This window comes from Callospermophilus lateralis, chromosome 6, assembly GCF_048772815.1.
Source record: "Callospermophilus lateralis isolate mCalLat2 chromosome 6, mCalLat2.hap1, whole genome shotgun sequence".
Classification (NCBI taxonomy): domain Eukaryota; kingdom Metazoa; phylum Chordata; class Mammalia; order Rodentia; family Sciuridae; genus Callospermophilus; species Callospermophilus lateralis.
In genome coordinates, this window is record NC_135310.1 from 14,097,663 (window position 1) to 14,169,751 (window position 72,089).

At 36.0% G+C, this 72,089-nt stretch overlaps 1 pseudogene; it reads right to left on the minus strand.

Annotated features, from left to right (window-relative positions):
• Positions 1-22,178: 22,178 nt before the first annotated feature.
• On the minus strand, positions 22,179-50,181 carry LOC143401741 (cofilin-1 pseudogene; annotated as a pseudogene).
• Between the last annotated feature and the right edge of the window lie 21,908 nt (positions 50,182-72,089).

Consider the following 72,089-nt stretch of genomic DNA (forward strand, 5'->3'; position numbering starts at 1 on the left):
TATACAAAAATCAACACAAGATGGATCGTAGACATGAAAATAAAAACTTAGACTGTAAATATACTAGAAAAAAATAGGAGATAAAACATTTCAATTTGGTATGGGTAATGATACTGTGAGTATATGACCCTAAGGCCACAGGCAACAACAGAACTAGACAATTGGGATTTATCAAACTAGTTACAAAGATCATACTACCTAAAAAACCTCTGTACAGCAAAGGAAACTGGCAGCAAAGTAAGGAAGAGGCAACCTACAGAATGGGAGAGGATATTTGCGAACCATGTATCTACTAATGTATTCATACCCAAAATATATAAGGAATTCAACTCAATAGAAAGAAAATAACCTGATTAAAACCAGGCAAAGAACCTAAACAGACATTTCTCAAGTGAAAAAAAAAAAAAAAAAGGCTCAACATCACTAGTCATTAGGCAAATGGAAATTAAAACTATAATGAAATGTCACTACTCACAGTTTAGAATAGCAATTATTAAAATAGAGGGAAAAAGAGTTGGCTAGAATGTGGAGAAAAAGGATCTCTTGTTTACTCCCTGTAGACGTAAATCAGTATAGCCATGATGAGAAGTTTGGAAATTCCACAAAAAAAAAAAAAAAAAAAAAGACAAGACAAGACCCCCGTATGATCCAGCTATCACTATACTGGACATGCATCCTAAGGAAATGAAATCATCAGGCTGACGACTGCACCCCATGTACATTGCAGCATTTTTCACCATGGTCAAGATACAGTAAGTGACGTGACATGGACTCAAGACAAACACTGCCTTCATCCTTCATTCATGGACTATAAAAAGACTAAAGCTCACACGAACAGTAAACAGAATTATGGTTACCAACAACCAGGGTGGTGGCAGTGGTAGAATCAGGATATATTAGTCAAAAGATTCAAAGTTTTAGTCAAACAAGATGAATAAATTCTAGTGATCTATTTTATAGCATTGTTACCACAGTTAATGATATATTGTGTACTTGGAAATTGCTAAGACAGTAGGTTCCAAATGCTCCTATCACAAAAAAAAAATGCTAAATACATAAGGTTATGGCCAATGTCAATTATCTTGACTTAATAATTTCATGGTATAAGTGTGTACACATATAAATAGGTACAATTTTTGTCAATTTTACCTTAATAAAGCTGGTAGGGGGAGAAAGAAAGGAAGAGACAATGTCTTATTAAATTTCTTAAATTTAATGAAAGATAAAAAATTTTAAATTTAAGAGGCTCCATGACACCCAAGGAAGAGGAAATTTTAAAAATTCATGCTCAGGTACATACATCATAATTAAACTTACAAAAACCAGCTGTAGAAATATGATACATTTCAGATAAGAAAACTGCTTTTCAGATACTGTTAGAATCACAAATGGTGGGGGCATTGGGATTAGAACAGTAGTTTTAAAGTGATAATAGAAAATAAACTATCAGCCCAACATGCTAAATCCTATAAAAAATATCCTTTCAGGAATGAAGGCCAATAAAACCATTCATAGTTGCAAGACCTAAGAAAGTATGCCACCCACAGACATTTTCTAAAAGAAAATTTTACCACATGTATTTTCAACTTCTGTTTTCAAGGATATTTGTGCAGAGGATATATATATATGCAGAGGATATTTGTGTTCTTTTGGCAAACTTTCTATTTTCATTTGATAATACCTTCTTTTACTTCTGGCAATGTGTATCTTTTAATGTCTCTTTACCTTTAACCTACCCAAGTAATTATATTTTAAGTTATTGTATTGGAGGCAACATATAATTGATTTTGATAGAAATGAAGAAGTGATATTCAAAATCACAATTGTAATTTTCCCTCTCTATAATTGATATAACAAAAAGATAAAAAAATAGAAGTTAATTGCAAACATCATAAAACATGTTGACCCAACTGAATGTCATGAATAATTTTGTGTCTATTTGGCTGGGTTATGGTGTCCAGATGTTGATGAAGCACCAGACCAGATGTTTTTACATTGAGACTAATATTTAAATCAGTAGACATGGGGCACAGTAGATTACTTCCATATTGTGGGTGGACCTCATCTAAATGCATCAGCCCCCTGGAAGAGGCAGGAATTATGGCTTCAGGATGCTAAAGGATTTCAGCCAGAAAATCAGCTCTTGCTGGAATTTCTAGTCTTCACCATAATTGGGGGGTTTATTAGCCCCACTAGGACGTTAGTCTATTTTAGACCTATTGGTTCATTCTCTCTGGAGAACTATGGCTGATGCACTGAGACCTAGCAAACATTCAGCTCAGAGTAGCAGAATGTGTCTTCTTTTCACCGTCCAGGGAACATTCATCAGGATAGAGCATGTTCCACAATTTGGGGGAAAAGAAAAACAAAAAACCTTAACAATTTAAAATAAGTGATACCATGGAAGATGTTCAGATACCAGGGGAGGTAACCATGGAGGCGTCAGCTTCTGAGGTAGAGTTATGGAGCAATTTACACTCTCTCCTGAAAGAAGTAAAAAGAAAAATGCTTGAAAACAGTTGAAACTTCTGGTTCTGAGACCCTGAACATTAAATAATGAAGGAATGTGATCTCTTCAACACAGAGAACAAGTGAGGTGATCTCTGAGGGCCCTGGTTTACTGCATTGGGAATTTCCAGACCGTAGTGCAGGGAAGGGTACCCAGCAGAGCCTGATGGACTCTCTGAGAGGCTGTGGAGAGGCCAAGGAGAGCACATCAGTAAGTGTCACAGGGAGGTAGAAAGTTGTTTTCCCACGCCCCTTCCCAGAACTACCGAAGGTCTCTTGAGCATACACCACCACGTTGTTGAGCACATGGTACAAGGATGCTACCTGGGTCAGGGCAAGGAAAGAACCAAAAGGATTGGAGGCAACAATATACCAAATAGGTCCTGTCCCCAAGGGGCAGAGGGAAAAACCTCACAATTGACAAGATACTTAGTAGACTAAAAAGGTCCTTCTCTTTGTAGCACCAGTGGAGCAAGCTTAAAAAAAAAAAAAAAAAAAAAAATGAATGAATGAAAAAAGAAAAAAAAAAGGATTGTCTCTCACATGCATTGTCATTGGAAAAAGAATGGGTTTCCTTTACCAAATAGCAAGGTGTTCTCCTCTTCTGCCTCCTCCTCCTCCTCCTCTTCTTTTTCTTTCTTTCTTTTCTTTCTTTTTTTTAAATTTTTTACCTTTTCATGGGGCTGGGAATGGAACCCCAGGAGGGCCTCGGGCATTTCAGGCAAGCACTCTACACAGAGCCACATCCCCAGCCTGAAAAGTGTGTCTTAAATATCTGACTCGAGGAAGTCATTTTACATCCTCTCAATTGTCATAATTAGAAGCTGTATGCCATGCCCAAGGTAGAATTAGTTCAGTATTCCCATCCCCAGAAGGCTTTGAATTCCTGCCTCTTTTTTATACCAGTTGATTTCTGATGGACAGTGTCCTTTCACAGGGTCCAATGTTAGGTTCTGTTTTGCATCATCTAGAAAATTGCTAGAATCCATGCCTTTTTGAACTAATACTTGGATGTAGCTTCTCTGGTTGGAACAGATACCAAAACATTTATTTTCATCCAAAATATGTTCCAATTTTCTTAATTGATCCACATTAGAACTCATTCTCATAAATATCCTGAAATATAGTCCAACATTAATTAGCACATCACAGCCATTCTCTAGTGTATCCAGTTTTTTCTTTTCTATTCTAATGATGTATTTCATTCCCATTGAAAGCTGAGATCTGGCTAGTGACTTCAATAGGATGGAATTATTACTCTACAAAAGAGCACTTTCCAGGTGATCAATTAAGGGTTTAACAGACCTGGAAGGAAGAAGATAAAAAGGAATCCCAGTCCAGGTTACAGGATGCTCATAGGGAATTACATAAGTCTTTGGGAGCTTAGGGTTCTGCAAGTTATTTCAGTCTCTCTGACAGTAGCATTCCAATCACTGGGGAACCTCTCTTTCCTGTCTCATGCCACCAGTTCACTTAAATCTCAAAGTCATATTACATTTATAAAATAGACTTCAACTTTTAGACATGTAAACATATACAAATTAAATGATTTCAGGAACAAATTCAAAATAATGGAGAAGAGTAATGCATGGGTGAAGGTATAGTTATCAATTACCCAGGAGATGCTAATTATCAAGGTATACATTAACACATATACCATACATTTCTTTATATTTTCATATTTTCATGTATAATTATTTTACCTGAAAAATAAGACCGAACTAAAAGTCAGAAAATTAATAGTGCATATAGATTAGAAGCTTATCTGAGGTTGTGAGAAAAAATGGGAAGGGCGTCACAGTGGGAGAACATCAAATACTTATGGAAACCACTTCTCAGAGAGGAAGAGGGTGAAGACCCAGAAACAAGTGAAAATAACCAAATACAGAAGGTTTTTTATAACAGGACATGCCTGCCTATCTAAATCAAAGGGAATCAAAAACCAAAATAATAAGATTGAGTCCATGTGTAGGTGCACATGGAGATATGGAAGGTAAGAAAAGGAAGAAGTTGTCCTTTGCACCTGTTTTGTTCAGTGAAATATAAGGCAAGACCACCATCAGATGTTACAGTACTGGAGAGGAGTTTGAGAAAGTGGAAAAGGCACAGGATAGTCACTGGAGAGAGCCAAGGGAGAAAGGGTACTGGAAGAACACTGCAGGAATTCCAGGCATCTTGTGTCTGCAGAGGAGAGAGCTTCTGCCTGCGTTCACGGCTCAGTGAGCACTGGTGTCGCCTGGCCCCAGTCGTAGTTTCCTGCTACCTGCTTCTCCTAAGGCAGAGCCCTGATTCTGTGACTTTTTCAAGTCTGCCCTACCCAAACAATGGTTCCACTGGGTGCTCCCCTAATTTTGTGAAGGGGAGCCACTCTGTAAGCATTGCTCATGGTTCAACTGTTTTAGTAAGCCATATGCAGTACTTTTTCCAGGAAAATGGTAATTTATTAAAATAATTCCCAGCAATTTTAGGAAACCCTTGCCTCACCATCCTCACACTTTCATCATGCACTTGCTTTTTTCAAATCTGAGGTATAAATATTTGAACATCATTTCATAATAGCTTGATGAATTCCATCAAAAATTTTTGTGTGATATGCCAACAGAATTAAACACTTCAGTTTTCTTTCTCACATGGATAAATAATTGATAAGGCCTTTCAAAAGGGGAAATTAAATAACTAAAGAAAAATAATGAAATATTTTCATGGACACACTGCATTATCTGGGGGACACAAATGGAATGAAAGAAATGTTTTTGGATGGGGAGTATACGATACTAAGTTCTATTTTCTAACTCAGTTACACCCAGTACAGAAGAATAATAAAATCAGTATCTGTAAGAAACTACTTCACCATGAGACGTACCGTATATAAGCTCAATTTAAATATTTCTGCTGAGAAGTCAGTTTACCGTGAGTCTGATTTAATTGCATTGTTTTTCTTCAAACATCGATTGAAAAGTTTGCAAATTCAGAGATTAAACAGATGAACCATGCATGTTTCTACCTCATTTGTATTTTGCCACAGTTTGACTTCTAATTATAATTTTTGTATTTTTATTTAATATGCATAAAACATTTTAGTTAAATTGAAATGCATATTATAAAACTAAAGGCTAAATAATGAAGTTCGTATAGGGAGTTGAACCACAGTAATAATTTGGACTAGATTTAATAGAAATTTATTCATTGTTATGGGCATATGCATCAGTCAAAATTATTGTTTCAGATTACAAATTTATACATCATGTTGAGTTGCATTTTTAATCCCTAGTTATTTTAAACAATGAGGAAATTTCAAAAATATTCTAAATTCTACTAAATCCACAACAAATCTTGCTGAATTTCATGGGCACCCAAGTAACATCTGTCACTAAACTAATTCATTCCTAGCAGAAGATTATCATTTTTATTCCTTTCTCCAAAGAATACATAGTTCAAAACTGTAAAAGCAATCAGTGTATTGCACCATAAGAAAAATCTCAATTAAAAAAAAATATATATATATATATATATACATACACACACACTCATTTTTTTAGTCATCTTTTTCATTGCTGTGACTGAAATGACAAGAACAATTTTAGGGAGAAAAGTTTATTTCAGGGCTCTTGGTTACAGAGGTCTCTGTCCATAGACACCTGGCTCCATATCTTGGACTTGAGGTGAGGCTGAACATTGTGGCAAAAGAGTATGGATGAGGAAAACAGCTCACATGATGATCAGGACACTGAGATCTACTCACCAGATACAAATATACACCAAAGGCATTCCTCCAGGGACCCACCTCTTCCAGCCACACCCTACCCACCTTCAGTTACCAGTTAATCTCATCCGGTAACTAATTCACTGATTGGGTTAAGACTTTCATAACCCAATCATTTCTCCTTTAAACCTTCTTGCATTGTCTCTCACACGAGCTTTTGGGAAACACTTCACATCCAAACCACAACACCTATTAAGAGATTCAGAAAAAGCACTAGACAAAATCTAATAGTCATGGAAAATATAACTTCTAGCAAACTAGAACCTACAGTAATCAAGATACAGGTATTAACATAAAGCTGGAAAACTGATGAATGGAACAGAACTCAAAAACATACATTCACATACCAGTGGAAGATTTCCAACAAATGAACAAAGATAGTTTCATAGATAAAGGCCACCTTTCAACAAATAAAAGTGGGACAAGTAAACACACAGTTGTTAAAAATTCAAATCCAAAAAAATATAAAACAGAACAACTTTAATACATATCTCATGCTATACATGAATATTAGCTCAAAATAAAGTGTAGACTTAAATGAACAACTAAAAATACAAAACTTTGAAAATTGGGAGTCTTTAATCTTTATATTAAGAATGTAACATAAAGATAAAAATATGGCTTGGATCTGATATCAAAATTATGAACCATGAAATTTTTAAAAATTAATAACTGGATTTCATCAAAATTAAAAATACTTTTTCTTTGAAAATACTGTTAAGGGACAGGAATTAGACAAGTATTTGCAAAGCACATATCTGTAAAAACCTTATTACCAGAATATATAAACAATCCTTAAAACTCACTAGCAAGAGCACAAAACAAAGCAAAACATATATACAATTAAAGTGGGGAAAATATTTGAATAGACACTTAACCAAAGAAAATATATGCTTGGAAAAGAAGGATATTTAAAAAAAAAAGACCAGCATCATTAGTCATTAGGGCAATGCATGTTAAAATGACAACAAAATGTCAAAACATATTTATCAAAATACCTAAAATTTAAAAGACTGACCATATTAGGTATGGAGCACCTGGGACTCATACCTAATATGATGGAAATGTGAAACAGTTTTTTTGAAAATAGCTTGATAGCTCCTAATGATAATTAGCACACACCACATGACCCAGTAGTTTTGCTCTTAGAAGCTTAATCAAGTTCAATGAATATTTTTATTCTCACAGAAACCTGCATATGATTATTTAAACCATTTTATTTATGATCCCCTAAAACTGGAAATAACACAAATATTTGTGAGCAAGTGAATCGATAAATTAATTGTAGCACATTCACACAATGAGTTACTCCTCAGAAATAAAAGCAATTGAACTGGTTGTGCACACGTGTATGAGCCTCAAAATAATCACACTGCATGAAAAAAACGGACTCCCCCCCAAGATGCATACTATTTGTTTCCATATAAATGAAAATTTCTAGAAAATTTAAGCTACTATTTAGTGATACAGAGCACATCAGTGGATCTGGGAAAGATCAAGAGGAAGCAATTAGAAAAATGTGAGAGGAAACTTTTTGGGTGCCAATGTCAATTATCTTGATAGTGTGGATGATTTCACAAGCATTCATACAAAATTCCTCAAATTATACAGATTGAACTTACACAGTTTGCTATATGTTACTTACACCTCAATAAATGTGAAGAAAATTTATGTAAAGGGAAAGAGGTAAAGGAAAGTATTATTATACATTCTTTTATTCTTAATAAAGTATATGCAATCTGTATGCATTAACTAAATTTTAAATAAGCTTTCCTTGAAATTTAATCTAGTAAGAAATATGTGTCTGTATGTGTATTTAAACCTGTCATCCTCAGTGAAACTTATTACCATAACATAATAAAGGAAGCCCCTCACTACAAAACACCCCAGTACTAGATTACTTCTGCCTATTAAAACATTAAAGGAATTTTTTTAAAAAAATAGATATGTTAATAATGACCACTTAACCTATTCCACAGAAATATATGCTGTAGTCCACCTATAAGTTTATCGTTGGATTATATGTTCACCTTTTTCTGAAGAAAGCATGTTAACAACTCTAAACAAATGTAATTGCTAAAATTTAGTACTTGATGTCCTCTGTCCATTCTCCTAGACAAAGATGTTGACAGGAAGGGATCTCAGGGAAACTGTCAAGACTTTCAGTTGCTTAAACAAACAAAAAAGTACCTATATCAGCAAAAGTTTTAGCTGAAAATAATCAATAAGTTATTCCACAATCTCCATTGTTCTCTCAAAATAAAAAAGCAATCTGTCTCTGATGTGTCTCTTACCAAAAAGATTTAATTCCTTGCACATTCTTCATATCATTAATTTTTGCTTTCAGTTGTTCTTTCTTATCTCATTTTTAGGCATGTGAATCATTTTTTAACTTTTTGTTTCCTTGGCAGCAGGAAGATCAATTTAGTTGTAATTGTTTTTAGCTTAGTGATTCAAACAAACTTTTTCATTTCATGTTCTATCTCCTTCTTTAATGTGAGTATGCTTTTTGTTTTCTCTGGATTCATTGAAACAAGTAGTTTATTAATTTTTTTTTAAAAGACCGATATGATACTTTTTTTGGCATTGACAATTCCACATTTGTTCTTAGAAACAAAATTTAACACAAGTATTTGTACCTTAGACTTTTATCAAGTGATCTCATCCTTTGACCATTAAATAACCATTAAAGAAAAAAGTCCTAGGAATGCTGAGACAACTGGGACCCTGCCAGAGTCAAGAATCCTTGCACTATCATCATGGGAATCAACTTAGTCTAGCCTTCTGGAGAATGAAAGACCACGTGGAGAGAATTATTGACCCCAACTGTTACAGTTGAGATCAGCTAAGCCAGCCATCTAGAAGCCACCTGATCATCCAACTACAGATGTGTGGTTTAGTCTAGTCAAGACAGAGAATCATGCAGCTGAGCAATAAACCCATAGGCAATAGTTTATGCTTGCTGTTTAGTTTACTGAAATTCAGTTGTCTTGTTGCACAGCATTGCTAATTAATACACCTAAAGGTTGTAGTGATATAGGGGGTTTCCCAAAGTCTTCACAAGCAAAACTATCCCTTTTACCATTAATTTAATTACACACATCATTTATGCACTTTCAGAATTTGACATTCATCTCTGACTCTTCTTAAGCTTATAACTTGTTTTCCATTGTATCACCATGACTATTATTATAAATGCATGTATTAAATGTAATCATTTTTAATACATGCAAAAGTATACCTTAATTATTAATTCTTAAGTAAACAACTGGGCATATGTTATTTTAATTTTAATTTAATTTTACAAAACAATAATATAATCCAAATAAGTAGATTTAGCCAATATCATTGTCTAACTTAGAATTGCCTTCCAGTTCAAAGTGGTTGTAGCACTTTTGGATTATTATATAGCCTACATAATCCCAGAAAGTTTGTTTTCATTAGCTACTAGCTCCATTAGAACAAACAGAATAACTACTTAATTAATTAAATATATTTAAATATTTCATTTAATAATTAAATAGTATTAATTTACTATGTACTCATTTAGTTTCTACAAAAGAGGAAATAACAATGAAATTTTCTCCTTGGCCATTGACTTTTCTCTGCCTATACATTGTGCCTTGACAAATACAGTCACATATTTATCCAGATGTTTGTTTGTTGTGGTTTAGACATGGGGTGTTCCCCCAAAGCTCATGTGTGAGACACTGAAGGAATATTCAGAGTAATTAGAGTGTGAGAGTTAAAACCTAATCAGTGGATTAATTTCACTGATACAGATTAACTAGGTATCAACCATAGGCAGGTGCGGGGGTGGCTAGAGGAGGAAGTTCACCAATGGTGTCACTCAGGGTTTTTACTTTGTCCTTAGTGAACAGAGCTCACTCTGCTTCCTGGTACCATGTCCTGAGTTTCTTTCCACATGTCTTTCCCACAAGATGTGCTGCCTCCCGTCAAGTCCAGAGCTACAGAGTTGGCCAAACGTGGACTGAGATCTCTGAAACGATGAGCCAAAATAAAATTTTCCTCCTTTAAGCTGTTTTTGTCAGAGCTTTTAGTTATAGTGACACAAAAGTTGGCCAAAACACTGTTTTTCACCAAAATAAAGAAATAATGGGTGACATAATCATGTCCATATTTATGGTGGCAGCAATAATGGCTTTAGCTGGGTTAGCTTACTGGCACAGCGAGAAATGAGCCAAAGAAAACCTTCCAAAATACAGGAACAATACCTTCATTTTTTACATTAAGTATCACATATGTCCTGGTTTAAAAAGGACAGCAATCAAAACCGCCAGAAACCTAGGTGCAGAAAGATGGCACTGGGAGTTGTGATAAGGCTGGTATTGACAAGGTCTTCTCCAAAATTTAAGAATAAGGTCACATATAAAGTGAAACTAGAAATTAATTGGAGCTTGTATTTCCATTTCCCAAGGTAAAGGGGATAGTATACCAGGGCAAAATGTCAGTAACTGCTGGTGTATTATTAGTCTTGGACCTACCATTAAGTGTGGAATTAAAGACAACCATGACTTTTCACATGGATGTAAGTGAAGCCCTTTTGTGCATTTTCATAAAGTAGCTCATGACAGGAGCTTCACAAGTTGCCATATCTCTGATGGAGATTCGCTTGGAATGTCATAGCCATTAAAGCTCTTTTTTCATAACCTCCTTAAATCTGTGTCATCACCGAGGCCACTTAAAGCACAGCCCATAAAGTCACTGTCTAATTCTACAAACTGTGAGATATATAAGTGCTGCTGAGGCTCCACAGTCCCATACCTTGCTGTGACCTACACTAGCTTGCCCTTTAATGCCAATAATAGATCATAGAACAGCATATTTAAAGAGGCATGAGAAGCTGACTTTGATGTATGTGCATTTTTCTTGAAGAGCCATAGATTAAAGCCATATGCAACCACAGCAGTTTTTAGTGCTCTGTACCTCTTTAATTTGAACTGGAAATGAAAGTCACATATTCTCCACTTTCTGTCTACCAAAACTGAAAAATCATTGGGAATTTTTTATTTAGTTTATTTTTTGTTGTTGTTGTTTTATTTAGGTCAATTAGAGCATAATTCAGAGCTTGTCAATTTCTTTTCTTTTTTTTTTAAGAGAGAGAGAGAGGTAGAGAGAGAGAGAGAGAGAGAATTTTAATATTTATTTTTTAGTTATCGGTGGGCACAACATCTTTGTTTGTATGTGGTGCTGAGGATCGAACCCGGGCCACACTCAGGCCAGGGGAGCGTGCTACCGCTTGAGCCACATCCCCAGCCCAGAGCTTGTCAATTTCTAAGACAAGAAATAGGAAAGCTGACTGCAGCAACCATCAAGACCTTCTACTTTACCCCAGACCTTATAAGACTCTATCTTCACTTCTAAAGCCTGAAAAAAACAGAAATCCTTGAAAGGACTTTCAAATTAGGGCTCACACTTACTGGCTCATAATCTTAATTACCTCTTTTAAGGTTCAGCTCAGTATATAGTTACACTGGGGTTAGAAATATGTGAATGAGTGAAATGAGTGTGGGTTGCATTTTGTGACTACCCTGTGTTTTCTCTTCTGATCCTTTCATGTCTAAAGAAATAAAACTGTTCAGAACAAATAAACCTATGAGTTCTTAGATACAAAGTTCAATGAATCCCCAAAAGAAAATTTAAAGTCATAGACAGAAAACCATCTAGATACATGGATTCCTTCTTTTTGCCTGGAACAACAGCTGCATTCTCTATAAGAGGCAGCCTTAGACTTTTATTCTTAGGAAAACATTTCTTTTGCTCCTAGAATCATAGCAGCCTCTTCCTCTCTTCTGAGGGATGACGTTTCCCACCAGTTTCTTTTTTTATCCCAAAGAATTTTTTGTTCTTTACTATAGTCTATATTCCTTGGGGTACAAGCTCTTTCTTGTGTTCTCTGCTTTCATAAACTTTACCAGAGGGCACACTTGTTATGTCTGAGTGCAGCAAACAAGATACACAGATGAACCCTGAGGAATCCAACTGATGGCAAAGGTCCTGGAGAGTCCACAGGTGAACACAAGAGCCTTGTCCTTCTTCCAAACATTCTGGAGGGAAAAATTATACTTCACACAATTCTTTCAGGGAGAAGAAAAGAAAAAAAAAACTCTCTTCAATTACAAGACTAGTGTAACATTTATATCACAACCAGAAAATGATGTTAGAAATGGTAATTAATATCCACTGCCATTCCAAAAAGAAATGCAAAATTATTAAACAATGTGCAATATTATAATAAACAAAGTCCAACAGAGATTTCAAGTTAATGAATCACTATCAACTTAGTTTATCCTGGGGATACCAAATTGATTCACCTTCTGTAAAATGTCAATGTAATTCATCACATTAGCATACTATGTATATACAAATAATCTCACTAAACATAAAAAAAAGATTTGATAGAAATCAAAATTTGTTTATAATAACAATTCTTAAACTAAGAATAGAAGAGATTTTACATCACTGTCTAATCAATGGACCTTGTTATCTCTGAAGGGTAATGTCTCTTCTCCTTCCCCTTCTTGGGCAATCCACCACTCTTCTTGGTCCCTGGCCCTTTACATTAAGCTTATAAATTCTAATTAAAATCATGCTAGAATTCTCAAGATAAATGAAGACTCCACTTTTAGTTTTATATGTTAATGTGAAACAAATATATCATGTTTTTGTTAATATGACACTTTTCAATAATTTTAAAAAGGCAAAGTAGTTTAACAGATGCAAATAGGACAAATATAGACAACAGATCATAATATCCAATACATGCCAGGATAGCTGTTCATATAAAAGTTACAAATATAATGCACTAAGTTCTTGGTGTTAAATGTTTAATAATTCAATTGCTAGATTAGGTTACATTTGAACTGTAATTGGAGGTCAAAATGTTTATTGTCATGTTAAATACTCTACAAACCTAGTCATTTATAGCAAGAGAGTCATTTAGAAGTGTATCCAGAATAATATTGATAAACTCAATATGTCTTAGAAGTTTTATTTAACAAATTATAAATTCTTCTGAAACATCATTTTGCAATGGTGATAGGTCAAAAATAATAAACGACCATGTCTTTGTACAATGGAGGCCCAATATATTTGTGCTATTATATTAGTATCTCAGTATTTGAAATTAACTATATTCAAATATACAAGATTACAAATTATAAATGGGTTAGTAATTTTTTTCAATATTTTACATTTTTAAAATACATTATTTAAAAGAAAATAATTGAAAAAATATCATAACCTATTGAGATTTTCCTCAAGGTTCAGAAGTATTTTAGCTATTTTTTTATCACCTAGACACTAAAAGAGACCCAGGTGCAAAACACAAAATATATTTTCAAAGGGAAAATGTCACCCTTTGAAACAAAATCCAAATGTGTTTATATGCACATTCTCCTTGGATTTCACAGTGTCATGTCAACAACATCACAGAGGAATAAGCCTATTCTCCGTGGGAAGAGTCACCAGGAAAATCAACTAAACTCCTTAGCAGAAATAGAATTTATGTAGACAAGCACATTTGGGGAGAAAAGTCTGTTGACTATTTTCATTTCATTTTAAACCATCCCTATGTAGATCAAAGTGAAATCCATATAAAAATTAAATTCATTTGAATGCAACAAAATTTATTTTATTCTACACCATAATAAATAAAGAAGAAAGACTTCAATGCTTATGTAGTCCAATATCATGACATCACTAAAAACTGCATTAATATTTTAAAACTTCTTCTGAAATTCATAGCTAGCTCTTGTCTTTTTCTCTGTGTTTCTTTCTTTGGTATTTAAATATGGAAATCAGAAATAGGATAAATTGAAATTTATAAAAATTTTATATGTTTACATATCATTGTATTTTTCCACCAGGTAAAGAGTTCACTAACATAGATGAATGCTGGAAAATATTCAGCATGATCCAGCGAATCTCACTATCGGATATACTGGAAGAAAATAAAATCAGTATGACACAGACATGGACGCTATCCTGTTCAATGCAGCATCATTCACAATAGACAAGATACAGAATCAACCATCACCAAATGAATGGCAAAAGAAAATGTGGTCTGTCTACACACAATTAAGTACTATTAAGCCAAAAGAAGAACTAAATCCTGCCCCTTGTGACAACATGGGAGAACCTGAAAGCATTTCATTAAGTGAAAAAAGTCAGGCACAGACAGACAAATGCCTCATGTTTTCACTGACATACGGAATCTACCAAAGATTCACGCACAGAAACAGGAGAAAGGAGGTCACTGTGGCTAGGTGATGGCAATAGGTGTGTGGGGTGAGGGGGTGGGGGATTCAAGACATGTTGGTCAAAATACACTAAATTCCAGTTAGGATGAGTGAGAGAGGAACAGAGAGAGAGGAGTGAAGAGAAGGAAGGAAGGAAGAAGTGTTTCCTAGTCTCAGGTGTTGATTGCCTCAGGACACAGGACCAAAAAGTGAAAGAACAACAGAAAGACAGAGAAACTGTATAAACCATTAACAAACTGATTAGCACTAGAACAGCCCGAGTGTTCCTTAAGTCACATCTTCCACACTGAGAACCTGGGTCACAGCCTACTTGATGTTCTCTAAAATGCACTAGAAACCTCTAACTAAATGCCATTCATCAGAAGCTACTGTACCCAGAATGCTGTAATTTAAGATCTAGCCTATTGTTTTAACAAGAGTGTTCTCCTCCTGATGCCGATTCATCCGTTTCTCTCCTTCACTGCTACCACCCACCAACTCTCCTCAGAAGTTCTGCCTCTTATCTGCTTACTTTCCTGACCCTTCTCTCCTATCCCATTTTCCCCACTGAATAATCTTATGCTATTCAGATCAGGTCATGTCATCATCCTGCTCAAAACACTTCAATAGCTTCACAATATATATTATCAAGTGAATCCTCTCTATAATTCTTTTATCAAAAAACACTTGATTTTTCATAGTTCTATTCATGATATACATATATTTATTAAAAAATATCATTTGACTCTCCTGATTGAACAGGAGCTTCATGAAATTCAATCTCTCTCTCTCTCTCTCTCTCTCTCTCTCTCTCTCTCTCTCTCTCTGTGTTTTATTCACCATTTAATACCATACAGTGGACAATAAGTACTTTCTGAGTAAATATTGAAAGAAAGATTGAGTGTTTTAATTACACACACACAGAGTCAAAAATTTCAGTGGAAATTTTGTTATGATTTTATTTTTATTGTCCATGTCATTTTTTTACCTCTTTTCTGGACCTTCTTAAACTCTAGCCACACATCAAGTACCTGTGATCTATACAAATGCAATGTGCTTTCTGTACAAAAAAATATTTGAGTGGCAATAAAAACCACTGCCAATATAAAAGCTCAACCTCTAACTTGGATGTGCAATAAACATATTTAGTAGAAAAACTGAAAAGTCCATAAATTCTGAGGCTTCCTTTGAGGGGAAACTGTGAAGTTTTAGAGTAAGTGGTTTATAAAGTCAAGACCTGAGGAAACTTTCAGGTACATTCATAGAGTGAACCTTTTTTTCTAAATTGAATCTCGTGTTCCACAATCCACAGAGAGCTGAGAGAAAAGGAGTAAGGGAAATAAACTTGAAGAAATAAAACCTAGAAAAGAGATATTTGGCTTGTGTGTGCTAGCAGAAGAGCAATCACTTCCACTACTGATCTTGCTGATTTTTATCACCAAGACTTTTATAGTTTTTACGTAAATATGATTTTAGGAAGTCGTTTCAAGATGTGTAACAAAGTGTGAATTATTATTGCATTCTATTGAGCATGATCTGAATCCCCATGCTTATGTGCATCAACTTAGACAGTCATGCCATTTGTAAAACATGGGTGAAAGCATCAATCTCAATGGGATACTTATGAACTTAAATAAAATAAAATATGCAAAATCCCTTGCATAGTTTCTGGCACAGAAGTCATACTGAAAATTTTGTTTGTGGTGTTGTTTCTGTTTTTGACACAGATGTATGAGGACGATGGACTTCCAAACCATGGAGACTGTTCCCTCTCTTGCACACTCCAACCAAAGACAACAAGAAAAGCTGCAGCATTAACTTAATACACATTTTGTCACTCACCCACATTCTCAGGTAATTTAAGGACACAGAAAGTTAGGTATGTAAAAGAAAAATATCTATAACTAGAAATAATTAAGGTATAGGTGGAGAAATAATAAACAATGAAGAATTAATATTAAAAGTCATGGGCCATAAATTCTAAAATTTTAAGTGCCATTAATAAAACATATGAAAGAAAACAAAGAGAGCAGGAACATCCACTTACACAACTTTATTGAGCACTTTCTGTCCACTGTGGACTGTGCTGGGAACTGCAAATGCATACACTGGTGTAAACCTGCCTTCACAAAGCTTGCAACTGAGATATGGGAAGAAATCATCAAAACATTTGTCATTTGATTCTCCTATCTTACTATGTCTAGTTCTTAATCATTAACATGATTGTCTAAGAAACCTTGTTTTACTTGGCTGTAGCTCAGTGACAGAGCCCTTGCCTGGCATGTGTGAGGCACTGGGTTCAATCCTCCGCACCACATAAAAATAAACAATATAAAAGCATTGTGTCCATCTACAACTACAAAAAAAATTAAAAAGGAAAGCTTAGTGTTTGTCTCTGAATAGCTTCAGTATAAATATCTACGTTATAAGTTAGTCATAGTGGGTTTTAAGTAATTCTTCGGATCCTTTTGAAAAATTACTATGTTGTTATTGGGTAAGAAATACTACATAATGTGAAGTTTGGATTTAATATCTGCAGATATGATTGATGTTTTACATCAAAAATATTTTTATGTTTATAAAGAGTAATTTTTATATTCACATAGAACATATTTTATTTAATAAGTTAGAATTCTTTTGGCACACTATTAAATACAGAAACTCCTTTCAAAACAAAAAAAGAACTGCCTTTTATTAGCCATTTAATATTCTTGGTTTCTGCTGTTCTGTCTCTACTGTATCCTGGGTACGGTACAGTGTCCAGGGGTGCCCTGTAGATCTAAGGTGCATTCCTTCTGAGAGTGGGGACTGATTCCTGACCCCAGATACCAGTTATTAGGCTGATATACTTGCAACTACATTGAAAGTATGAAGAATGAAATCATGTCAAAACCCTATGTCAGTAGAGCTTCAAAGTTAATATTTAGAACTGACCCCCTTCCCAGCCACACAGAAGAGTGTGCAGTGTGTAAATCTGCCTTTACCTTGAATTGATCGCTACAGTATTGCTAATTGATTGCTACAGTATATTTGTATCTGTGGGACCTTCTTTTTTCCCAGGTTTGAACTATACATAAACTTTACAATCTATAAAGTTTTTTTATAAAATGGTCAACTTTGAAAATTGGCTAAATGAAACAATATTTATTTTAAAAATAATAAAATGATTAAAATCAAATGTATGGTATTATAAATCACAATGATCAGTTGAGATGAATGTTGTTGAATAAATTCAAAGAAAACAAATAGAACCATGACCTCATGGAATAAAGAGAACTGAACTGGTGTTGCACAGCATTGAAAACCAGGATCTGTGTGTTTCATTTTTAACAATGGCAAAGAGGTAGAGAACAGGGGGCTAAGAAGCATAAAATACGGTCTTAAACATTCACAAGATCATGACAGACTGACTAGGCTGTAATATTAGGAATATCGGGAAGAGACACATATGCCTTACTTCAACTCTTGTGGAAACATAGAGTGGGTAAATGAGCATGACAGACATTACAAGAAAAGAATTACTAAGAAAAGGGCAGAATGATACAAGGATGGGGGGGAGAGAGAGAGAGAGAGAAAGGAGAGAGGCCACAGGCTAAGGGAGGTTGGCAGGGTATGGTGTCGCAGACTTGGTCTCCATGCTCCAGCCTGCCATGTTTTCCTCTGTCATTACACAATTTTCTCCAGCTGCCATTCCTAGAAACTAGACAATATAATAATACGAGGAGTCTATCCTGAGAAGCTTCTGTCCTACTTATATGCCCAAGGTCATGGTATTTCCTAGAAAGGCTTTCTGGACAAACGACTAGTTCTGGAACAAGGGAAAAGAAAGTTGGAACCACATGAATCAGAAATAAGAACAGCATATGTCATACTGTCTTGGTCAAAATACTGGTTTGGATTTTGGGTTAATAAAGCATATAGCACAGATTTGTTTATCTGTTTATCATTGGCATCCCTCAAAATGACATGTAAAAGTTGTTCTCTTAAATTATGAACTCCACAAAAACAGATTATAAGAGATAAACAAAACTTAGAAACTCCGTGTGAAGTAGATGAATATAAGAGTGGTATACTGATTAGCAGAACAGAAAGGCTGAAATTTACATATAGTGGATGCTATCATGTGCCATTCAAATCATCCTTCTAGACCCAACAGCTGGGAGTATAGAGGACAGGTAGCCCTCAACTACCACACGGATTTCACCCATATCTCAGGTGAGAAAATTGTGAAGTCCAAGAGTATACCACCTTCCCAGAGAGAAACACCCAATGACTGACAGATAAGAGACAGCAATCCACACTCAGTTCTGAAAGGTGCTCTAGCTACACCTGGGTCTTCAGTGGAGCTGTACTGTAACCAAACTTCATTGGTTCTTTACTCCTCCTTCCTTCTCTCCCACAAGAAATATCAGAAGTATTCCCTAATGTACTCCCTGCATAAATTCACTTGTGGAAGTTGAGGAAGTAGATGATGATACATATGGAATTTTCGTTTTGATTATTTGTCTTCCAGAGGCAATAAGCACTCCAACACTAGGAGTAGATAAAACACACATGAACCTTGCCATAAGGTACTAACACATGAGTTAAAACCCTCATGAGTGGTGAGTTTGAGTGGTGTTCCAGTTCAAGGTATTACATCATCAGCTGCAATGTCTGGCAAGTGACAAACAGCGGGTGATTAGAAAGCAGTGAAACTGTATACTTGTTGACAAACACAAGTGATGCTTTGGGGTGAAAAATATTACTGAGACTGAGAGTGATAAGTAGGCAATTAAAAACCAAGGGTGCCAATCAAAGGGCCTTCTTATAGTACTTCTTCACCTGATAAGCAGAGAAAGCTTAGGGGCAGGTGCAGCACTTCACATAAGACAAGAAAAGCTCCAACAAAGGATAGGTTCCCAAACCAAGACAAGTCTGCATGCCAAGACTGGGAAAGAATGGGACCTTGGCACATGAGACAGGAAAATGTGGATTGATGTGCACAAACCTTGAATTCCAAGATTCAATTCAAGATTCTTGATTCCAAGATTCTGTGAGAGCAGCGGAAGTGGGCAGCAACTTTCTTTTAAAGTTTAGTGCTCCACCCTTGCTTGAAGACGATGCAAAGCATCAGCCCCTGGAAGAAAACGTGCAGCTCCACCCCCTGGTTTGCTCCCACCTGTTCTTGTGATCACAGCTTAGTAAACGGCGTAGTGTCACATTATAACCAGTCAAAGGTTTGCTGCACCTGGTAAGGGAAAAATGAAACTTCAGGAATTAGCCAACATCTGTGTTTAGGAGCCAGAGGCTACACACTGGCCTGGATTCTGTGTGTGCTAGACTAAGAAACATAAGTTTAAGTAAAGGAGAGTTTATCTGTAAGGGGTACTTGCTCATAGGGTTTAATACTCTTTTTTAAGGACCGTGGGGAATGGTGAATTAAATGCAGGATGGTTTCAAGAAGCATGCAAGAGAGCCCGGATAGAGTAAGAGGGAAATGCCACAATTGTACTGATAGAGAGGAGCAAAATGTGATCAAATCGTTGTACATCCTGATTGTGGGTGGTGGTCACACAACTCAATCTACATGTGCAAGATTATAGAATTATATATGAAATAATTAATTTTATAGTGTATCATTTAAAACCACCACATCTAATATATAGTCTGTTGACAGATGAGCAAACTCAGAAATCGAAAACATATGGCAAGATGCTCCATGATGGTAGTCATGAGAGAAATGCAGATCCGAAACATGAAAAAGCAAAAATTCATTTCCATCAAATTGACACTAATTAAATCAGTGGCAAAATCAAGTATTGCTTTTTCCTCATCCTTCTAATGATAAAACATTGAAATGTCCCAGAGTTTAGTCATTGGATTTGTTCTAGTCTCTGTCTAAATCATTCTCTAAGTAATCATAACCAGTCCCTTTGTGACATTTCAAGTTTTGACTTTTTTCATTATGGAATTTTTTATATGTAATTAATTTTCATTTTCAAATTAGTGTGTGTGTGTGTGTGTGTGTGTGTGTGTGTCTACTTGATTACTGAGATCTTTGTGTCTCCCCCTCTTAAATTCTACTTGGAGGTGGGTGTCTTGCTCCTCTGATCTTTGTTACAGACATTAAATTCCATATATACTGTAATGACTCACATATTTCTATTCTTATTTCCCTAAACCCCAGGTTCTTGAATTCAACTATAAGATTGACATTCCATTTAACTCTCACATCACCAAATTTAACATTCAAAATTGACTCTTCATCTCCCTCCCACCAACTGGCACCAGTGTCTGCCATTTCCACCCACCAGTGCTCTGGACCTGTTCCAGAAATGGCCGGACTCTACTTAAGACACCTGGGCGTTGTCCATAGTGTGAGGCTGCATGATCACATCTGCATATCCATCCTTCTCCCTCTCTTAACCTGGCCATCATCTGTCAGCAAGAGCAGTTGCTATGGGTCTCTTACCTCCTTCAATACAGGGTCTTCAATTCCAGCAACATCTGCTCACTTTTCTATGCTCAGTGATTACCCGTGACAACTCCTCTATCCTCCTATATTTATTTTTCTCAAAATTTAGAGACTTAGAAAGTACCTCTGTCTCAAAATCCAGTAATTCTGGGCTCATATTATAGTGCATATTGCCATAATAATACTCTCATGGCATATACTTGAACACTAAAGTGCATTTTATTTTCAGCCATTTTGATACAGTTAACTAAAATGGTTAAAATGTATCAATGATCTAACACATATAGCTATATGAAATCTAAAAATTATATAGGACCAGACACATTAAGAAAAATACTACTTTTAAAGGGTTATAATCCTGATTTTGAAGATCAATTATTATAATTACCTTTTTATTTAATTTTTTTGTATCAGGGATTGAACCCAGGGGCAGTTAACCACTAAGTAACATACCCAGCCCCTTTGTTAAAAATAATTTATTTTGAGATAGGGTCTCATTATGTCACTCAGGGCCTTGCTAAGGTGCTAACGCTAGCGTTGAATTTACAGTCCTCCTGCCTCAGCTATCCTAAATCGCTGGGATTACAGGCATATGCCACCAAACGCAGCCTTGATTCTTAATGAAGCAGCAGTGCCTTGATTTTGAAACACCCCCTCCTCATGTTAATCATGAGTGACTTCACACTGTATCCATACATACAGTGGACTTTTTTAAATGGAAAGTCCCTTACTGGTCCTGCCTCCATGAGTGGTCAAGACCAGGAGAAAGGGGAGGAAACCAGCTGACCCAGGGAAGGATCAACTCTACAATATTCCATTTATACACAGAACCAAACAGACCAGCACAGAGTAATAAATAAAATAAATTAAATGCAGCTAGAAGTTGACAGCATGGGATGGGGGTGGAGCATGTGGGGAGCAGGAGTATCCTTTAAAAAAAGACAGCACCCCAGGCTCAAAATGGGTTCCTGGGAAGGATTCGGTCTGCTTCAACCCAAGAGGAATCATGCATCAAAAGCAGTTTGGGAAGGCCAGAACCATGAGGGATGGAAGAAGAGGAAGGTCTGGTGGAGGGGAACTGTTTAGCAACCGGGCTGAAGGAATTACCCCTTCCCATTGAGACTTCCCAAATCCTCTGGTCTGGCAGGAAGGGGAGGTTTGGGACAGCCAGATGCTCCAGGCAGGAGGCTCACAAAGGCTTGTCCTCCATGGAAATGACAGCTCTAGCTACCCCCAGCTTCTCTGCCAGGGTGCAGCATCCTTGACCTCCTCTTGACGTCTGCTTGGAATTCATGCTTCTTCTTGATGGAATCCTTGGAAGTAGCATAGATCATTTTGCTGGTAAAGGGTGAGGACTCAGGAGCCCAGAAGATAAAACACCAGGTGTTCCTTGTGCTCTCCTTGGTCTCCTAGATAGTATCATAGAGACCATCTTTGCCTGGCAGCATCTTGACAACAACGGTGGCATAGGTAGGGGTCATCGAGGCTGGCCCACACCACCTACCAGCATCTCCTGGCCCTCCTCCAGGGTGGCAGTGTTCTTGTCCTCACTCAGGCAGAAGAACACAGTCTTCTTGCTCTTCCTCACTCCCTCGGGTGTCAATGACGTGCACACCTTCATGTCACTGAACACTTTGATGACACCATCAGAGCCACCTCAGAGGTCATGTGTTTGGAAGTGGAAGGGAGAAAGCAAGGGGAGCCACAGAAGATAATAGCCACCACAGCTGTTGCCAGGATCCTACTGGCAAGCGATTTTTTTTTAAGGAAATGAAATTTAGCAACATTATTAGACTCTGATGCCACATCCCTGCATGAGGTTTTTTTTTTTTTTTTTTTTTTGTAATGTTATCATTTTACTTGCAGGGCTGAGGCTAGAGAACACCTAATGAATGACAGATTTACCCAAAATAAATCCACTGTGTGATTGGTTCCTCTGGTGTTGTGTTGTGAGAAAATGAAATAAATTAAAAATTATTTCAACTAATGTTTTGGACCCACAACATTATCTGCAGCTGAGCAGGGATGGTTTTACTTTGGATAACAGGTGGCATTGTGCTTTGACAACCTTGTAGTCATCTGAAGAGAGTTTTTTTTTTTTCTTTCAAAGTGTATTTGCTGTTAGAGTCTCCCGTATAGTATAAACACCTTCATCTTCTCCTTGTTCATTCACTCTTTCACATTCTCAAGTTTATACACCTCAAAACTCTAGAAAAATTTTATTTTTTCACATTCTTTTTCTCTTTATTTTCCACTTATGCTCATTGAGAATTTTTCTTGTCTCATCTGGAAGCTATTACAAAAGCAAGGATGATTGGCTAACAAAATTAAAAAATACATCAATAGTTCCAAGAAAGATATAGCTTTATTTAATGTAAATAAATTATACAGCCACATAGAACAGCAGAAAAATATATCCCTAAAAATTAGATAGGTAAGCTGTCAACAACCTACAAAGCTCTCAGTTGTCAAGTTTGCCATTTGCCAGTATTAAAAATTTCCTCAGGGCCTTCGTGAAACTACTAAATTCTTTTCCATAGGTCAGATTCCACAAAATAGTCAGTAATCTCTTTCAATTTATATTCTTGGCATTTCTGTATCATTCATGAAAATTGGTGCCTGGGGGTAAGAAAAAAACAGCTTAGAATTCTGCAAACATAACACCATCCATCCCAAGCAAATTGCTAATTCAAATCACTTAAACTGTAAACGTGATTGCAGAATACTAGCAGCACCTGAAAGGCTTAAGGGCTTCCTGATATGTTATAACCTGTGCATTATTGGTTGCTAAAGCTTTGGCTATTGATAATGTCAAGACCTATTCATTTAATTCAAAATACTTTACTATGGTCTTCCTACATCTCATGAAATACTTAAACCCATCCGTTTATTTATTTATTTATTTAACTTCAGACTTGACAGCATCAATGGCTTCTTTGACTTGTAATTCCATTTGTATGCTCTAAATCTTTCTTTTTTCTTTTTTTTCAAACTGCTAAGACAATTCATTCAAAAATTCAATTACTTTCATGAATATGCCAGATAACCTTGCCAGGAATTATGAATAGAAAAACAATAAAATCACAAAACATCAATTATTTTTGCAGGGATTATTAGTGAGGAGGAAGATACAGCCATTAAAACCTGAAGAAATATTTGAAACTTCAAAGAAAAAGGACTCACTAAGCACTGAGCAAAGCTAGGGACAAAATATTCATGCTATTAATTACCATTATCTGTTTTGTTCCTAAATTTATGGAACTAAGAAATTTTTCTAAAACCATGATAAGAAATAACTTATACACAAAGAAAAATAAAAACCACATTGACCATCACATGACTCATCCAATAAAATGCTAGAACACATCTCAAGTAGACAAACTGTTAATGCAAAATCTCCCTTTGGCTTGAACTATTATTCATATGCAAGGTCATTCTGTGAAATACTCAAGGATGCAGAAGGTCCTTATTTGTCTAATAAATAAAAAGTAGTCAATCAAATATTGTGGAAAAAGCAAATTAATAAAATATTGATCTAAGCAACAAAAATGTAAGATTTTTAAAAATTAGAAAGCCAGTGAAATTAGAAAAAGTAATTTAAAATCTTATAATTCTATTTAAAATTATTCTAAACAAAATTTAATTATTTTAAAATGTAAATCTTAGAGGAAGCATATGCTATTCAAGAATGAGGGCTGGGGATGTAGTTCAGTGGCAGAGCGCTTACCACATAAAAAATAAAAAAATAAAAAATAAGAGCATACTATCTATCTACAACTACAAAAATTTTGAAATGAAAATAATTATACCTCCTTCATAGGAACAAAAACAAAAAACAAAAAATCAGACTTTTGGGATGGTACTAGAAGATCTCACTCAGAAATGACTATCTCCCAAATTAACAGGTGAAATACAACTCCAAAAGAGAACATGTGGAATGTTGCCTTTGAATCATCTTTTTAAAAGCCCCCTGTTCCTGCTGATGGGCAGAATCATAGCCTTTGGGACAGCAGTCCCTGGTGTTTCTCCTTTGCTAGCAAAACAATAAACCTTCTTTTTCCTCTCCCCCCCCCAAAAAAAAAACATAATAATAATGATATTGAGCTCACAACTAACTCCTAGAACTGTTTATACAAATTAAGCTATTTGATATACGCAAACAGCTTAGGTCTATAAATGACACATAGTAAATGAAGTAAACCATGATGGTTAAATGACATCACTCTTTACTAAGCCTGGTTATATGAATAAATTCAGATAAGAAGTGAAGAGAAGAAAGAGCATTTTAAAATTTTATCATAAGAAGAAACCCAAAATGTCTAATCACAGTTGAGCCTTAATCTAACCCAGACTTGTTCCTATCCTTGGACAATGTCCCATATTAAACCTTAATTTAACAATCACAATGCACTCCACACTACTCTGAAATAACATTGCTTCCTTCTGGACAAAGGAAGTCACGCAGAAATCACCACACTGAAACCTGCCTGATTTACTGCACAAAATACTTCTTTGTATGTCAATCTTTTTTATTTTTTCCTCTTATTCAAAAAAAGAAGTAACTCTGCTGCTGTGTAAATAATTTCAATAATCAGGATATTATTTTACCAACTGTCCTTTTAATATTTTCTATATTTGAATCCTTTAATTGGCTTTTCAAATGTTTAAGTCTTGATGATTTAAAATAATAACAATTAAAAACGAAGTACATGTATGAAGACTTGACTTGGGTGGGTGTCAACATACTTTATATACAAACAGAGATATGAAAATTTTTGGTATATATGTGTATTAAGAATTGTAATGCAAAAAAACAAAGTATATGTATAAAGGCATAAATTGGCGTGAACATACTTTATATAGAGAAATATGAAAAATTGTGCTCTATATGTATAATAAGAATTGTAATGCATTCCACTGCTGTTGTGTATATAAAAAAATAAAATCAATAAAATGTTTAAAAAAAAACAATAATTGAGGGGAAAAAAAGAAACTTAAGCCTCTACCATGATACTTATCTTCTCCAATTCACAGTGTAAGTCCCCAAAAATACTATTTGGGACAATATTAGGAGGGGTCAATAAGAATAATTTCTTATAACACAAAGGTCAGAACAAATTTTAAATACCAAGAATTTGCTAACCAAGAATCAAAATATCCCTGTTATTAACAATAAATACCACATTGGAAGTGTTAACTCAATGTTAAAAACTAAACAAAATTTGAAAAATCTATTTATACCCCCAATCATAGGCAAAACTTCTATAGTCCAGGAACATTGTACAGTTCTAAGAGGGCCTAGTGAAAACTTAAAAAAACCTAAACATGCCTATAACATTCATTAAATATTCACAAAGAGAATACTAGGTCCAGTATATTTTGTCAAAGTGTCAAAGAGATTAGTATTAAATTGGTTCTCAAATTAGACAATCACCTAAAGATTTTTGAATTTTCATTACTGTGCTATTCTATTTTCCTGCTCTTATAAATAAAGGTAAGGTTACATTTTTAATTCATTTAAAAATCAACTTTATGAAAGAATAATTTAGTAAAATGTACCAAGTTTAAAATATATGGGCCAATGATTTTTGAAAAATTACAAACCATGAAAATATCTTTGCAAAATACAGAATGCACCCCCAAATCTCCCTGGAGCCACAGTGTAGTCAATCCCAACCCATCCTCAGCCTAAAGATGCTAAGATTGCCATGAAGCAAATATTATGCCAATGTAAGTTATACAAACAATTGAACATTATAGAGTTGAAAAATCATTGACACAATAATAACAGTAGAGAAGCATCATAATACTAAACCAAAATCCGAAGTATATGAAAATATATTTTATCAAAGCCAAACAGCATTATTTTCATATGTGTAACTATGTTTAACATATGTGTCTTTGTGTATGCATGCCTTTAGGTATGTGTACCTGTTATTATACAATGAAAAGTGGCAACATTTTATAGAATTGCAAAATATTTTAACATATGAGAAGAAAGCCTAAAATTATGAAGGAAAAGAGACAATGAAATACTATTTTGATCTATGAAATTAATAATGTGAAAAAGAATGACATATCCACAGCCAGAATAGATGCATATTAACATACATTCTCAAATACTACTAACAGGAATGTGCAAATTTAAGCAGGCAATTTGACAAAATGTAGCAGATGCCTTAGAACAGATGTATTCTGCACTTCCATTTCTAGAAATACACCCCAGAGAAATCATCTAATGAGAGTGCAAAGGCACAGGTTAGATATATTCATCAAAGAACTATTCACAAGAATAAAAGGAAAAAGAAAATATTTCACTTGCTACCATTTCAAATTTTGCTAATATATATGAAATAATGTCATGAAATCAGTGCAAATTACATTGAGGTTCAGCATTTATTAACATGGAAAATAAGAAGGGTATGTTTCTAAATCGTGGAAGTAGTTTTCTATGGAATCTGCTTATCATGTAATAGCATACTCATAACAAAATACATTAAAATGCCTAAGAAAGCTGAGAGAATAAACTGTAGTCATTTCTGCATTGGCATTAATAATTTTAATTTTTGTTTTATTGTTTCCTGAACATACATTTTATAATCAACACGATTATGAAGCAAAATTAATTAGAATTATAAGAAAATAAGTAGTTTGATTTATGAGGTGTCTTACTGTAATCAGCCCACAATTTTGTATTTTCTTTTGACAATAGCCTGACATGAGTCACCATTTTCCTCTCAGTCTTGCTCCACAATTATAATTCTGAATTTTTATTTACTTGATGTCAAAGGTTGTGTAATTTAAATAGCATTTAAATAACACCCCGTGGAAAATTAACATAATAGTCAACAAGTGTCTTTTATAGGTGTAAACTAGTAAGAAGAAGAATATAAAAACAAACATATATTTTAAATGATTAGAAGAAAACTTTATACAAAATATATTGAACAGAGTTTATTTTAGCAAAAATCAAATCATTGATTAGATAGCACCCAAGCAGAAAAGGTCTAGAGAGCTCTGTTCCTCCATGTGAGCAACTGAATGCATAGGGAAAGAACAACGAAGTTTAAACTAGAGTTGTCTAACTGGATACAGCTAGATGCTTGCCTTGTGTGAACATGATCCAATCAGTTAACTGTTGTAGCTGGCTGCGTTGTGGCTATCTCTTTAGGAAGTACACACTGCTTGTCAGATTTTGGTTTCTTTGCATACTGATTTGGGGTGCAGTTCTTCCCAATTTAATTTAGCTAAGTGAATAGGAGCCTGACCCAGCTGTGAGCACTTCAAATCCTCAAAATAATATTTTAAGATAGGCACTTTTGTTATCCCTGTTGGAAAAAACAACAAAATTAATGCACAAAAGTCATTAAAGTGTTGGAGTTAATCATCTAGTATGAGAAAGATCTCAGAGTTGAACACGGGCAGTCTAGCTTATCTCTTTGCTCCTAACCAGTCTGTATTCCACTGTCTACTGTTGTTAATAAACATTCCCTTTGTGTATATTTATTTTATAAATTCATTATAGTATCTACAGAAATAAGAGACACATTTTCTGCTATTTTGAAAATGTACTCAATTGCTTTCATATTGAGGCTATATAGTCATAATTACCATAAAGAAATTTCTCAAATACATAGAGTGTAATTTTAATCTACTTGGAAATGTTCTTTCCCTCTCCTACAAATGTATGCATATGGCAGCCTTCCTTTTGTTCCCCACAAAGAAGTTAATGAACGTCTCTGGCCTCACGAAAGCATACATTTAAACATCCACAGAAACATGAAAGAAAAAACAGCAACATTAGCATATAGATACCAAGGCTTTGTGATACAATTCCATAAGAACATTTCATATTTAACAACTTGTATAAAATCATAGAAGTAAAAAGTTATTTTTTTTAGTATTAGCTGAGAAAGTTATAAATATAGGAGCATCCAGTTCTTGGCTTGCTTATCAATTTTCATCCTCATGGGTTTCCTGAGGGATTTACATTCAAGTAAGATAAGTAGACAGCAAAACACAAAAATATCATTAATTGGGATCATGTCTGGAAGTACAATTTTGCTCTGCATTTTGAACCAAAATCTGAATTGAGATCTTTCCTTCCCATTCTAACCCCACATCATCATTAACAGGCTCAGATGGCCATGCAAAACAAGGAAGTCAGAGGGCAAGAGTAAGAGAGATGACCCACCAATCAGTCTACCAAGGACCAGGCCACTTTACCCAACCTGTTGGAAAGGTGTGACAAAGTAATAAGGAACAATATTCATTATGCTGCATGATCCACAGGGACACTGGAATATTTGACACAAGCAAAATTCTTAGGTCCTGTGTCATAGACCAGAATCCTTCTGAGTCAGCAGAAGGAAGAACAATAAAGTACTTGGCACTAGTGTTGGGCAGAGATACTTTCTCCTTTAGAAAAATTTCGTAGTGCAAAATTATCAGGAAATAATTTACCAATATTTCCCCTTGCCCTGTTTCTTCTCTTCCCTTATCCCTGAGGCTCAGTCTGCTCTCATAGCAAAGCCTCTTCTAGTTATACTCCCATCCAAGCCTTGTCAACGTAATGAAGACTATATTCATACTGTCATCTTCTAATTTTTTCCAGTGCCTACAATGAATTTCTGACTCACGTTCAGATTTCTTTCACTCCTTGCTTCTTCCTTCCGCTGAAGTTCAGCCAACGTTTCTCTATCTCCTGTCACCTACCAGTGGTGAGTTGGACGTAAGATTCAAAAGAAAATTATAAGAAGGGAAGGGAAATAGTAAAGGTGGTCTTTGAGGTACACTTAGGAATAACAGAATGAGTTATTCCTGCAAGCGTTTCAGTTTCAGGAGTAGCTCCTGATGGGAAGGGCTTATTGCAAAGTGCAGAGAAAATGGAAACAAGAGAAGAATGAAGGAAAGTTTATTGAAAAGCTTCTTTTCTAGTTATTTTTTAAATTTTATGAATGTAGCCAACTGGAACAGCCAGACCACCACTCTTGAAGTTTGCTTCAACAAGGCCTCATAAGAAGTGAGTAGAGATGTATGTCCTACGTAGCAGTTTTATGGTATTTTGGTATAGTGTTTGAGTGCATGAATATGTATGTATTTATTTATTCAATGTGGCACCTCAAACAGTTTTAAAATGTAAAACAAAGAATATAGAAAAAACAAAATTCACTATGTGTTCTGGTTTAGATATTACATGTCCCCCAAAAGCTCATGTGTAAGACAATGCAAGAAGGTTTAGAGGTGAGATGATTGAGTTATGAAAACCTTAACCTAATTAATGCATTAATCCCCTGGTAGGGATTAACTTGATGGTAACTGTTGGCAGGCAGGTATGGTTAGAGGAAGTGGGTCATTTGGGGTATATATTTGTCCTTGTTGAATGGAGTTCTCTCTCTCTCTCTCTCTCTCTCTCTCTCTCTCTCTCTCTCTCTCTCTCCCTCCCTGCTTCTTGTTGACAATGTCCTGACATGCTTTCCTCCCCAAATCCTTATACCATGATGTTCTGCCTCACCTTGAGCCCAGAGCAATGGAGTGGGCCATTTATGGATTGAGGTCTCTAAAACCATGAGCCCCAAATAAACTCTTCCTTCTCTAAAATTGCTCTTTTTAGGTCTTTTGGTCACAGTGATGGAAAAGCTGGCTAAAACACTAAGTGAATTAGTATCTTTAAAAGTATGTCTTGAAACCAAAGAGCCATATAGAGAACATGCTTAACCATGCTTAAATCATGGCCTATTAAGCATAGACCGGGGCAGCTCTGTTTTGCTATTCCTTAGAAAACTTAGGTGATTAAGACATTAACCAGTTTAACAAAATGTGTACCTAAGATAAGCTTATTAGAAAATGATCACTCTTTTAACTGCATACAACTATTGGGATGATATAGTTTACAAGTATAAAGATTTAAGGACTTTTAGCAAGTGTGTGAATTTTTATGCTAATTTTCCTATATTCACAGAATGATAAACTAAATGGTGGTTATATGACACATACCAGTAGTAATTTTAAATTACCCCCTTTAATTTACACCAAACTTTAGAGTTATTCTATATAGATTGTAAAACTGAAATAGAAATATTTGTCTATTAATCTCAATATCTACTGATAATCTTGAAGCAAATAATAATATTTAACCCTTACAGAGGGATTACTATGTTCTAGGCATTGCATTCATAACTTGCATCCAAAAAGATACCCCAGAATCAGATTTTATTACTATCTATGATAGAGGAACTAGGGTTCTGCAAAGTTAAGTGATTTGCTTGAAGGGACCCTGCTGAGATTTCACAAACCCCAGAGACTAGCCTCTTAATCATTGCCTTGTATGAGCAGACTCTAATGATACTGGATGATGGATACAGAAGGTGAATTGCAGGGGACCATTTTCTAGAGATATCAATTTTTCTTCATATTACCTAGTTTGGAACTCGGCCTAAAATATTTAACAGTCACCATTATTTTGTGCATTCTTTATACCCAGATGACTACTTCTGTATTGCCTAACAACCCAGAGCCCTTGCACAGAAATTCCTCTTCCTATCCCTTTCTCTCTCTCTCTCCCTCCCTCTTTCTCTCTCTCCCTCTCTCCCTCCCTCCTACCCTCCCTCTCATTTCTCAATTCCACTAATACTCAAGTGTACCATGAGAAATGTCTTAAGGCACATGTGGCAAATGAGCCAATATTGATAGTTGTTACAAGCCACGGTCCTCAAGAACAGCCAGGGGGAGACATCTCATAGAATCATACAAATTAGTGTTTCTGACCACTGGGAAACTATTTTTTGTTGAGACTCAAATAAAAAAGCCATTCTTCACACCAAAATTAGTCAAAAATGACTCCTACACTATGATAATATCAAGAGCACAGTCCTTAAGAAAGAACATTGGTCAAAGGCACAACAGAAAGAGAAAGGGAATCAAGTGAGCTATGAAGTTAAAAGAAGGGGAAAATAAAAAGAACCCACCTTCTTTTTCTGAGGTAAATGGATGAATGTGGCACAACCAACATGTGACCAAATAAAATACACAAGGAATTCACAGACGAGAACACAGACGAGATGGCTCATAAGAATAAAAATTTTCTCAGTCTCAGTGGTAATCAGGGGAGGGTCTGATGGAAACATGGATTACAGCTAGATCAAGAATACCATTTTGTTTGACCTCCTTTTCTCTCAGACAGTTAGCTCTCTTGCCTTGAGGAATAATTATCCTGCTTATTCATCTTGCTCTTTCTTTTTGTGCTGTTGCATTCCTTCAAAAATCTGGTAGTCTTTGAGCATCAGTCATGTTTACAAAAAAAGTCCTCGATTGCTGAATAATGATAGGTTGGACCAGTTTGTTTCTGGATTAGCCTTTATCCTGTTGCCCTGAGTTGGAAGGCTATTACAAACTCTGTGTGTGGAAAAAGGGAAAGCTTAGCTCTAAAGGGCATACACTAGTCTTTATTTGTAGTCTTTGAAAAAGATGGAAAGCCATGGCCCTTCAGATTGAGGAAAGAAGGAAAGACTGTGTATATGTGAAATAGTCATTAACCACTGAGAGCTTTAAGGAGGAAGAGGCACCTTGGACAGAGCAGCACCCTTGGAAATCTCCAGTGAAGACTCAGTAGAGCCACCCACCCAGATTCTCAAGTATTTAAGAGATGGATGTATCAGGGCTGAAGAGCAGAAGTGGTCATGACACCACAGCTTCCACAAGGTCAGCCAGTGTGTCCCTCAATTCCACCTGCATTTAATAGTCAGTTCCTCACAGTGGAGATACCTCAGGGATCAGTTAGTCTTGCATCCCAGGGAATTTACAAGACAACCGTCAGTGGGACAAGTCCGGTCTCCACTGTGGCAGTTGATCTGAAGTTCACAAGTGAGAATGCTTCTCTTCTTCTACCACCCATTCTTTATTTCCCTCACTCTTTGCTGCCACCTCTCTTGGCACAGAGGTCTGACTCCCTGTGCACTATGCTAATCTCTGGCTGTGACTGGGAAAGTCCTCCTTTAAGTAAAGAATCAAGGTAGGACCAAGAGCCGATCAAATGTGTCACCTGAACGTTAAGCACGACCTTGCCTGTTTCTGTTGTGAAATAAAAATGCTACCTTCACCTGCCAATCACTGTCCACGATCCAGTGAGTACAGTGACTCCTTTTCTCTACTTGAGGAGCTCAAAGTTATCAGGTGGGAGTCAGAGCTTCAAGTTTGGTGGAACTCTTACTCAGTATCCAAGCAGAAGTCTTCTGAGCTGACACATCCATAAATCAAGATGGTGATCTTTTATTGTCCTCCCTCTGCATGACCTGAGATGTGGGTTGAGGGAGAGATGACTATAATGACAGGGACCTAATCTGGTGTTGCTGGCACCCACTCCCAGTTGTGTCCTCTTTGCTGTGGGTGACACACTTCATGACTTAGCAGACAGTTGTATAGCTCTCTATTCTGGGTATTTCACTTCCTGTGCTCAGAAACCCAATCTCTGCCAGAGCTCAGTACTATACAACTACATAGGAATAAAAATCATATACTTTTTAAAATAAATTTATAACAAGTTTTCCCACCTCCAGAACTAAGAGATCTATGCTGTTACACTATGATTCTATTGAAACTGGCCGTAAATTCCAGGTCCCAGATTTTCTCGTTACAGTTATATCTAATGCCATAGGATGTGCGGCACTGCGTGGACCAAACTGCAGGACACCTTGTGCCACAGCCTGAATCTGCTGCAGAGCCCCTTCCAGCTCTGGGACCCATCAAAGACGAGGTCATCTGTGTTATTTAGAAAGTAGATTAGACAGCTAATCAAAAGTGTGGAATATGCTGTATTCAGTACTTTAAGACACCTACCGATTTTTGTATTTGAATTGCTTTGTTAATGGTGGGAATAGTGAGAGTCAATAATGATCCCCTACATTTGGAAGACAGAACCTTGGCAATTCCCAAACAACTGAATCCCTGAAATGCTTACTGTATGTGAGTCATTTGTGTCTCATACTCCAAGAGCACCTATGCTTTACTAACATACTTGCTACTCCTTGTTCATCTTTTCTGATAATCTGATGGGCTTACTGAAGTGTATGATTCAGATCCATGTCCACCATATTATGATTGAAAGTGAGAGAGTCATAAATATGTACCATTGTTTATTCTACTGAATAAAGTTATGTGGGTGGAAATTTGATGATGTATGGTGTTTAAATCCACTCCAGAAACTATTGCCACCATGAAGAGAATGAACAAATAATTTAACTTCAATGGCTTTCTCAGTCTCCTCTGTAATTCTCCATTCTGTACTTGCCTGAGTTCAAGACAGCCATTTCTATAATTTCTGACACTGTGGATTAGTTTCATTTTTTATAATTTTACAGTTTTTATTCCTTTTTGGATTACTTCTTGTATTCAACATAGTTATTGTGAGATTCATTTGTGTTGTTGATTTATCGATATTTCATTTCTTCCTTTTATATTTTTCTTCATTTATTATTATAAATTTTTCTGAGTGGCCTTTCATTACATGGATATATCACAAATTTCCTCTCACTGATGGATATTTTGGTTGTTTCCAGTTCTTGGTTATTATAACTATAGCTACTGTGGACAAACAAATACAAATTTTTGTTCTATGGATAAAAGCTTTCCTTTCTTATGTAAATTTGTAGGAATGGAATAGTTGAATACTTAACCTTTTGAGAAGTTGCCAAATTATATCATTAAGTGAGTTATCATTTTACTTTGTTAAAATCAGTGTATAAGAACAAATTGCACCACATCATCCACTTGATATTGATAAACTTTTTTAATATTTAATATTTATTTTTTTTTAATTTTTGGTGGACACAACATCTTTTTTTAAAAAACATTAGAAATTTATTAGTTGCTCAAAACATTACATTGATCTTGACGTATCATATATCATTCATTTGTTTCAAATGGGGTATGAATTCTTATTATTCCCCCGTGTACAGATTGCAGGATCACATTGGTTACACATCCACATTTATACACACTGCCATTCTAGTGTCTGTTGTATTCTGCTGCCCTTCCTATCCCCTTCCTATCCTCCCTCTCCTCCCCTCCCCTCCCCTCTCCTCCCCTCCCCTCCCTCTACCCCATCTACCATAACTCATTTCTCTCACTCTCTTATTTTTCCCCTCCCCTTCGCCTCACATCCTCTTATATGTATTTTTGTATAACAATGCAGGTCTCCTTCCCTCTTCTGTGCAATTCCCCCTCTCCCATTCCCTCCCACCTCTCATCCCTGTTTGATGGTAATCTTCTTCTCAGGCTCTTCCTCCCTGCTCTGTTTTGAGACGCCCCCCTTATATCAAAGAAGACATTTGGCATTTGTTTTTAAGGGACTGGCTGACTTCACTTAGCATAATCTGCTCTGATGCCATCCATTTCCCTGCAAATGCCATGATTTTGCTGTTTTTTATTGCTGAGTAATATTCCATTGTATATATATGCCACATTTTTTTAATCCATTCATCTATTAAAGGGCATCTAGGTTGGTTCCACAGTCTAGCTATTGTGAATTGTGCTGCTATGAACATCGATGATGCTATATCCCTGTAGTATGCTCTTTTGGGGTCTTTTGGGAATAGTCCAAGAAGGGGAATAGCTGGGTCGATTGGTGGTTCCATTCCGAGCTTTCCGAGAAATCTCCATACTGATTTCCAAATTGGTTGCACCAGTTTGCAGTCCCACCAGCAATGCACAAGTGTACCCTTTTCCCCACATCCTTGCCAGCACTTGTTGTTGTTTGACTTCATAATTGCTGCCTTTCTTACTGGGGTGAGATGGTACCTTAGGGTGGTTTTAATTTGCATTTCTCTGATTGCTAGCCATGGTGAGCATTTTTCATGTATTTGCTGATTGATTGTATATCCTCCTCTGAGAAGTGTCTATTCAAATCCTTGGCCCATTTGTTGATTGGGTTGTTTGTTTTCTTATTATTTAATTTTTTGAGTTCTTTGTATACTCTGGATATTAGGGCTCTATCTGAAGTGTAAGGGGTAAAAATTTGTTCCCAGGATGTAGGCTCCCTATTTACCTCTCTTGTTGTTTCTCTTGCTGAGAAAAAACTTTTTAGTTTGAGTAAGTCCCATTTGTTGATAATTGATTTTAACTCTTGAGCTACAGGTGTCCTACTAAGGAATTTGGAGCCCGCCCCCACGAGGTGGAGATTAGAGCCAACTTTTTCTTCTATGAGATGCAGAGTTTCTGGTTTGATTCCTAGCTCCTTAATCCACTTTGAGTCAACTTTTGTGCATGGTGAGAGACAGGGATTCAATTTCATTTTGTTGCATATGGCTTTCCAGTTCTCCCAGCACCATTTGTTGAAGATGCTATCCTTTCTCCATTGAATGCTTTTATCACCTTTGTCTAATATAAGGTAGTTGTAATTTTGACACAACATCTTTATTTTATTTTTATGTGGTGCCGAGGATCGAACCCAGCGCCCCGCACATGCCAGGCGAGTGCGCTACTTCTTGAGCCACATCCCCAGCCCCTAAATGTTTTAATTTTAGTCTTTTACTGGGAGAGTAATGTTATTTAAATGCCTAGTGATTAATGAAGCTGAATATTTTTTCAACTTATATATAGATAGCTAGATTGATACTCTCTCTATATATACACACACACACACACACACACACACACATACGCACATATATTTTTCTTTATATATATGTATATATAATTTTAGATATATAATTTTATTTAGTGACATACCTGTTCTAGTTCAGATATGAGGTGTCACCCAATAAGTTCATATGATAGATGAAACAAAAATATTCACAGGTGAAATGACTAGATTATGAAAGCTATAATCTAACCAGTAGATTGGCCCATTTAATGGATTGATAATTTTGAGTGGAATATTGGTGGTAACTGTAGGAAGGCAGGGCATGGCCAGAGGAAGTAGGTTATGGGAGCACACCCTCGGGATTATATTTTGTCCCTTGCTGCTTGCTTTCTCTTTGTTTCCTGGCCATCATGAGCTAAGCAGCTTTGCTCTCCCACACCTTTCCACCATGATGTCCTGCCTCATCTTGGGCCCAGAGCAATGACGTGAGCCAATCATGACCTGAACCTGTGAAACCAGTGATCCTGAAGTAAGCTTTTCCTCTTCTAGGTGGTTCTTGTCAGGTATTTTGCTCACAGCAATGAAAAGCTAATACAACTTCCAAATCTTTTGCCCATTTTAATTGGATGGGTTTTTTCAAATATGTTTTTTATGTATCTAGTTTGGATGAAGTCCCCTATGTTGACTTTTCAAACAGTTTGCATCATGTTCCACAAGTCTTTACCAAACTTAAAAATTTTTCTCTTGTTATCTCTTAAAAATATGATATTTTTAGTCATCATTTTTATGACCGTGATACCCTTGGAGCAATGTTTATAATTTATGGTTTGAGTAAAAGTTGAATTTCAACATTTGAATATAAAATTGTTCCAGCACCATTTATTGGAAACATTTTCCCTTCCCTTACTGAATCACCTTGTTACTTCCCTGTGTCTTTCATGGTTGGCATTTTTTGACTTGATGCCAGGTACTTTGAATTTTAAGGTGGTAGTTGACAAATATTTTTATTATTGTAAATATTTTTAGCTTTATTGGAGTATATATTTATGCACTGACATTACCTGGAAATTGTTGGCTTATTTGCCAACACTGTTAGGTGGGACTAGGGCATCCTTAACTTGAAGTTCTTATTTTCCCTCTATGGAAGAGCTTTCTGTGTGTCCTACCCAGCTCCTCGTGAGTTATATTTTCCCTTCCCAAAAGAAAAGAAATTCTTCGTGTGTCTATGTGGGCTCCAGGAATCATTATCTTTGCTCTCTGGCGTCTCATTCTCTGGATTCAGGGAATTTCCTTGCATATATTGGCTGATCAGTATTCAGCTAAAAATATGAGGGACGCCCTGGGAAAGAAAGCTGGAAATCCCTGGACCATCATTCGTTTGTTTCTCTCTCTTCCTCCTCTGTCTCCTTCTCTCCCTCCCCTCTTTTTCATGTTGTCTGAAAACTCCAGTTTTTGTCCCAGTTTCCAATCTCCACCTTCTCTTTTCAGAAAAAAAAAAAAAAAAACACGCTCACCTTGGTTCACCTGCCTCCCTCCTCTGACTCTGAGAAACTGGGCAGTAGACTGAGGCAGAGGTAACCTCCTCTGTCTCCCTCTCGGCAATCACTGTGCCCGCTCTGCTCGCCAACATCTGAAAGACCTGTCAGATATTTTGTTCTCCAGGCTGGACAGTAACTCTGGCTCCTTTGACTTCATTTTGGTTAGAATAAGAGATTGAATCTGAATCAAGGTTTTCCATACATTCTAGAACAAACCTTGCCACTCCGAGTCAGCCGGTTCATTTTTAGCATCATTTTGTTTCCCAAAATGTAATGGACAAAAAGAAAAATCATAGGAGAAATTTGTTTAAAATGGGGATGTTGTTTTCCTGTCCTCAGAAGATCGAGAATTCAGTAGATCGGGAACTTAATCAGCTATTTGAAATTTTTAAGAAGGCCGTCATGTAATAACTCATAGTTAGAGAAACTTGCTTTAGTTAATGATTTTTCCTTCTTAAACTGGGCAAGAATGACTCATCTGCATGTGTGGGCTGGAGAGAGCAGGGACTTTATACCTACTGTTAATTCTTTGATAAATTATTATCCCAATTCAGAGTGTCTTCTTACCTAGAGTTTAAAGCCCATAGCTGGGCAGAGGGCAGAGGTTCCACATGTGCCCACCCCAACAGATTTAGACTGTCACTGTGATCCCATATGCTCAAAGCCCTGGATTTCTAATGACCTTTGTGTCATTCTTAGAATTTCAATGAATACATTTCCACAGAAATATTTAGTTGTTACTTCAATTAAATTTCTTACAGAATTCAGCAAAAACAGACACAATTCATTATCTTCAGCTGGAAGACACATGATGTTTAAATAGCATTAGAAGAAATCTTTTAAATGATTGGTCTCTTATTGCTTGAATGAGGGATTTCTGTACTTTCCTACCAAGCCAATATTTGTATAATGCTAATGATACTATTTGTATTTTCTGTAGTTCTGAATCAATTTCCTACCTTTTATACTTCTTATTCCATTTTATTCTCAATGAATTGCTATTATAAACATCATTATTTTTGTTCTATTTTACTAAGGCAGGTTAAATAACTTACTGAAAATCACAAACGTGAGCAGAAGTAGAATTCAGGTGTTCTACTTTTAAGATCACTGGGGCTTAATTGTATAATTTCTTGGCTTTTTTGCTATTTATGTTTTTAAAATTACATTGATTCATGAAACATTGATTCTACTAAAATGTATGTGTTAGCTTTTCACAGCTATAACTAAAATACATGACAAGAACAATGCAGAGGACAAAACATTTATTTTGGCTCATATAGTTTCAGAGATCTCAGTCCTTGGTCAGCTGGCTCCATTCCTCTGGGTCCAAGGTAAGGCAGAGCATCATAGTGTAAGGATGTGGCAGAGGAAAGCTTCTCAGCTCATGGTGGCCATGAAGCAAAGAGAGAGGAAGGTGGAGCCAGGGGACAAGATATAATTCCCAAGAGCATGGCCCAGCTGCTCACCTCCTCCATCCATGACCCATCTGCCTACAGTTACAACCCAGTACAGTAGTCCTTCCAAATTATCAATCCATTAAATGGATTAATCCCATGATTAGGTTACAGATCTCATAATCTAATTATTTCACCTCTCAACATTCCTGAATTATCTATCATATGAGCTTTTGGGGGGAATACCTCACATCCAAATCTTAGCAGTGCATGTTACTGCAAAATTCTTCAAAAATCATTTTACTGGGAATTTCTATTTATCTCATCCTTAATAACATAACTTGCTGTACTATCTATAATTTGCTTTACTGTAGTCTTACCAATTGTGAGATATCGGTGTAAGAGATTTCCAAACACTAAATCGTCTTTTTTTCTTCACTGTAAGGTATGGATTATTATTGAGATTTATTGAAGGAGAAATTGAGGTTCAGAGTAAATCAGTCCAGGTCACACAGTTAGGAATCATTAGAGTCCAAACGTCCTGGAGGTTTCCTCCAGAATTCATGCCTTTAATTTTTGTTCATCACTGACTCTTATTTGAAAAGCCCTCTGCATTTAATCTAGTGGTTCATTTTAGTCTGATCATCTCAATATCAGAAGTAGTATCAAAGACCATTTTAAACAGTCTGCTTCACAAAAATTCAATTTCAGCCAAACTCTGATTGCTCTCCTTAGCACATTCAGATTTTTAGCCATCTGCTTTTTTACTTAGGTTTGAATATTAATCCCTTTTACCAGTCAAAAAGCATCCTATTAAAGTCTTAAAGTGACTTAGCAATGAATACAAAATTTAGAAGTCTACCCAAGAAATTATTATTTCAGCAATTTCATGGTTGACAAAAACCATGGTCTTGTGTGCATTTAAGTAGGAGTATGATCGTTGCTCTTTTATTTTGATGCCACCTGCCTTTTTAATCAGTTTTCATTTTATAAGTGCAGTGTGTCCTTGGAGGAGCTGGAGATGACACTATGAGGACCAGATTTAAAGAATCATTTAAATGTTAATAAGAGACTTTAACCAAAAGGTGGGTTGGAGATACATCTCATCATGGAGAGATTTTCCCAGGGCTAGGATAATATTCACAGAGTCTCTAGTTAGTGGAAAAAAGAGTAATGTACTGAGCCACACTGGTCCTTGAAAGAGTATTGCAGGAGGTTGAAGGAGCTATAATCATAGAAGAAAAGCTGATGATTAGGCTAATTGCCTATCCAGATGGGACTAGAGAAAGCAATCATCATAAGTCACTAATAATAGTAAAAATAAACAATAAATTCAAGCAAAGATTGAAGGAAAAATATGTGACAAATAGAAACTCCTCTTATGTTCCTCTTGTGCCTCAAATTTATTATCTAAATTGGTGTCTCTAAATTATTTCAAGAGAAATGTTATTAAGTAAACAGAGACCTAAGAAGGAAAACCAGGAAAAGATTCTTACACAGAATGAGGAAGGATTTTTCCTAATCTTAAAATATCAAAGAATTTCCCCTGGTGAACTTACTGTTATACCCCTGTATTGTAAGTTTCTGGGTACTTTTATTTATGTAAGGGCAACACCTGGCATTGTTGTCTTGTTACTTATAGGGTACAGGAACTCAAAATCCATTGTCCCATAAACAAATTGTTAAAGAAGGAGGATGAGGGTAGGGCATAGGGAAGTCCTCGGGAACTAAATCTACCTGATTATGTAATCATAGAAGAAAAATCCATGTGTAAATAAACCATAGCAAATAACACTTTTATATATAATTATAATTCACTGATTAAAACAGTAATGATGAAAATAGAAGGGAGAGCACTAGTGTAGAACTAACAGATCAGGGGGAGGGAGGATGGGAGGAAAAAGGAAGGTGCAGGGGAATGAGATTGACTAAATTATGTTACAAGCATGTATGAATTATAATGTATTAATGTATAATTATAATGTACTAATAAAACGAGATTATATAAACATTTATTAAAGTTGCCCTCATATTAAAATTGTTCTATAAACAAATTCATGTTTCTAGTTTTAAAATTAAATTAATATGTTTTTGAAAGGGGTAGCATAATAAGAATATATGTTTTACAAGTTATTGACATGATTACACATATTACTTTAAAGCCTATAGGTTTTTCCTCCTGTTTTCCTTGCTTACTAGGGAAATGTTTGTTGCATCATGAGATTCACAGAGTAATACTGTGAGCTGTCAGAGATTCAAGGTATACAGTTTAGCTAGTTATTTGTCCTTTTTAATTTGTTGTTAACCAGCCATATTTGTGTTTGAGATAACCTTTTAAAACAAAATTTAAATAGAGAGCAATGTGAATGTGCCCTGTGGTCATCATCATTGGTAAAATGATAAAGGAAATTGGGTTAAAACACTCCTTGTATCTATTCACCAGGCAGGTTAAGTTGTATAATATAAACACATAACATACATGTTGCACATATAATGTCTAATATATAACCACCCAGCTGAGTGTGGAAAATTAGAAATAAATACAAACGTAGAAGTCAAATAACTGGTTTGGAACTTCTAGATCCAGCTGCATTCTGCACTCATAATGTTACCTCAGGAAAGTCTGGTACAGTGCCTGGGCCTAAGTCCCGTTGTCTATGAAGTGAATACCTGGGTCCAGATGATCTCTAAAGTCCCTTCAAGCTCTCTAGATCATACATTGATTCCTTTCAAGACACTTGGTTCCTCTTCTCAGAATCTGTTTGCTGATTTGAGAAAGGTTAAATCTGTGGGTATTTTGCAACCAGATGTTTAGAAGCAGAATTCTTGGTGTATTTGTACAGCTCTTGAGCTTGTTTTCTGGACAGATCACATCCTGAGCCAATTGGCAAGCCAGCAGATGGCACTCTGCCATCACCTTGGGACCAGCCAGCCCCTGAGAGCAGGCACTCATCTCTCTCAGTCAGAAGTCTTAATCATCTGCACTAATTAACAGTGCCACACTTTTTTTCTTTATGATTATAAGCTGAACTTGATACTTTCTAATTTGAATAATGATGCTCTGCTTAATTCTCTTCTCTGCTGTCAGGTGCATAAAAGCTGAAAAGGGAGTTTGCCAGTTACAAAATGTAAGCAAATAACAGGGCAGAGGTAATGAAGTCATTTTCCTCCTATGAAAATATAATAGAATCTCCCCCTTCCCAAGGACTGTTGGACCCAACACTGAGACTATGAACTCTGTAAGGCAAGAACCTTGCCTGATCCACCAGCTCATTAAAGGTGGTTAGTAAATCTGTGGTGTTGGGGTAAAGGAGGACCTTTTTGTTGACTCCTGTTAATGGAGGATGAGATCTGTGGATTGCTGGGTTTAAGTGACTGGGTGAAAGTCTATTGATCCCATTGACGGGAGCAGAAAAATCCTCCCTGAAGTTTGTGTACACTCTTGACACTTTTTAGAAGAAGCCAAAACACCAGTGAACAATTACTGCCTTTGCAACTTGAGGATGGAGTTAAAATTTTACAGAAATCACTTCCTTCCTTCCTTTGAGGTAGGGGCTCATTCTTCAACCATGCACAAGTGCAGAAGGCCAAGAGGAGGCCAAGGTCTTCCCTGGACAAGCTCTGGACTCTCTGGACTCAAATCTGGATGTTGGTTTCTCCCTCAATAATCCTCTTGTTTTGTTCTTTTAATTCTGTCATTGTTATATTGCCTATTCCTCCTGAAAGATTACTTCAGCTTTAATTTTTCTACCTTTATAGGAATAATGCAGTGCTATTTTATAGCTCTTTTTCTCTCTTTAAAAAGAGGATTAGTGCTTGCTTTTTGGATGCAAGATTTTGTGGGGTTTTTTTTCCTCTCAGAGCATCTTATCATTTTTTTATCTTTTCTTTTCCATAAATTGCCTCTGTTTCCCTCACCCTGTCATTTTTCTTTAGACACTAAAAAGACACTTACAACTCAATCAACTGATGGGTGGCAGCAACCTCTATAGACATTTAATTTTTTAATATTTTGTATTTTCTATTTTTAATTAACAGAAAATAATTGTACCTATTTACAGGATGCAATGAGTTGATTATTTTTATTGTTGAAACTGGAGACTGATCCCAGAGACACTTAACCACTGAAGCACACACTCAAGTCTCTTTTTATTTTTATTTATTTATTTATTTGAGACAGAGTTTTGCTAAGTTGCTTAGGGCCTCATTAAGTTCCTGAGACTGGCTTTGAACTTGCAATCCTCCTGCCTCATGCCTCCTGATCCCCTGGGATTATAGGTGTGCACCACTGTGCCCATCCACAATGTGATTTTTTGATACATTATTTAATGACCAATGAGCATATCCATCACCCCAAACATTTACCATTTCCTTGTGATGACAAAATTCAAAATCCTGTCTTTTAGCCACTTTGAAATATACACTATATGATTGCTAAGTATAGGCACCCTAATGTTCAGTAAAACACTTAAATTTATCCCTAATATTTGTAACTTTATACCTGTTGTCCAGCCTCTCTCCATCTCCCCCTGTACTGCAGATATTTTTTCTGAGTCATTCTATCTACTCAGAGAAAACTCTTTCAATATTCTCAGGATGTAAAACAAAAAGAGATCTAAATTGTATAAGTTCCAAACTAATTCTCCAAATTAGTCCCACCTCTCATTCTGACCTTATTCCTTCTAATTCTGATTGTGCATAGAGAAACTGTCTTTCACTGGGGGAGAAGAGGACTTGCCTAAAAAGCACAGAGGAGGGATTTCTTAGGCATTAAGGAATTCCTTTGGAGATGCACAGCTACTTCCTGGTCTTCATCCTACCCCTTATCCCCAATTCTGAGTCTTCTCCAGCTTCTCATTCCATAGCTATTAAAGGTTCTGCCCTACCCATTTGCTTGTTGCTAAGTGGCATTGTCTTCTCCTGGCCTGGATTTCAACTTCTTTGCTGTGTAAGCTTCTACTGCGGGTGACTGTGCTCTTTCTACTTCCCCTGCACTGTTATTTTAGTGGATTATTGATTGGAAATCTATATACAAGCATTTGAATTCCACTGTTGACAGTAATGCTCTTTCCCCCATGTAAAGAAAGACCCTCACTAAGACTCCTGTTGAAGCAAGTCTGGTCTGGAGTTATCCATCTGACCAGTAATGGTTATTTTTTTGTTACCATTGTATCAATAGAAACCTCAGTTTAAACAAGGAAGACAATGCCAAGGATTTTGTTATTTTTCTCAAAAGAAAGATGATATATGAATCAGTTCTATTTCATCCATGTGATAAACAGGTTTTTTATGGACATTTTACAAAGCTACTAGCTAAATGTCATATAGGATAATGTAACAAGGTCACTAAATGGAGAAACATCAAGCTCCTCTGAATTCAGAGACCATCTTCTTGACTCTGTCTACACATCCCCCTGAAGAACCACAAAATAACCTAAGTTACCCACTTTGAAGAAGTCATCTGAATGATGCTGCAATTTAATGAATTTACATTAAAATATAATTACTAAACTTTGCATCAAAAGTTTGTGATATAAATATTAAAATTCTGGGTGCCAGGTGTGGTGGTGTATGCCTATAATCCCAGCAACTCAGGAGGCTGAGGCAGAAGGATGCAAGTTTGAGGTCAACCCTCATTAACTTAGTGAAATCTTGTCTCAAAATAAAAAAGGACTGGGGATATAGCTCAATGGTAAAGTGCCCCTGGGTTCAATACTTAGTACAAACAAAAAATGTATTAGGTAACATCACACAAATGGTTTCAAAACTTTTTCTGCACTTTTAGCATAAAAACTCACAGACTAATCATTTCCAGACTGTTCCTTGAGGTGTTCTTTGGGCATGTGGCGGTGACAGTCATGAATGGAGGAACAGAAGTAGAAAGAAATATGGGATAAGAAGCGAGAGAATATAGATCACGAGTTGAATCCACACCAGCACATCACACCCAGGCATACCAGCCTCAAGTGACTTCAGTGTGAGAGATGACAAATTAGTATAATAACATAGAAGACACTCCCTAACCTCAAAAAAAGTGAACTCTTAAAAACCCTGGTAAGTATGTGACATATTTGCAAGTGAATTTCCTGACAGAGGCAAGACAAATGTGGTGCCATAATCCAGCCGATGAGAGTTAAGCATCCTTGGGGGAAAATGGTCATTACTCTTTCTACAAATTGGATTTACGTGCTTGTATATTCCATCAGTGCTTTCCCATCAAATCCATCACATCCTAAGTGGCATTACAAAAATAAATGCTCTTCTTCTAATGAGGTTTTGTTGTGGTTCTTGCTTTCCTGCTCGTCATGCATTCTAACACCCAGAGCTCATCAGCGAGGGTAACACATTTGTTGTTTAAAATAAACTTGAACTCCAACTCCAAGTGGACGGAAAGTACCTGGCAAGGTAAATGATTTAATGAGACATAAAAAATAATGAAATTTCAGCCACCTCCTCTGAAGCTTGAAGGTTCAATTCTACCAGGAAGGATAAACAAAAGAAAAATGAATACCAATAAGTTAAAATTGCAAGATGAATCCTCACTGAAGGAAGAGAGAGGAAGATTTACTGATGAAGACTGTTGTTGTAAGCTGGTGATATCCATATTCATTTCAGTCTAATAACTAGAAGATGCATTATGATCTATTTTTATCATTGTTGCTTAGCTTTTATTGCCGATGCGGAAAGAATGTGAAGAGGGAGCTCACTTCAGATATGATCAGGCTCAAGACAGCATCACCTGCTTTCATTCCCACCCCCACTCCACCCACCTGCCTCTTATAACCTACCCCAGGCAGCACCGAAGACAACAGGATGCATGAAGAGAAGCCCCTCTTTGCTTCTGTAATTCCCATTTGCTTCTTTTCTTCTCTTGTATTTTAAGATTACAAGACTGAACTCAGAGGATTACTTCATGTTTTTAAAACTACATGAAACATTCTTTTTCACTGTTCCAAATAATGTATTGAGTGTGTATCTTGAGTCTGGGCAAAGCACTTTACATTAATTATTTAACCTGATGTAAGACTCGAAATTACCATTTTAGGAATACTTATCTCCACCAATTTTGAAAACTGTGAGGCACAAAATGTAAAAGCTCAAGGTCACACAGCTAAGTGGGTTAGGCAAGCCCTTCTGAGTATTAATTGCTAATATTTACATTGGAGCCACAGTAATAGAATTTTTAGCAGTCAATTAACTTAAAATTAACTAATAGTGAATTTTTTTTAAATGCCAGTTCAAGCATCTATTAAACTATTTAAAATGTTAGTAATTTAGTGAGCTTAATTAGGAATGAATTAGTCGCCTTTAGAATAAAGTGGGTTTTGTGTGTGTGTGTGTGTGTGTGTGTGTGTTTTTAAAAGACCAACATGGAAGCCTGAAGGAAGTGAATCATACTTCAAAATTGGACCTTAAAGAAAATATCTGCAGAACTCAGGTCAAAAGATCAAACTGAGTCTCCTGACCCAGAAGTATACCTCCCTTTGCTCCAAGTAGAGCTCAGCAGCACAGAGCTGAATTGGCACCGAGGACCTTGCTCAGAACACAGACATGTTGGAAACACTCAGGACCTAGTCGGTTCAATTGTAGTCTGTAAAAAATACTGTCCATCTGTACCTCAGCATTTCCTTTCAGAATCCACCTCTCTTTGTGGAGGACTAGACATCACCAGAGCAGAAAGAAGCACACCAAGAGTGAATCCTTTAATATGGTTATGAACAATGAAACAAAGAAAATAAGCCCAAAAAAAATTTCTTTAATATTCCTTAATCAAACAGGCCTAAGGATAAAACGCCACAGTCAATTTAACTCCCTGTAATTTTTTTCCTTCTTTTGCATCTTTGAAAGTTGATCATAGTTGAATTCTTTGCAAGAAACATTGGATGACCTGTAAGAATACCAAATATATTGTGATGTTTACCACCTAAATGTTCAAAACACCTACGAGTCATAGTGCTGGTTTGGTGGTACTCCTGCATGCTGTGCACCATGAGGGCTTTATGTATGCAATTCCAATTTATTTTTGGCCTCTTGAAAACTGATGCAAACTTTATCTGTGAGACTGACACTCTAATCAGGGACAACTGTGGCACTGTCACCCAGATCATGGAAGAGATTAGAATGAAAACTGAGAAATAGCAAGTGTTAGAGAAAGCATGCTCTCTACAATAAAATGAAAACCCGGTACAAAGATACCAAGATGACAAGCAGAGTGTGGCTCCCACAGTCTGAACAGTGAAGTATGACAGGTCAGCCTGATTGTGGGCAGCTGGGAGCCATCGCCATCTCCACGCAGCCAGCAGCCCCTTCTCAGCTGCACAGATAATGAAATATACCAGACTGATCCTGTTCACTCTTGGGAACCGTGACATTAACTGAGAGTACTATGGCCTTATTCTTGACAAATCCATCCTATTAAAATCAAATCAGAGCAAAATGTGTCCTAGCAAAACCTTGAATGTATTTTACCCCCGATTTACCTGAATTTCAAATAAGAAATCTGTACTTTCTGGTAAGTAGCTTCTACGCTCATGCAGCACAGATGCAGAGGTAGATTTATGCACCTTGTGATTAACTGACTAGGCATAATTAACTTAATTATGAATATTATCTTGCCTGTCTTTATTACTCCTGTTCTAGAACAGGAACAAAAATAAATGCAAAAAAGACCGAGCCTTGATTAGAGTCATGTCATTGTCACTAGCAAGATAGATTACAAAGGGAAAACAATCCAGAAATACCGCACATCCTTTGCTCTGATTAGCAGTCTCATCTCCCTTGTTTGTAATGTGTTTTGGAGGTGAGAGTGTTCTCAACTACTGTGAATCAGTGAAAGCACACTGGAAGGCAGATTTCTTGCTTTGTAAGGTTGACTAATATGCTATCATGTTTTCCACTTAAATATTCAAAATATCTAAAAATTTTAGGCTCTGGCTGGGGGACACTTACTGTGAGTCATGTACTAAGAACTTTGTCTTTATCATTTCACTTTATTTTTACCCTCACTTAATAATAAAGAAGTCAACACCCCATTTTATAGGTGAGGGAAATGAGAGCTTGAGAGGTCAAATATTTTGCCCCAAGTCAAACTACTAGCACAGGATGGACCTGTACACCCTGTAGCTGTCTGAGCCCCAAACTTGTTTCCTTGATGGCTCTACTATAGTTCTTATTGTATCTTTGATGCTTGGTATTAACTCTCTGGACACTACAAAAATCATTTTATGATTTTTTCCTAAAATTCTTTTAGTTGTAGAGGGACACAATACCTTTTTTTATTTATTTATTTTTATGTGGTGCTCAGGATAGAACCCAGTGTCTCATACGTGTGAGGCAAATGCTCTGCCACTGAGACCAGTCCCTCATTTTATGTTTTTAAAGGAAGTTTTATACTGCCTCCATTAAGCATGCTGTGTAGTGACGAGGGTGCGTGTCTCCACTTCCATCTGGAACATGTTGAAGCTATTCCCCTCCAGTGGGAAAAGCATCAGAAAACTCAGTAACCTCTGGGCATAACAAGTGCTCTTGTGCCCATTGAAGTAGGCTGACCCTTCCAAGCAATGGCAGAACTTAGCTTCATAAAGCATTCAACACAGGAAGACTCTGCTCTATATCCACAATAAAATCACCACATGCTGAATAATGGTCCTCGCTTCATCTGCACTCCAATACTCAATCCTTGGAATATGTCATTTTTGGTATGAAAAACCCAGACAATGGTCCCACCAGTGTGCCTCTCAGAGTGTTAGCTATCAACAAATATTTTTTCCTCCTTTAAATGCTAAAAGACTGAAACAGCATGTTACTATGACCTTATTTATTATCTGTGTTCAATGTAATCTTAGCAAGCAATATGTCGATCGTACTCTTGTCCTCAATAGTTATCATATTTTAATGGAGAGAGAAGGTGGAAGATCAGAGGAAGGAAGCACTTCCTAGCCATTCCTCAGCACCAGAGTTTTAAAGCAGGAAGACTGGTTCTCAGCAAGGTGAATAACTGAAGAATCTCACTGAAACTTAAACTCCATTGTAAAAATAAAAAATAAAAATAAAAAATCGATAGAGACACAAAAAGTCAGTAACTTGAACATAAGAAATTATACAGTAGAGAGATTCCAGCTTGGCCACAAGCGGAGGCAGCTGAGTAGAGCAGAAAACACAGTCAAAAGAGACGTGTGGCTGGCAGATAAAGAAATTAAAAACTACAGAAAAATGGCTTGGGGAAACCTGTGGATTAGAGAGGAAGGCTGATGTTAATGGACACAGTGTCAGTAGGGAAGCAGATCAGTGAAAGCAATCCAAAATAGCTTGCCTCGGAAGCCAAAAGAGTTCCACAGGCACAGAACATGCTGGCAGGTGCAGAAAAGGCTCCTGAGCACAGAAAGCTGTCCCCGTGTGGCTTGCACAGCTGCCAGCAGAGATGGAATTGGGAACTCATAAAGGAAATTACCAGTAGGCAACTAAAAATGTCCCAGAGGGTGCCTGAACCAGAGGCACTGAAACAGGTGCAAAGAAAATGTTACCTGGATCATTGGGCCTGTGGATGCCAAGGGAGAAAATTCCCTTGGCTGTTGGTGCCCCGTAAGAACTAGTGGGAAGACACAGCAGCCACATAAGTGCATTTGCACCCCCAGAGGATGCCTTGACATTCACGTTCACTGCGGTAAAGGTGAGACCCATGGAGGCTCAGTCCCTATGCCCTAAAAGTGGATTTTAATGGAGGCTCCAGAGATCCAGAAGTCCAGCAGAGCCCAGTTGCTCCCCAGCAATAGGGGTCGTACATCAAATCTCAAATACCCACCAAAGGAGTTCCAAAATTCACCAAAGTCCAAATCCCAGCAACTGGAAATTCCAATTTAAATTGTGCATCACCCCCAGATTACACATCTGTCAGCACTCCCCAGTCTGTCCCACCCACCCCATACTGAGAGACTGGAATCTGAGAGCTGCTACACCTATCTGGAAACTAGGCAAGGAACACAATATATTGGAATTAACAACCCCTTGCCCTTGGCCTAAGGATTATGGAGCCAAAAATAAATATTAAGAATGAAAATTCATCCCAGCCAAAGGTCTTGACCACCACAGCAAAGACAAACCCTCTTTCATTAAGATTTTTTCTCTTTTTTCTTCCTTTTCCCCTGTATTCCCATTTTTTCTTATCTTTATAAATTTTAATTTTTAATATATTTTCAAACATGTTTATCATTGTAATGTTTTATATGATTCCTTACACCCAACAACTGCTATTATCTCCTTCTTGCCTCTCCTCTGATCACTTTTTAAACCCTTCAAACTTTGTCTCACCTGCTTACCTTATTTTCTCTTATTTAGGAAACTGTATTTCCACTAAAAATAGAAGTTATATAGCTTATGTAATTCCCGTCCCATTCAAGTTGTTGTGATTATCAGTACAATGGATGACATGATAGACACCTGCTGTTGAAGACCTGCTCTAATTCACTTTTTATGATTATTGGTACTGATATTAAATACTGACCTCATCAGTCCTATGTAGGTGGCAATTAGTGTTACAGATGTGGAAGTAGACACTGGACATTTATGTTAAGGCATCTGCTGCTGGCATTAGTACCATTCCTGGAGCACTCCCTCCCTTTAAGAAGGACTGAAAGAAATTGGGACCCTTCAAGTTAACAGTAGAGATATGCGTCTGAGAGATACTTACATCTCAACCAAACAACAATGAATCTCACCCCACACAGCATGTAGCTCCACCTGAACCTTAATATTACTTTAACTCATAGAATTGGGGAAACAAAAAAAGAAAAACACAAATCAGCAATTAGGACCCAAGGAGGAACAACCAGAGTGGGACCTCAGATCCCAACACTTGACATCTACTCATACCAAAAAAAGTCAGTATATTCCTATTCCTCTTATTGGATGATAATGGAATGAAACTAGAAATCGACAGCAAGAAAAATAATAGAAACCATGTAAACAAATAAGATAACTACACAGCAAAGGAAACACATACAAAGGAAGAGGGGGGATTTATCTCAATGCACAAGTTCAAAATCTTTTAAAACATGAGAAAACAGGCAAGCAAATTACATCCCCTCCCCCCAAAATTCACAATCTCCCAATAAAATATCTCACTATAGAAATGGATGAAGTTCCAGAGAAAGATTATTTTAAAACCTGATAATTAAATTGGATTATTAAAAGGTTCAATGAACTTAAAAGATCCAAGGAATGAATTAAGAGAACAAATACAAGCAATGAAAGACCACTTCAATAAACAAACAGAAACAGTGGGAGAAAATTTTTACCCTTCACACATCAGATAGAGCACTAATCTCTAGGGTATATAAAGAACTCAAAAAGCTAAGCTCAAAAAACAAACAAACAAACAAAAAATAGCCCAATCGACAAATGGGCCAAGAACCTGAACAGACACTTCTCAGAAGAGGATATACAACCAATCAACAAATATATAAAAAAATGCTCATCATCTCTAGCAATTAGAGAAATGCAAATCAAAACTACTCTGAGATATCATCTCACTCTAGTCAGAATGGCAGCTATTATGAAGACAGACAACAATAAGTGTTGGTGAGGATGTGGAGGAAAAGGTACACTCATACATTGCTAGTGGGACTGCAAATTGGTACAGCTAATATGGAAAATAGTAGGAGATACCTTGGAAATCTGGGAATGGAACTACCATTTGACCCAGCTATCTCTCTCCTCAGACTATACCCAAAGGACTTAAAAACAGCATACTACAGGGACACAGCCACATCAATGTTTATAGTGGCACAATTCACAGTAGCTAAACTGGAGCCAACATTAATAATGACCTTAAGTGAGTGGATGAATGGATAAAAAAAATTGTGGCATATAAATACAATGGAATTTTACTCAGCAATAAAAGAGAATAAAATCATGGCATTTGCAGGTAAATGGATGGCATTGGAGAAGATAATGCTAAGTGAAGTTAGCCAATCCCAAAAATATAAATGCCAAATGTTTTCTCTGATATAAGGAGGCTGACTCATAGTGGGGTAGGGAGGGAGAGCATGGGAGGATTAGATGAATTCTAGATAGGGAAGAGGGGTGGGAGGGAAGGGTCAGGGGATTAGCAAGGATGGTGGAATATGATGGACATCTTTATCCAAAGTATATGTATGAAGACATGAATTGGGTGTCAACATACTTTATATACAGAGATTTGAAAAATTGTAGTATATATGTGCAATAAGAATTGTAATGCAAAAAACCCAAAATACATATATAACGACATGAATTGGCAAGAACATACTTTATATACAAAGATGTGAAAAATTATGCTCTACATATGTAATAAGAATTGTAATGCATTCTGCTGTCATGTATCTAAAAAAAAAAAATCAATTTTAAAAAAAAGAAAGAAACCAAGCAGAACTCCTAGAAATGCAAGAGATAAACAATCAAATTAAAAACGCACTTAAAAGTATTTCCAACATATTAAATTGCATAGAAAATAGAACTTCAGGCCTTGCAGACAAGGTGTGTGATCTTGAGTACACATAAGGCAATAAAGGGAAAAATGATAGAACATGATCAGAATATACAGGGATTTTGAGAAAACTTCAAGAGACCAACCTGAGAATCATTGGGATAGAGTTGGATTAGAAAAGAACAAGCAGATACAAGCTAAAGGCATTAAAAACATTTTCAGTGAGATAGTTTCCCCATATCAGAAATAAGATAGCTATCCATATACAGTGGACATACAGGACCCCAAATAGATGTGATCAGAAGAATAGTTATTCAAGACACATGATAATCTTAATGCCTAACTCTTTTAGCCAGCTCTTTCTCTGCTGTGACTAAAAGATCTGACCAGAACAATTTTAGAGGAGGAAAAGTTTATTTGAGGGCTCATGGTTTCTGAGATCTCAGTCCATGTCCAGCCGGCTCCATTTCTCAGGGTTTGAAGTAAGGTTGAACATCCTGGCATAAAAGCATGGTGGAGGAAAGCTGCTGATAATCACCAAATATACACCCCAAAAGAGCACCCCAATGACCTTCAGTCATCACTCAGCTAATCCTATCGGGGGGTTGATTCGATGGTTGGGTCAAGGCCTTTATAGGACTCAATCATTTCTCCTCTAAATCATCTTGAATTATCTCACACATGAGCTTTTGTGGGACACCTCACAACTAAACCATAATACTAACATAGAAAATGAATGCATAACTCATTTGAATCAAATGTATGGAAGATGAAAAAAATAAATAAATAAATAAATAAATTTTAAAAAAAAGAAAATATGGAAAGAATATTAAAAATCTGCTAGAAAGAAAAATTATGGTCACATTTAGAGGCAAACCAATAAGGGTCACATCTGATTTCTCAATTTAAACCCTAAAATCAAGGAGGTTCTGGAATGAGATATTCCAAGACTAACAGAAAACAATTGCAAATCAAGGTTGCTATACCCAGAAAACCTGAGTTTCATATTTGAGGGGAAAATAAAAACTTCTCATGACATAAACGAACGAACGAAAAAAACTCATGACCACCACCAAGCCAACACTACAAAGAATACTCACAGATACACTGCACAGAATCCAAAAGCAAATGCCAAAGCTCCAAATGAGACATCAACAGAAGGGTAATCCACTAAATGAAAATCAAAACAGAATTAAATAGCAAAAAATCAAAATGGTAGGAAACCACAAACACATATCTACACCAACACTTAATGGTAATGGCCTCAACTGCCCAATTAAAAGACACAGATTAGCATAATGGAACAAAAAAACAAGATCTAACTATAAGCTGTTTACAAGAGACTTATCTCATAGGCAAAGTGGAATTATATTATATATTACATATTTATATTATATATTTTATATAAAATATATATAATATAAAACAATTTATTGTATCATAATTATTATATTAGTTATATTAATTTATTATATTATTAAATATAAGTAAAATAAAATATAAAGTATATTGTATATACAAAATATATTTTATATATAAAATAAAAGAATGGAATTACATTTGTCTGTTTCACCTCCATTAAATAAAAAATTTTTTGCCAGTAACACTTGAGAAATTAAAAACATCAAAGTAAGTCACATTTTTACAAATTTGTTGCTAAAATGTGGTTTGAATTTGAAAAACATCTTCTCTAAATACTAATAGTATATATTAAAATATATGCCAAGAATACTCAATAACATATATTATGTAATTTACATGCCGAAAATTTATTTCAGCAATAAGCTGTATTTTTATTCCAAATGTTTTTGAGTCATTATTTCTTAATTTAATTCATTTATTACTTAAAACCATGTATTTCTTTTAAAAGTGAAGCACTTTAAACCCAAATGTACTCTTCTCTCCATGGGACACTCCTTAGTATGTCTCAAATGCATTCTGCGACTAGTGTATATAAATTGATATGTTCATCTCTGGTGATGACTTTAGAAAAATATTTTAGAAGTTGAATTGTCACAGAAATTGGACAAAATTTTAAAAATCAAAATAGATTTTAAATAAGTATATTAAAAAATAACTAACATTATTAGCAAACAAATAAAATATAAATTTTCCCTTTCATGATGAGAAATGCTATTTAAATGTTAATGTTGAGTAGTGAAATGCATGTAAAAATGTGGACCTTCTCATACTCAGTTTGTGGACATCTAACTATTAAGTACTTTCTGGAATGTGATTTGGCATCATGTTTCTAAGAAACTTGGATATATTTAATTATTTGGTTCAGTAATTCACTTGAAGAAACTTAATCGAAGACCATATTACACTTTTGTATTTAGATATTCATCAGATGTTTTTTTGAATCTAAAAAATAGGAGGCAATACAAAGGCTCAATAATTAAGAAGAGGTTGCTGGGTGTGGTGGCATATGCCTGTAATCCCACTGGCTCAGGAGGCTGAGTTCAAAGGCAGCCTCAGCAACTTGGCAAGGCCCTAAGCAAGTCAGTGAGACCATGTCTCTAAATAAAATTTTTAAAAAGGCCTGGGAATGTACCTCAGTGGTTAAGCCCCTGAGTTCAATCCCCAGTATAATAATAATAATAATAATAATAATAATAATAATAATAATAATGTTAAATACATCATAAATACATATATGTAATGAAATATTACATATTTTTCAAATGTTACTGTTAAGGATATTTTTGGTAAGAATAAACAATAAAATGTTAAGTGAAAATACTGAATAGAGGTTTACTAATTTGATTTTATGATGGAAAAAATATAAGGACAAATATGTTTGTTAGATTGAAAACATAAATTCGGAATAGGCATACCTTTTTCAATATCTGGTTGAACTCACCCCTGAGATCTCCTTTTAAATAGAAGTGAGACATTATATCCTTTACAAATTATTCTTCACATTTCTTTTGAGATACATTTCATTTATGTATGTTATAGAAAGGTGTGTACAGCTCTTCAGAGACAATGACTACTCCTTCATACTTAAGACAATTTTATATTTCCAAAATGTCCCTGGTGGTTTGCTTCTTCTCTCCCTTTCTTTCAAGAGTAAGCCTCCTTAGCATTATAATTCTGTTCACCTTATGATACAGCTTTGTTCAAATTCTGATTCATTTGTCTTGTATCTTTGTGATTCTTCTTCCATTTATCATGACTCTGTACTTTCTTTTCTTTAATCCCTATTTTTCCTGTAACTTCAGAAGCTATAATACTTCCTACCTCTCTCTGATACCTCCTCATTATTTTATATTCTTTTCCCATAAGCTTCAGACACAGCTGTATCTTTTGCAGCATTTTTTTTTCTCTTCCAATACCAGTGTGCTCTCTGCTGTGTTGCTATAATTCCCTAAAGTATTAGAAGTTTTGATCATTTCTTACTTTGGATATATTTGTTGGTCTTCCCCATTCCATCCTCTTAAACTACATGAGTCATTTATGACATAACCCCTAAATATTTGTTTTTAATTTTTTAGTTGTAGATGGATACAACACCTCTTTATTTATATATTTATTTATGGTGCTGAGGATTGGACCCAGTGCCTCACACATTCTGGGCAAGCACTTTAGCACTGAGCCACAATCCCAGGCCCCCTAAATGATCTTTTTTAAATCATCTTCCCTCATTCCCTCTTTGCTTGCCCAACACCGTCAGTCCACCTCTCAAACAACCACCACTGCACACATTCAAAACAGTGTTTCTTGAGAGGTTTCAAGATGGTGGAATAGAGTAGGTCTCTTTCGTGGATGCTCTGCGGCATGAAACCAAGAAAGCAGACAGACAGCTTCTCAGCAAAGTTGTGAACAACAACAACAACAACAACAACAAAAAAATGGTCAGGGAAAGACTTTACTAGAATTTAATACTGTACATTCAAAGCAGATTGGAGACTCCGGGAGTTGGATATAATAAAATAAGGAAGAAATCCCCAGCAGCACAGCTGCTGCCACAGCCAGAAGCACCAGCCGGAGCAGTCCCACCAGCAAAGTGGAGGGATAAGGGAATTAAAGGAACACACATATTTTTAAGAGACCTGAGGCATGTCTGGATATAGAGAGTTTAGAGATCAAAGATACTGCTCAACTAAACCAAAAGGCACGCTGCACAATATACTTGTATGGGAAGGAAACTGCATCTCCCCTGGCAACATGTGGAGGATGAAAGAAAGAATCATTTTGCAGCCAAGGTGTGAGGGCTGGCAGCTGGGGAAGCCCATTTCTGTCAAACTGGGGTTTGGCCTGAAATACAGGCCTGGCAAACCCACATTACACGACATAGAGGGTGCCTAATTGAGCAGGAGAATATCAAATGTGGAGAGAGGTTTACACAGGGGATATTGGCTGTGAAGTGACCCAGCTCTCCCCCTCCCCCACTAATCCAGCTGCCTGCAGGACCAGCTGGGAGAGACATATCTGGCCTGGAATTTGGAAAGGCAGGAGCAGGAAAGATTGAATTTTGAGACCGAACCCAAAACAAGAAAATGTGGGGGACACATGTGACATAGAGGACTAAGTACTGGCTGCTCCACAACACAAGTAGAACCCAGGGGGAGATCATGGAGTATAGTCTTCCAGCATAGACCAGCAATTGCTGGGCCCTGGAGGTGTGCTGATTTAGAATCTCCAGAGTGGCATTCCACCAACTGACACTCAGCAAAGAGCCTGGAGCCCAACTAAGCCTAAGCTGTGCCTCCAGGAATTCCATCTACAGGATTGCTTCTCTCACTCCAGCAATCTGGAGAGTGGAGCATCATGCTCCAAATGTGCCACCTAACTACTGAGAAGGAAGCTGAGAATCTTTTAAACTCCAACAGAAATATTCTTTAGCTTTTCATCAAGATTTCTTTCTTTTTTAACTTTCTCTGTTTAATTTTGACCTAAATGGTCAATGGACCATTAAACATACTCATATTTGGCTTTTTAAAATCTTTTTAGCATTTTGAAGCTAATTATTTTTCATGGATCAGTTTTCTGAGAACTCGAAAGTTTGATGAGTATATTTCAATTTGTATTCTTTTATTTTTTATTATTTTAATTTTACTTTATATATTTTTTTCCTTACTCATCTGTTTTCTTGAATATCTTTCTCTTTTGCTTTCTGCTAACAATCAATCTATATTGTTCTCTCTTTTGTCCTTTGTTTAATTTTTCACTTCTATCCTCTGGCCACCCTCCTCATAAATATCACATCTTAAATCATTTCTGTCTCCCTGACTCATATGTCTCCCTGTCCACCATTTGAAATTCTAAACCCTTTTACAAACATACTGTTTCTATTATAGGCAATAACTGATGGTATCATTTCTGTTTATTGTGACTTAACATTGTAGACATGCTAGCAGGAACTATTTAGAATAATGCTGCATATTATTTGCATTGGTTGTTGTTATTATTTGTCTCACCCCAAATGAAGAGGTACTGGAAACTTTCAGGGACACAAGTCTACAAGGTAGAACTCTACTGCTTCAGATCCATACTGTTAGATAGGTAGATGCACAAACAATATGAAAAAACAAGGGAACAAATAGTCCCAAATGAACCAAGATACTTCAATAACAATCCATCACCAGCATAATGGCAGCCATGTCAGAGAAGGAGTTTCGAATGTGCATAGTTAAACCAATCATAAAGGTAAAGGATGATGTGAGAATTGACATCAGAAAGAAAATCTAGAAAGTGAAAGATTTCTTCAATAGGAGATAGAAATTCTGAAAAAAAAAATCAAGCAGAAATCCTTGAAATTAAAGAATGAATAAAACAAATTAAAAATTAAATGGAAAGTATCACCAATGGACTAGATACTTGAAAGATAGAGTTTACAGAAATTAAGACAAAATAACGTAATTTTGAAAATAAACAGAAAAAAAGATGTTAGGAGACCATCAATAGAATTTCTAATAAATATGGGATAACCTATAATGTCAATTTTAAGATTTACCAGGATAGATGAAGGCTCAGAGATATAAACCGAAGGAATGCACAGACTTTTCAATGAAACAATATCAAAAAATTTCTCAAACCGAAAGAACAAAATGGAAAATCAGATATAGGAGGCTTGCGGGACCCAAAATATACAAATTAAAATAGACCCACACCAAAGACCATCATTATAAAAATGCCTAACATAGAGAATAAGAATAGAATTTTAAAGGCTGCCAGAGAAAACAACAAGTCAAGTTTAAAGGTAAACCAATAAGGATCTCAGCTGATTTCTTAGTCCAGACCCTCAAAGCTAGGAAGTATTGGAATAATATATACCAAACTCTGAAAGAACATGGTTGTCAGCCAAGAATACCATACACAGAAAAATTGAGCTTTAGAATTGATCATGAAATAAGAAAAACATTCATCATAAATAAAAGTTAAAACAATTCACAACTAGAAAGCTACACTACAAAACATACTTAATAAAATATTTTGTGAAGGAAAAATGAAAAATAAAAGTGAAAAACAAGAAAAGGGAGGAACTACACTAGAAGAATAGTCAATCAAAGGAGAAACTAATTAAAATTAAAAGCTAGATATAACTGAAAATGACAGGAAATAAAAATCATATCTGAATAATAGCATTGATGTAAATGGCCTCAACTCATCTTTCCAAAGTCATACACTGGCAAATTGGATAAAAAACAAGACCCAAAATATGCTAACCCACCTCACAGACAAAGAGCTTCACAGGCTGAAGGTAAAAGAATGGGGAAAAAGCAACATCATTCACATGGATATTGTGAACAAGCAGGGATTTCTACCCCTATATTAGATAAAGTTAACTTCAAGCCAAAGTTAATTAGGGACCAAAAAGAGCTTTTCATACTACTTAAGGGAATTATATATCAACAAGAGGTACCAATCATAAATATTTATGCCCCAAACAATGAAACATCTACATATATCAGAGAAACCTGTCTTATTATCAAGAATCAAATGGACCACAACACAATAAAACTGGTTGACTTTAACATACACTTTCAAACAAAAACTTAAAAAATAAGAAACTATAGAGATAAGAGACAATTATTAATAATTTAGACTTAACATATATAGAATATTTCATTCATCAATGACTGAATATACTTTTTTCACAGGAGCACATGGATTCTTCTCTAAAATAAGCCGTATCTTAAACCATACAATAAACAAAGCAACTCTTAGCAAATACAAAAAATAAAGATAATACCTTTCATTCTATCAGATCATAATAGAATGAAATTAGAAATCAATGGTAAAATTAAAAAATAGAAACTACTCTAAAACCTGGAGACTTAAGAATTGAATGGCAAATGGATAGCCGAAGAAATCAAGGATGAAATAAAAAAAATACTTAGAAGTAAATGAAAATAGTGATACAACATATCAGAATCTCTGGGGCCCTAGGAAGGCAGTGTAAAGAGAAAAAGTTCATTGCATTGAGCTCATTTCTTAAAAGAATAGAAAGTCAACAAACAAATAAATAAACTAATATTACTTCTCAAAGCCCTAGAAAAAGAAAAAATATCAATACCCAAAGCAGTCGAGAATAGGAAATAATTAAAATTAGAGCTGCAGTCAGTGAAATTGAAACAAAAGAAACAATACAAGAAATTGACAAAACAAAAAGTTGGTTCTTTGAAAAAATAGATTAAATTGATTAATTCATAGACAAGCTAATGAAGAGAAAGAAAGAGAAAACCCAAAGTACTAAAATTCATGATGAAAATGGAACTATCACCATGGACACTACAGAAATGCAGTTGATAATCAGAATCTATTTTGAAAATTCAGACTCTAATTAAACAGAAAATCTTCATGGACAAATTTCTAGAGACATATGACCTACCCATATGAATTAGGAGGACACAGAAAATTCTAATAGATCAATTTCAACCAATAAAATTGAAGATTCCATCAAAGCCCACCAAGAAAGAAAAGCCCAGGACCAGACAGATTCTCAGCTGAGTTCTACCAGACCTTCAAAGAAGAACTAACACCAATCCTTCTCAAATTATTCCACGAAATATAAAAGGAGAGAACACTTCCAAATTCATTCTGTGAAACCACTGTCACCCTGATACCAAAACCAGACAAGGACATATTAAGGAAAGAAAATTTTAGACCAATATTCCCAATGAACATTGATGCAAAAATTCTTAATAAAATACTGGCAAATTTCATAGAAAAGCATATTTAAAAGATAGTGTACCATGATCATGTGGGGTTCATCTCAGTGATTCAAGGTTGTTTCAATGTGAAAATCAATAAATGTAATTCGCCATGACAATAAACTTAAAGGCAAAGATCACAGGATTATCTCAATAGATGCAGGAAAAAAACACTTAACAAAATACACTCATCCATTCATATTCAAAACACTAGAAAAAACAAACAGGAGAGTAGAAACAGAACTCAACATTATAAAAGCTATCTATGCTAAACCCAAGGCCAACATCATTCTAAATGGAGAATAATTGGAAGCATTCCCTCTAAAAACTGGAACCAGACAGGGATACCCTCTTTCACCATTTCTGTTCAACATAGTCCTGGAAACTCTAGACAGAGCAATTAGAGGAAAGAAATTAAAGGGATATAAATAGGAAAAGAAGAACTCAAAGTATCCTATTTGCTGATGACATGTTTCTATATTTAGAAGACCCCCCAAAAAAAACTCCACCATAAAACTTCTAGAACTCATAAATAAATTCAGCAAAGTAACAGGATATAAAATTAATACCCATAAGTCAATTGCATTCTATATATCAGTGATGAATCAAGTAAAAGAGAAATTAGGAAGGCTACCCTCTTCACAATAGCCTCAAAAAAAAGTAAGATATTTGGGAATCAATCTAACAAAAGATGTAAAAGACCTCTACAATGAATACTAAAGAAAGAAATTGAAGAAGACCTTAGAAAATGGAAAGATCTCCCATGTCCTTAGATAGGCAAAATTAATATTGTCAAAATGGTCATACAACCAAACGCACTATACAGATTTAATACAATTTTTATTAATGTTTGGATGACGTTCTTCGCAGAAATAGAAAAAGCACTCTCGAAATTCATTTGGAAAAACAAGAGGCCCAGAATAGCCAAAGCAATCCTCAGTGAGAAAAGTGAAGTAAGAGGACACCACAATACCAGACCTAAAATTATACTACAGGACTATAGTAACAAAAATGGCATAGTATTGACACCAAAAAAGACATGAAGACCAATGGTACAGAACAGAAAACACAGAGACAGACCCACATAAATACAGTTATCTCACACTAGACAAAGGCATCATAAGCATACATTGGAGAAACAATAGTTCTTCAACAAATGGTGCTGGGAAAACTGGAAATCCATATGTGACAAAATAAAATTAGACCTAAATTTTATTTCATTTTTTCCCTGCACCTTCCATGACCCCCATTGTGTGGAACCTGTTGACTTCTAAGCTAGAGTATCACCATTCAGACCTCAGTTGGCATCAGGTGAAGGTCAATTAATCCTCCTAGTTATCTCTTGGATGGACTCTTCACAATCCACCACAGGCAAAAAGTCAAACTGTCTCTGTTTCCTTGGCACTTTGCTTACATCTTAGAATACTGTATTGAAAATTATCTGTTTATATTTTCCTGGCTACCAAAATGAACTCTTGACTTGTTTTCATTGCTCTGTTTTCTACTAGTATTTTCCAATCCTATTTCCAAACCAAGCTGACTATTTTTCATGGACTGCTTGTGCCATAAAATGTCTTGCTAACTAAGTCTCTTTGCTTCCTCTATTTACGGCTTCATTCCTGTTGAGTATAAATTGAATCTTTAACCTTAGCCCTCTGGGTGGTATTACCAAAATAAATCCTCCCAGCAGTCTTTTTTTCTTTATTTCTTAATGCTTTCTCCATAATAAATGTGTTTTCCCGCTGATTAAATTGTATTGAAGTTCTACACACAATATTTTTTTAATTAAGCCCAGCAAGAAAAAAATGAAATAAATATCAGTACAAAATTAAATGAATCTACTGAACTGTGGTTACTCATTTCCTTTTAAGCAAATATTTGTATGATTTCCTTCCTACATGAAAATTGGAAATTTTTTTATAAAATATATCTTCCTGTCTACTGAAATAGGTGGATAATATGTCAAGAAGTTTATGTATGAAAGAAATGGAAAAATTTTAATTCCTAGAGCCAGGACTACAATCAAATTATGAATCATATGCAATTCTATGGATTGTTTTTATGTTGTTCTCAGTGCTTTAACTTTAAGCTGTCATTTTCCATCTTACTGCTATTTTTTCCTTAGGAGTTGTAGCAATGTACTTTGTACTTATATATAACTTTTCATTGCTTTTGCTGCATCTGCTTCTTATTGAAATCTAAATATCAGGGAATATTTCAAACATAACCATCCAACTTGTGGTTTAACTTCATATGTAGAATCTAGCTGGAAGGTACAATATTGGATCAGGTTAAATATGCTAATATTGGTGCATGAAGAATAGATTCTGTATTCAGTGTGTTAACTTGAGGGATGGAAATGGCTGTAATCATTTGCTTAACTGATGTGTTGAAACCTGGATACAAAGATGATCCACAATGAAGAAATTTAAGATTTCAGAATCTACTTGCTTTACTCTAGAGGAAGATAAGCAAAGGCTTTAATGCAAATGTGTGTGATGACTTTTTATGAAAAATTTGGTCACTTACACCCTACTGTCAGAATGCTTAAGATATTTCCTTCTTCAAGACTTTGAAAATTGAATTGGTGAAAGGTGACCAAGCATCTGTAAAGAGTGCCATGTTGATTCTTCTCTGCAGGCTCAAAACAGCTATGGGAACTTACACTGTCAAAAGTGCATTCTGAATCCAATGAGGATCATGAAATCCAGTAATGTCAGGGACGAGATAGCAGCACTTAATTCCCAGAGACTAGGAATCACACTGGGTAGCAGATCCAAAGCATTTATCAGAATGGTTTAGCCCACACAAAATTTGGTGCTAACTGATTATAAACCACCTAGAAATGAACTCGGCAGGCAAGCCACTGAAGTCTTTCCTGACTTGCTTTAAGTGGAGAAAGGTTTCAGTTATAGGGAACAGAAATCTGACCTAAAGCAGCACAATAAAGGATTGCTGCACCAAGCCATTTTCTGCAGTCTCATCTCTTTATAGAACTAGAGATCTTGGGGGGAAAAAAGCAAGCTTGTTTTATACCTAGTGAAGAGTGGAAATAGATTCCTGGAATTCACTGTTCTCACTGTGTTCACCATCTCTGTGAAATGGTTGGCCTTTTAGGTTGGTGGAATGGCACTGGGAACAGTGAAGTTTGACACAGACTAGATGGCAATACCTGGGGACTATGCTCATGTGCTCTACACAGTCTGTGCCCTTATGCAGGACTGTTTCTCCCTCAGCCAGAATACTGGAAGTCCTAACCAGGCAATTAAGCGAAGGGGTGGGGGCGGGGTGGGGGATACAGGCATGTATACAGAAAGGAAGAAATAAACCTATTAAACTTATAAGCAGATAACGTAGATAATGAAGAAATAAAGTTATTAAACCTATAAGCAGAAAATGTACAAAATCCCAAAGACTTCAAAAACATAAAATTTACTGCATGACTGTCACATACTATTGTGATTTGCACTAAAACCAAATAGAAGATTGATAAAAGAATTAATCACTGCAAAGAAAACAGCAAACTGAATTTCTCTTTGCTGAGCTGCAACTAGAAACGTCATGCTCTTGTATGAGGAACTACTGTGTCATGGGTAATGAGTTGCAACTCAAGGCTAGATGGGTCGGTGCCATTCAAATAACAGGAAAGGACCTCGTATTACAGTGATCCTTGACCTTAGGAGATAATGAAGAGAAAGCTGACAAAAATCAATTAGATAAAAGGTAGTAGTTCCCAGAATTAAGTGAGTCAAGCTAGATTCATTTCCAGGCTCTTCAATTATTACCTCTGTAATTTTGGACCAAATTTTGGACATCTAAATGCTCATTTTATTGTGTAGAAAATGAGTATAATTTTAGAGTTGAGGCAACTATTAGGTGAAATATCTAAAGAACTTAATGTCCAGCACAGACTAAACAAAATATCTTAGTGCCTGCCATCATCATATTATTACTATATTTTTACTATGAACTAGAAACTCATAGAAACTACATACTTTATCAGTATATACATTTTGTGAAATAAAATAATTTCTGGCTGATTTTATTTCACATCCTTGAATTTTTTTTCTGTCATCTTATATTTCTCACCTATTTTGAGTTGTACTATTAAAATGTGTGCTACCTTGCTTTATTTCATGCAGTATTAGAAGCTGACTTAAATCATTTTGTAACAACATAAAAATAATGATGAAATAGACGTATATAATCTTGGACTATAAAATAATATGTTTTACCCAGTCACATATACCAGTGAAGCAACAATGGGGAGACAGAGATGAGCATCTATACAATGTTTAGTTTATATAGTAAAAAAGAATTCAAAGATACAATCTTAATCACATAAATAAATTAAATTTTCAAATTTGTCCACCAATCTTTTTCTTATCAAATTGTTACTGAAAGCTCAGTTCTTATCCCCAATGCCAATCTGATAATGAGGGACATGGTTTTGAGAAAATGGAAAAATAAAGGTTATTGCTTTGCTAGCAAAAAGAAGAAACACAGGGGACTCCTTCCTGTTCCAGAGGCCATGAGTCTACACATCAAGGTGAGCAGGAGGCTTTAAAGAGGTGGCTCAAAGGCTAATTTCATGTGTTCTCTGTCTGGAGTTATAACACTTATTAATTTGAGAGTCACTTCTGAGATCTCTGGTTCCATTCAGAAAGTCTGAATTACTTCCTTCCTGGAGTGGTGTGTGGTCAAGGACAGATAACTCTGCCTAGGAAAGGGGAGAAAGGTTATCCTTATTTCTCTGAGATTAGGGAGGGAGAAAGGTTAGGGAGGATCATGGAGAGAGGAAGAGAAAGAAACAGGTCCATTTTAAACATCAGTTGCAGTGGCAGAGCAGCAAGGGCTATATTCAAAGCATAAAGTAGACCACTGCTCAAAATCAGAGTATGAAAATTTCAAAGGCCAAAATTAAAAGTCAACATTTTGAAAGAGAGTAATTTGAATAGTCTTTCCATGGATTGGTTCGGTTTCCAACCACTCTCAGGTTCTCCAAATGTGTGTATTTCCTATGGGCTACATTGCCTCATTTTATACTCATTTTATTTTATAAAAATAAAATGGTCTAAAAATAAACCAGGTAATTTCTTGGTAGAACTTGCCTCATTATTCATGAACACTGATTTTTTTTTTCATTAAATTATTGAGCTTAATGATGTATGGAATAAATATGTAGGGAGCAAAACTAATGTATGCTGTGAATGTTGGAAATATACATATGCATTTGGAAAAAATGTCCTTTGATAACCAAGGACTTCAGGTAATTTTCAAATATAGTAAAAATGATTTATTAAAAATGATACTATAATAATAATTACATAGTATTCGGGCTTAGAGTGTACTGTCTTACTCTATTTGGGATGCTAAAACAAAACACCATAAAGTGGGTAGTTTATAAACAGCAGATATTTACTTCTCACAGTTCTGGGATACTGAATGGAGGATGCAAGATCAAGGGGCTGACAGAGTCACATGGCTGTCATTGACTCATCCAGTCATTTCTTCTTAATATTTTCCAAGCACAATTAGCATTTTCTCTGTGTTTTGATACAGTAAGCAAGGTATCCACCATCAGCTAGCTTACCTTTTGAAGTTAAGGGAGTTGGACAAAAACAAACCAAAGACATGGGTGATTTCAGATGGCAGGACCATGATGTGTCGTGTCCTACAAAGTTATGTGATAAGGAAGTCCTTGTCTTGGTTCATCAGAATTGGCCTCATCTTACTATTAGGTTTTTGTGGCTATCAAGTGGTGAGGAAGCATCTCTATTTGTTTTTTCCCTTCCTCATTTCTCTCTCTCTCTCTCTCTCTCTCTCTCTCTCTCTCTCTCTCTCTCTCTGACACACAGACACACACACACACAAAGTGCTAGTTACAAAGAGTCAAAGGGAAGCAGGATTTCTGCAAGGTAAGATGATGACTAAGACTAGGGTAGAGTAGTAAAAATGAAGAGAAGGGAATCATTCAGGGTACGTTTTGGAGATAGAATTGACAGGTTTGAATGTTAGTTCATGTCCAAAACTAGGAAACAAAAGAAGTCAAAAATAACTCATCAAGTTTTGGCTCGATTAACTGGATGATCAGGTAATTAAAAGGGAAGTACTGTTTTTATACTTTTAATTTTTTGTGCAGTGATATAAGGGATCAAGAGTTATGTTTTTGTCATGTTAGATTTAAAGTAACTTAGATTTCTGGAGTGTTATGGTTTGAATATGAGGTGTCACCCACAAGCTCATAAGACAATGTAGCAATGTTCAGAAGTCAAATGGGACATGAAATCTCTAACCTAATCAGTGGAGCTATTCATTTCCATGGACTCAAAATTTGCATGGGTTACTGGGTACTAACTGTAGGCAGGTGGGGCATGGATGGAGGAAGTGGATCACTGGGGGCATGCCTTGGGCACTCTGTATTTTCTCCCTGATATTCCTTTCTTGCCCATCCCCCTTCCCCTCCCTCTTTTCCTCTCTCTCTCCCTCTCCCTCTCCCCTCCCCCTCCTCTCTCTCTCCTTCATGATTGCCAAGAGGTTAGCAACTTTCAGCCACCACACTTTTCTACCATGATACTCTGCTTCATCTCAGGCCCAGAGAAAAGGAGTCCATAGCAACTATGGACTGAGACCTCTGAAACAGTGAGTGCAAAATAATCTTTCCTCTTCTAAGTTGTTCTTGTTGGTTATTTTGATTTCAGAGATGAAAAGCTGAATGACACATGGAGACATCAATTAGTGTATTTGACCTATATTTCTGGGCTCAAAGGAGATCATGCAAGAAACAATTTTTTTCCTTTTTTTTATTACATGCTCAAGACAATACAATGATCTTGACATATCATACATTTGATTCAAATAGGGTATGAATTCTCATTTTTCCACGTGTACAGATTGCAGGATCACATTGGTTATACAGCACGTATATACATACAGCAATACTAGTGTCTGTTGTATTCTGCTGCCCTCCCTATCCCCCCTCCCTTCCCCTCCCCTCCCATCACCTCTCTCTACCCAATATACTGTGACACTTTCTCTCTCTCTCTTTTTTCCCCTCCCCTCTCACACCATCGTATTTGTATTTTGTGTAACAATGAGGGTCTCCTCCCTTCTTCCATGCAATTCCCCTTCTCCAAATTTTTAAAACATTAGTATTTAGGTACTATTTTAAACTGTATAAGCAAAATAGGTTATCTGGGAAGAAAAAATATAGAAAGAGAAAAGTAGGTTGGAGTTACTCCAAAATAATTCTGAAGAAAAGAAAACAATCCAAAGAGAAGAGAGAAAGTCATGGATTTGAGAAGTGGTCAAAGAAGGATGGTATGAGAATAGTCAAAAAGAAAAGTAATTCATTAAGGAGAAAGTAGTTAACAGTGCTTTATACAATTCAGAGGTCAACTAAAGAAGTCGGCTCTGGATTTGACAAAAGGGAGTATTAGTAAGTTAGTCCTCAGCAGTGTCGAAGCACAGGTAGGTCAGAAGCTAGAATCAAAGGGACAATGGACTTTCCAGTACATCATGGTTAACAGAACACATTACCTTCCTTCAACCCCAAATCACAGTAGTATAACAGCAAAGAAATTTAGAGCATGAGATGTATTACACTCTTTGATTTAACTAAAAATTGTGACATGGTTTTAGTGCAAGATAGGGAGAAGAGTGATGAAGGTTATTTGACAATGTAAAAGAGCTGAAGTATCCCCACTATGAGGGAGTCCATAGTTAGTGTTTTAACATTAAAAACGTCTTAGCAATATCAACGTTTTATTTAAAGTCAAGCAATTGAGAGAAAGAACAAAAACAACTGTAGTAACACTTTAATGTTAGGAACAATGTAGTAAATACTCTTCTAACAGTTTCATGTGTATTAACTCACAAGTCTTTTGGGTAGGTAATATTGTTATTATTTAGAAGAGATACTTGAAGAATGTAGAGCTAAGTGACTTACAAAGGTCACATGGCCATTAAAGAGCAGAACTTTGAAGCAAACCTTGTATGTTGAGAGCCACAGTTTAGTCCGAATGACGCCTGGCATTTTGCTAGAGGGAATGGTTGAAAGGTGACCCTGCTCCAGGAATAGGGTGGCTCCGGGATTAGAGCAGATCCTGCTGCCTCAGGCGCCCGCTACTTGGGAGTTCCCATTGAGTTCTCACGGGTTCCAGAGAATTGACTGGCGGAGCCCAGTGGAGGGAGTGTATTCCTGGGAAGTGTGTGTAGAGTGCCAGTGAGAGTTCGGGAATAAAGAGTTGCTGTTTGAACCTACAAGGCTTTGTGGCGGCCCAGTTATTTGTGCCCAGCCAGACTGCGGCACTTGTAGGCTGACCTTGTCCTTTGCCCTGAGGAGGTTAAAGTGATCCTTCCTAATGAGCTGGGGATCAAGACTGAATAAAGCTGGGAAAGAAATGCTTTCTTAAACCCCAGGACTTTTTTTTAAAATATATATGTGAATTTCTTGATGAAATTATAAATTAAATCATTTATAAAAGAGCATACACCAAATTTTAAATCTGTCTGGGGCAGAGGGTAGCATTATTAGCAGTTTTTCATTTGTTCTTCTCTTATACTGGACTTCCATTAGTTGTGTCATTAAAAGAACATTATTTTCCAACTTTTTAAAACTTGTAAGAGTGAAGTATCAATATGTCTTTCTAGAAATATTTCTCAAAGGGAGAAGAGAAATGGAACATTCCAGAGTGTGTTGGTATAGAGATGAGAGTGAAGGGGAAGCTGAGGAAGGAGAGAGAGGAAGGAATCTCTGCATGAAGACCTTGAGGAACTAAAATGCAATAGGATAACCAGATCAGGTCTCCGCTGGGAAAATGAACATTTCCTCTCATCTATTCCTGTAGGAACAGCTGTAAGTTCAGCTGTAGTTAAATGGATAGATCCTACAATGAGAAGATGAGAATTTTTAATTCTGATGGTTCCTATTTTCCAAACGACATTTGAAACCAGCTAATGCAGAATAGGGGGATGAAGGAGTCTGGAGACTTTGAGGATAAAATCAGAAGAAATGAAATAGTCTTCACATTCATTCATTTGTTGACATTATTCTTTACCATTTTTGACTTGTGGCTATAAAAAAAAAGATGATAATAGACAAATTATGAAAGTGGGTAAAGAGACTTAAATATAGCAGGTGCTCACATACTGTCGCATGCTATTTTTTTGATTGGGGCCACACCCCTAACCAGAAATCTCAGGGTCATCCTGAAGTTCAGAACCTTTAATCACTGGCTTCATTGTCTCTCAGCTTTTCTGAGACTCTATTCCTTTAAGAGACACCATTTAGGGGCGGGGGTTGTGGCTCAGCAGTGGAGTGCTCACCTAGCACATGGGATGCCCTGTGTTCGATCCTCAGCACCACATAAAAATAAATAAATAAATAAAGGTATTGTGTCCAACTATAACTAGAAACTAACTTTAAAAAGAGACACCATTTAGATACTTGTCACTATCCTTGCACTATGCAGATCTTTCGTGTGTCATGCTTTATCTCCTTTATGCAAACATACTATGCAAGCAAGCAAATTAAACCACATACATTCTCCATTTCAAACACTCATGCTTTGAATAATCTGTTGGATGAAAATGGTTCCCTAGGACTCGTGTTTCAGTTATTTCTTGTTTGTGCTCAATACTTGAATATCTAAATTTCTCTTAATCCCTGAAGGGGAAAAAATTCCATATCCTTTAAAATAAGAACTTCTTGAATTCCTTGTTTTCCATAGCTATTGGTTGCTCTGTGACTCTCTTGACTTGGCCTCTACTTTCTTGAATCCATTCAGTTGTCCCCATTAGTTGGAGTTTGTACGTCATGACCTTAGGTGTGAATGTTGAATTCCACTCTTCAGATCACTGGCACAGGTGTTGAAACAATCAATATAGCAACTTACTCATAGTCTTCAGTAAGGTGGTAGAAATATAGCCAGGCTGAGTGACTTGTCCAAGATAACCAAGCAAAAACCCAGCAGAGTAAGAATTATGTGAAGTCCAATTTGCCTTTTCTGGAACAGAGATTCTCAAATTGTGCACAATGCACCAAAATCCCCTGGAGGGTTTACTAAAATATATTCTTGGCTCAATCCCAAAGATGTTCATACAGTAGATCTGGGTTGGCACCTAAGAATCTGAATTTCCAACAGGATTCCAATTGATACTGATACTGCTATTTTTCTGTAGAACAAAAACATAAAGCATTTTCAAGCTCTTCCCTCATGAATCCTATGACTTCAGGTCTAAACTGATATTCTTTGTCTTCTAGCATGCTCATGATCTCTCTAGATATCTTCTCCCTAATTCTTAAAGGCGGTGGCTGCTATTCCTGCAGGTTATAAAGAATACACTCCTTGTAACACTAAGTCTTTAAACTCCTAGAAATTACCCCTTGGATGGATCCCTTGTTAATAATTGCATGTAAAATTTTGTGTGATATGCAGGATTTCAGTTAAAGAATAGCTTCTCTGTAGGAAATGTTCTTATAGCCTGAGTACTAACCACACCACATGTTTGACTCCCTGCTTTTTCTTGCAGAGCCAAATCTAATCAATCCAATGGGAGTCCAAACTTCTTCTCAGAACATCTATATGTTAAGACCAATCACTTATTCCAAGTGATATTCAGATTGATCTACACACACAATATCCACATTACTTTTCACAGATCACAAATAACATAATTAAGTTAATTGCAAGAGAAGCTTATGGTTTCTAAGAAAAATATATAGTCCAAAACAAACATCTAATCCCTGATTGAAACTCATGTTTGTTTTAATGTAAAAAATAATTATTTAAATGCAATATGTCAATATGAATTTTTATTCATATCTTAGATCCTGACAGGATTTTAGACAACAGTTTTTCAATTCTCAAGAATTTGTTGTTGTTGTTGTTTCAGTTTTCTTTGCCAGTTTAGAGAGGGAAAAAAAAGTGAGGGGGAGAATAATTGTATGCAAATGAGACAGCCTC